This window comes from Lolium perenne, chromosome 7 (assembly GCF_019359855.2).
Source record: "Lolium perenne isolate Kyuss_39 chromosome 7, Kyuss_2.0, whole genome shotgun sequence".
Lineage (NCBI taxonomy): Eukaryota > Viridiplantae > Streptophyta > Magnoliopsida > Poales > Poaceae > Lolium > Lolium perenne.
In genome coordinates, this window is record NC_067250.2 from 74312746 (window position 1) to 74384494 (window position 71749).

Here is a 71749-nt window from a genome sequence, read left to right on the forward strand (position 1 = left end):
CTGGGCGTTGATTTCGTCCGATTCCGAGAATATTTCGTTACTAGGATTTCTGAAACCAAAAACAGCAGAAAACAGGAACTGGCACTTCGACATCTTGTTAATAGGTTAGTTCCAGAAAATGCACGAATATGACATAAAGTGTGCATAAAACATGTAGATATCATCAATAATGTGGCATGGAACACAAGAAATTATCAATACGTCGGAGACGTATCATTGGTCCCCAACTAAGTTGGGTCCTAAGAGGTTAGTCACAATAGGCTTGGCAACCCAAATGGTTCTTTTCTTGACACCACTTTGAGCACCAACATATTTGGCAAACACAATGCCACCCTAATCCTTACGAAGAGAATAAACATCATCAATGGTGATAGAGTTGGATGAGGTACCAATACTGCAAAAGGAGGAGATGTGACCCTTCTCAGGGCATATGTAGAAAGTTCTTTTATTCTCCTTCTTCTCATTAGATTTTTCCACAATGGGGGCATTGGCTTGTTTCTTATTGGGAAGTGGAATTTCTTCAACTGGAGGTTGAATATGAGTTTGAGCTTGAGGCCACTTACTTTTTTGTTTCTTCTTCAAAGGGAAAGATCTAACATGGTGCCTTCAATATTGCACTTGAAGGAAACAATCTTGTCCGGGTTTTTGACTTGTACTTGGCCCTTCTTATTCTTGTTGTTCTTGGACTTGTTCTTGTTGTTGGATTTGAATCCAAGTCCACTCTTGTCATTGGGAGATTGTTGCATACTCAACATCGTGTCAAGTTTACATTTCCCTTCATGACTCTTTACCAAGTCGTTCTTCAAAGAAGTGACTTGGGCCTTGAGCTCTTTGATTTCCTCTACATGGTTAGTAACAACACAGGTACTAGAGGAAGTAGAACCTTCATTGTTAGAGCAACAAGGCAAGGGAGATAATTCATCACAAGATTTAGCAATACTATGAGTGGATGAATTACTAGGACTAACACATGACAATATAACATTTTGAGTAGTAGTGCTAGTATCCACATGAGGCTCAAAATGTGTTGCCTTTGATATGATAGCCTCATGAGCTAACTCTAGCCTATCATGAGAAGCTAGAAGATCCTCGTGGGAGCTAGAAAGTTTCCATGATTTTCTTACAATTTCCCATAATTGCTAGTTAGCAATTCAAGTTGAGCCCTTAGCTCAACATTCTCCTTCAAGATAGATGCTTCACAAGAAGTAGAGTTAGTAGAACAAGCATCATCACAAGACATATCAAGAAGAGAGGGTAACATAGCATGCTCTTTTAAATATGAAGCTTGTAGCTCATGTGACTTGGTGAGGATAGAGTGTTCGCTCTCCAAGGCCTTTTGGGACTTTTCTAGATCATCTAGATCCTTAACAAGTTTATCATGACCAACACCAACTTTGGACTTTTCATTTTTAAGAAATTTTAATTGAGCTTTAGCATGGTATCTTTCTTTAGCGAGTTTAGCAAATATTTCATTTTGAGACACCTCAAGGGTTTCAAGTTGCTCCCCAAGAGAGGCTACGGTCTCTTGTTCTTCTTCAAGATCATTCTTTAGGGATGCTACATCATTGGCATACTCTCGTTCAAGAGCACCCATTTTATCAATGGTGTTCTCATACATCCAAATAAGTTTTTGGTTCTCAATAGCGGTAGTCAAGATTTCAAAGAAGTGAGAGCTAGCAATTTTATCTTTGCAAAGAACCTTGAATACACTCTTACCCTTATTGCGTAGAGAGACAACCCAATCCTCTTCTTCATATTCATCCTCATCCTTATCACCACGACAAATATTAGGTTATGAGAACCGTGAGATAAAGATGAGGAGTTACTTGAGGCTCCTTTCAAGATCTTTTCTTGACCAATAGAATATTTGGTTTCCTCTACATTGTTAGTCACATAACCACTAGAGGAAATAGAAGCATTTTTATCATGGCCACAAGACAAAGCAAGCATATCATCATGAGATTTATTCAACCAACTTACACATGATATGCACGGACTATCAACACAAGCATGTAGATCATTTCTAGTGTTAGATGTGTTTAAGTCCAAGGATGAACCATTGAAATGAGATATAGATGAAGGATCATCAATAGTAAGCTCAATACCAACATTGCAATTTCCATCACCACTCACCATATCATTACCTTGTGTCTTGCCACACATTGGTGAAGTGGACGAAGATGAGAACTCATCACGGTCGGAAGTGGAAGCAATACAATCATCCTCAATAATATTGGACACATCATATTTATCTTGAAGCTTTGTCCATAATTCATGAGCGCTCCCAAAAGGCATGATTAATGAAGTAACTACATTGCTCACAACAATGGAAAACACATGAGAAGCAAGAGCATCGAGGCAAGAGTTTTTCTTCTCCTCAAGAGATAAATTTTGGGGATCCTTAGGAGAAGAAAAACCCATGTCAAGTATTCGCTCCATGTTCAGGGAAATACCCCGCAAAATATTAAGCACATAAATTTTCCATAGATCATAATTTGTGCCATCAAATATAAACAAGTTATTGTGTGCTAATCCCCTAACTGACATCTTTACTCTCAAGGCGGTGAAGCCTAAGAATGAGAGACCTTGCTCTGATACCAATTGAAATGACACGGATGTCTCCTAGAGGGGGGGGGGGGGGGGTGAATAGGCGGTTTAAACTTTTGCGAGATGGGCTTAACAAATGAAGAATAAAACTACCGTTTACTTTGTCAAGCCCAAAACCTATATACTATGTTTCACCTATGTGCACCAACAACTTATGCTAAGCAATATAAGCAACTAGGTGATATCAAGATATATAACTTCAAGCACGATGGCTATCACAAAGTAAAGTGCATAAGTAAAGATCCCAGGAATATGAATAACCGAAGTGACGCGGAGACAACGATGAATCCCGAAGTTCACACTCTTACGAATGTTACTCTCTGTTGGAGCGGTGTGGAGGACAAGTCACTCCAAATGCACGAGGGCCACCGTATTATCCTCAAGAATTCCCACCAAAAGGGATGTCCTTGATCCACTATGGAACCTTAGGGAGGTCACCAAACCCGCACAAAGCTTGGGGCTATCTCCACAACTTAATTGGAGGCTCCCAATAAATTGCCACAAAGGCCTTGCCTTTGAAGAATCTCCACAACTTAATTAGAGTTCCCAAGAACACCACAAAGACCACTAAGAATTGCCACAAATGCCTTGTCCTTGAAGAATCTCCACAACTTAATTGGAGTCCCCAAGAAAACCACAAAGACCACTAAGCCGTCTAGGGTCCAAAAACCCAAGAGGATCAAGCTCCGGGAACAAGCTCCCGAAGGAATATCTCACGAACTTGCACCTCCATGTATCACCGCGAAGAAGTCAAACCGATGCACCAAATGCAATGGCAAGAACACCACAAAGATTCTCAAGTCCTTCTCTCTCAAATTCCAGCAACGCTACAAAAGCTATTGGGGGAATAAGAGAGGAAGAACAAATAAGTGAACACAAAGAACTCCAAGTTTCTCCAAGATCAAGATCTAGGTGGTTCCTCTCAAAAAGAGAGGGATTTGATTGGTGAAGATGTAGATGTAGATCTCCTCTCTCTTTTCCCTCAAGAATATACAAGAATCATGGGAGGAATCAAGAACTAGGGCAAGCTTTGAAGGTCAACAATGGAGGAGAGAGAGAGAGTGGGAGAACAAACCATATTTTGGGGAAGAAGAAGCCTATTTATAGCCCCCATGAAATATGGCTGTTGGGGGTGACCAGGCCGGATTATCCGTCCCCTGGGATGAAATATCTGGCCAAAAATCCGGGTCCAATACTGGGGCTCACGCCCAAAAGCCCTTAGCAGTTTTTCGGGGGCCGGATAATCCGCCCCCCTGAAAACTGACAGAATCAACAAAACGAGAATGAGAATAACTTGCGCATCCGGACACCGATTTTGATGATCTTGGGCTCATTTCGAAGCTAGTAACAAGCTCTACAAGATCATGCAGGAAACCATCATAGTGCAGCAAGGGAGAATAGAAACAAATTACGAAAGGTTTGACCTATCTAAAAAAGACATACCGGTAAAACCTCCAACCTTGAAAATGCAACAAGTTGCCCGTGCAAAAACCATTCTTGATGAACTAGAGCTTGTCATGAGAATAAGCACAAGCCCTAAAATATCACATGGATAAGATCCAAATAACAACTAAGAAAGATGATGCAAGGATACAAAGGTTTGAGCTCTCTGAAGGATACAATCGAGTTACTCACTTGTGAGCCCTCTTGATAGAATGGCAACTAAACTATAAATCGGTCTCCAACTACACCATGAGACCGGTAAGAAATAAACCTTAACAAGAGCAAGCCTTAACCTTGCGCATTCCTCTTGACCTCGATGATGACGATCTTGACCGCAACAAGATCTACCACTTTTCTTGATAGTGCTTGCTTGACAAAGTCTTGTGGATTGCTCCCCCATAATCCACCATGGGAGAGCTTCTTATTAGGTGCATATTCACATATCTATGATCACCATATGAATAGCAAGCTTCAAGCATATGATCTCTTCGAGTTGCCTCATCTTGAACTTGCACTTCATTTCTTCATGGCAAGCTTCAAGCATATGATCTCTTCGAGTTGGCTCATCTTGAACTTGCACTTCATTTCTTCATGGCAAGCTTCAAGCATGTGATCTCTTCGAGTTGGCTCACCTTGAACTTGCACTTCATTTTGTTGATGTCTTGAAGTTAACTTTGAGGGCTCACTTCATCTTCAAGACATACTTAGCACTTGATATCCTTCATCAATTTCTTCTTATTGCAACCTTGAAGCCAACATATGGTTCAAGCATTGCCTATGGAAAACTCCTAAAAATATAACTTAATGCAAACATTAGTCCATAGGGATTGTCATTAATTACCAAAACCACACATGGGGGCTCCATGCACTTTCACCCGCCTGCCTCCTCGGATCCTTCTCGGTTTTGCGTCAGGCGCGCCAGGTCTTAAAGTCGATGGCGAAGGCGGGATCGGCGTGGAGGTCCGGCGGCAGGTACCGCCGCCTGCGCCGGATCTCGGCGCTTCTGTCTGGCTCCCGCAGAGGCACGGGTGGGACAGGCACCCAGAGGTGGCTGAGCCGCCAGCCGCCGCCAGTCAGGTGCATGTCACGCCATCTGGCGCATGACGTCCAGTTCTTGTGCATGAGCCGCACCACCTCGGCGGGCAGCGCCACCCTGTTCGGTCGCGCCTCCTTGGTGCCGCAGCCGGACGCCTCAAAGTCGTTTTTATTCTTTCCTATGGTGATGCGGAGACGCGCGGTGGTGCGGGTTGGAACGGAGGTGTCGGTGGTGTGTGATACGTTGCAAACGTATCTAACCGATTAACAAGATGCCATAGTGATGCTACATGCTTGTTTTACACCAATTGCTATATGTTTTGTTTACACTTCGTGGCACTTTTATGCATTTTCTGGCACTAACCTATTAACAAGACGCCACAGTGCTAGTTCCATGTTTTCTGCTGTTTTTGTATTTTAGAAAAGTTGTACAGAAAATATTCTCGGAATGGGACGAAACAAATACGAAAGTTCCTATTTTCCAAGAGTGAAGACGGAGTCTCGAGAAGCGATGAAGGGGGGCCACAGGCTGGCCACACCTGCCCTAGGCGCGGCCTGGCCCTGGCCCGCTCCTAGGCATGGTGAGGCGCCCCACCGACCTAAATCCTCAGCCTATATAAAGCCTTCGATGTAAAAATCTAAATATACAAGCCTCCGCCCACGAAAAGTTTCGTAGCTCCGCCGCCGTCGCAGACAAGATCCGGGGGACAGAAGTCTCTATTCCGGGGAATTGCCCCCGGAGCCATCTCCATCGACTCCATCGCCATCTCCATCGCCGTTGCTGACTCCCATGATGAGGAGAGAGTAGTTCTCCCTCGGGGCTGAGGGCTCTACCGGTAGCTATGTGGTTTATCTCTCTCTCCCATGGTGTTATCTTTATGTGATCATGAGCTTTGTATCTAGATGTCGTTATGATATTCAAGTGAACTTTACTTATGTGATCTCCGGAGACTCCTTGTCCCACGTGTGTAAAGGTGGCCTGTGTGCACCGTGTGGGTCCTTTAGGCTATATTTCACAGAATACTTGTTCACTGAATTATGATTTGAGTTGGATGTCTCTATGAAAATGTGGTATGTTAGTACCGCCTATGAATGCTCAAAGTACAGTGTGGGGTGTTCATTAATACTTGGAAATACATCTTTAAGCTTTGGTTTTGCAGACCTACGCAGTGAATTAGTGTTCGTTATCCAGCCGGAGAGTCTTTCAGAGTAGCATAGTGAAGTGCTTATATTTATATTCCTTTATGATATCATTGTTGAGAGTGACCACTAGTTAAAGTATGATCCCTAGGCCTTGTTTCCAAACATCGAATCACCGTTTATTTACTGTTTACTGCGTGTTTACTTGCTTCCATATTTATATCAGATTGTTATTACCACTCATATTCATCCATAGCACAAGCATTTTACTATCTCTTCGTCGAACTAGTGCACATATACATCTGACAAGTGTATTGGGTGTGTTGGTGACACAAGAGACTTCTTGAATCTTAATTGCATGGTTGCTTGAGAGGAATATCTTTGACCTCTACCTCTCTGAGTTCGATAAACCTTGGGTGATCCACTTAAGGGAAACTTGTTGTTGTTCTACAAACCTCTGCACTTGGAGACCCAACACTGTCTACAAGAATAGAAGCGTGCGTAGACATCAAGCTCTTTCCTGGCGCCGTTGCCGGGGATGTAAGCTAAAAGGTACTCACATCCTCTAGCTACTAACTTTACTAGTTGCTGGTGAGTGCTCGAAGTTATTTCCTTTAGATTCTGCAATTGCATCTTTTTTCGTTTCTTGTTTTTATTTTCACTAGTTTGGCTTAATGGAAAATAAGAAAAAAAATAGAGAGCTTTATAGTATTTACCTTGAGTTAGGACATGAGGTGTTTGAAGAGAAAATTTAAAAACATATGGAACTTTACTTGCATGATGGTAGCAATGTTATTAGTATGAATTCTTTGAACACCATTTTTGCTAATGCTATGAAAAAGTCTAAGCTTGGGGAAGCTAGTTTTTATGAAAATGATCTTTTTAGTTCCCCAGCTTTTGAGGAGGAAATTTTCTATGATGATACTATGCCTCGAATATATGATGATTACAATGATGATTATGTTATTTTCAGTCCACCTACTATTGAAGAGAAAATTAATTATGATTACAATATGTCTCCTATATTTGATGATTATGGTGATGACAATAATAATAATAGCTTTTTTGTTAAATTTGCTCCCACTACAATTAATAAGAAAAACAATGCTTATGTGGGGAGTAGTAATTATTTTATGCATGTGGCTCATGATAAAAATGTTTTATGAGATAGTTATATTGTTGAGTTTATCCATGATGCTACTGAAAGTTATTATGAGAGAAGAAAATATGGTTGTAGAAGTTTTCATGTTACTAAAACATCTCTCTATATGATGAAAGTTTTGAAGTTGTTCTGCTTGTCACTTTGTTCTTTGTGGATTTATATGTGTACAAGATTCCTATGCATAGGAAGTGGGCTAGACTTAAATGTTTTTCATATTTGCTTCTTGATGCTCTCTTTTACTCCAATTTATATTTGTTATGTGAGCATCTTCTGAAACTACTGCACCTAGCCGAAAGGCATTAAAGAAAAGCGATTATGGAAGACAACCCATTATTTTATTTCTGTAATTTTTCTTTTTGTTGAGTCTTGGAAGTTTTTACCTCTGTAATAACCTCTCCTTATCATTTTTATTTAGTTTTTTTGTGCCAAGAATAACCTCTAATAGGAAGAAAGTAAGATTTGGGGAAGTTCCTGTCCTGAAAACAGATTCATTGTTGTTATCATAAAAATTCGTAAAAATAGCCAGAGTGGAATTTGGAGCTGTAATTGTTTATGTTTATGCCCTAGGTTATTATCTAACTTCCGTTAGTTGACCACTTTTCGAGATAAGCAACAGAGTATTTTCGAAAATTTCGATCTTTACCTATTGTTCTGTTTTGACATATTTCTGCACTATTTGCATTTGACTCTTATTTCTCTTTCTTTTTTAGTTCTTTTGATCAAAGAGTTTTTTGAAAGGTTGCTACAGTAGCTTATACTTTAAGGGAAACTTACTTCTGTTTTACAAACCTCTTCACTTGGAGGCCCAACACTGTCTACAAAAATAGAAGCGTGCGTAGACATCAGTGTGGATGATGTCACAGACATTGCCGGTCGACTTTTAAGGCCGGGGGCGCGTGGAACACGATGCCATTGATGGCAGCGCAGAAGCCCAGCCGCCACCAGCCAGTGTGCGTGAAGAAGATCGAGGAAGCCGTGAACTTGATGGCGAAGGTTGCGGCGTAGGCGCAGAAGCGATGACCGTCGAAGCGATGCGCTCGATACAACCCTATGGCTCGCTGCCAGGTGGCCCCAGTGGAAAAGCGAGCGGTCACTTGGGGCGTCTGTGCAGCGTCCGCCGCGACGCATCTCAGGCGCAAATATGCACTGCGTTTGCGTCTCCATGGATGGCCCGGTCAATATGCGTTGGGCCGCTTGACCTGGTTCTTGACGCAATTTTGACCCGCGCGGATGCAAACGATCGCTCAACGTCCATTTGCATCGTCCGCTGGAGATGCCCTTAGAAAAAAACATGAATATACCCCATATTTGAACTTACATGACTAAAGCATAAATGAAATAATCCCTTGTCATTTAAAAGTACACATCCTTTCTGTAAAAAAGTGCATTTCCTAGTTTTTTTTTTTAAAATCCTACATTGTATATTATTGACATGAAACGAATAGAAAATAGGTACTCCCTCTGGTCTTGTTTAATCGATGCGACGTTAGTACCTACGTAACTATTTACTTGTGCTGAGCTCGCGTCAATTTAATTCGTCTGGAGGGAGTAGTTTTTTTTAGATAAAGGGAATATATTAATATCAAAAGATACCAGTTACATCCAGGCTCTGCAACAACGCCCCACCCTAGTGGCAGTACGGATGCACACAACCAAAAAAAGAGTAAATAAAACTAAGAAATAAAAGTCCGGAGGGAGTAGTTGCGTACGAAGAGTGGATAAATGGGGGCAAACTACATGTAACCTTATTATTTTACAAATCAAAAATCCAATTTTAAGGTTCAAAATATTCAGGAAGCTCCTCCCTGAATCAACCCACAAATTAGAAGTTAAAACCACATAAATGGAGGCCGAGTTTTTCATTAATATATATATAGCAAAATAGGTTACAAGAGTTCGATGAGTAGCCAAACTATAACAAGCAAAAAACGCACACAAAAGTAGCATACAAACAGGCCCATGAAAACTAGTCACGCTTGCGGGGTCTACCTATGACATATCAATTGAATAATAAAGCACCGGTCACTACGGTGTTGGGGTGCCATCTGAAGAATAGACATGGACTACCAGTTGATTAGGGAAATAACGTTGGACTGCAGTCGAAGGGTGGTGTCAAGATTTTTTTTTTTTGAACATAGAGATTTATTAAAATTAACAGCACTTTACAGAAAGTAGCGTGAAAGGACTCACGCATAGATCAGAGAGGATATCTCTGCCTGGACAAAGACCTACATCCTGACATATGCACCTGATAGCCATAAACGTAGAGTTAATCCTTTTAGCTAATCTAGCTAAATGATGAGCTTTAACATTCAGACTTCTAGAGATATGGTTGACCCTGTTTGCTTGAAAAGAAGGTGATGCTTGAATGGACGCCAATTGTGGCCTGATCTCCCAATGGCTCGAAGCAGATAAGATGCATTTGGTAGAAGCCGCTTGAGCCAAGACAACACTATCCGTGAAGAACTTGGGCTCTTGTAACTGGATAACAACAGCCAGTTTGGTAGCAAGAACAAGAGCTAGAGCCTCAGCCTGAAGAGCGGATCCAGCAGGTGGGGACATGGTTGCGATATGCAACTGTTTGAAATGCTGGTTATTATCCACCTGGATATAAATCCCTATTCCAGCTGGAGCTTCTTGAGCACTTCCATCTAGCTTCCATGCCGCGTCACAGAATATTGAGCAGCCTGCAACAAAAGAGGGGGCTTGTGTCTCCATGATTATAGGGCGAATGTGTTGCAATTGATCCTCGCACGGCTTAGTGTGGTCTGCGTGCTGCAACATTCCTTCTAGATTGCTTCCCTGCAAAATGGCGTTAAAGGTAGCAAACACCTGGGCAGGATTTCGAATTTTTTTACCAAAAAGAGTATCATTTCTTGATTTCCAAAGACACCATAAGAAAGTATACAGATTTGTAGTATTTATATGTGGGTGGTTGGAGGAAAGCAAAGCATTGATCATGTCAGGAATAGAGTGGTGAACTGCAGCGAACGACTCTGTTTTAATAAACCAAGGATTGCAAAACCATGCAGCTTTAGAAAAAGGACAAAGAAAGAGCATGTGCATCTCATCTTTCATACCCCCACACCTAGAGCAATATTCATCAATATGTTTGGAAATTCGGCTTGCACGCTTACCGGTGGGAAGAGCCTTGCGAAGAAGTCTCCAAGCAAAGGTTTGCACGCGAGGCACCATCTCTTTGTCCTGCCATACCTGATTGAGCAAAGAAATAACCTGTTGTGGAACAACCTTTGGGCTGCTGATTTGGAGGGAGAGCGAGGTTGTTAAAGCAGTGCTTGTAAGAACTCTTGGATGACCAAGTACCTGTAGGGGTTAGCTTCCAAACTAACGTGTCTTGATCATTTGCATCAATGATTGGAGTTTGAAGAATTTCATGGGCAGTTTCAGTATTAAAAAGCGAATAAACTAAAGTTTCATTCCAAGCTTTTTGGTTTGGATGCCAAAGATCTTTTACAGTAGCCCTTAAACCAAGGAGAACTCCAAATTGAGTTGCTGCCATCAAAGATTTGATAAAAGGAAGCTGAGATTAACAGGGGGCGAACCTTAAGAATTGCAGTCCAGAATGCAGATTTGGGCTTGTTCGGCTTAGCTCTCCAAATTGAAGTGTCATCATGGTATTTTGCTTTTAGGATCTGAGCTAGCTGGCTTTGAGGCTCCTTTGCCAACCTCCAGGCCGCAGAAAGAATAAGCCCCTGGTTAATCGCCTGCAAGTTTCGAATGCCGAGGCCACCCAATTTTTTGCGTACACAAATGTCTGCCCATGCCCTAAGGCACATGCATTTTGTAGAGGGCTCTTCTTTCACACCTGTCCACCAGAAATTCCTTATAATCGCAGTGAGTTTTGCAAGAAATTTCTTTGAAGAAAGAATATTGGACATATAGTAGACGGGTATAGATGAAAAAACGGATTTTATAAGAGTAAGTCTGGCTGCATGGGAGAGTCTGTTAGCTTTGCAAGCACTCAATTTTGATTTAAATTTGTCATAAATAAAATTGTACGCTGCAGATCTTTCCTTGGCTGGAAGTATGAGTGGATGGCCAAGATGAATTGTGTTGTTGTCGATGTCTGGTACCTGAAAGATTTGCTTGATATCCTGCTTAACCTGTAAGGTAACATTTTTGCTAAACATGATTGCAGATTTATCCCAGTTTGGCACCTGCCCCGAATGGTGGCAAAACTGATCCAATATTTGGGCAATAGTGGAAGCCTCCTGCATGTTAGCTTTGCCGCAAACTAGCAAGTCATCTGCAAACATGATCGAGTGAATCGGAGGACAGTTTGGTCCAAGAGAAATACCTGATAGACGGATGGCTTGCATAGCATCCTGTAGAGCCAGTGAGAGTTCATTTACTCCAAGGAAAAAAAGATACGGCAACAGGGGACATCCCTGTCGAATGCCTCTGCTACTCTTAAAATGGCCGTAGGACTGACCATTAATAATAACAGAAAAAGTCGGTGAAGAGATGCAAGCATGCACAAGATTGATGAAATGGTCATGAAGCCCTTTACGTGCTAGAGCAGAAGTAATAAAATGCCACTCGATTCTATCAAAAGCTTTAGCCAAATCAATTTTTATCATAAAGTCATGGCTATTCCAAGAGGACAGAGAAAAAGAGTGGGCAATTTCTTGAGCAACAATAATATTATTACTAATACGCCTACCTTTGATGAAAGCTTGTTGCGAAGGATGAATATAGTCTGGCAAATGCTCTTTCAAACGGTTAGCCAAAGTTTTTGCAATGAGCTTATAGATGACGTTACACAAGCTTATAGGACGAAAATCTGAAGGAAAATGACACACCACTTTTTTCGGAATAAGAGCTATATGAGTGTCATTAACATGAGATGGGAGTATACCTGTGAGATAAAAATCTTTTACCAATGCGGCAATATCATCACCTATCCATTCCCACACTGAGATGTAGAAGGCTACATTGAAACCGTCTGAACCTGGAGAAGCATTCTTTCTCATTTCTTTGAGTGTTTCCCAAATTTCTTTCTTGTCAGGGATTGAGTTTGTGTAACCCTGTTGTTCTTGTGGATGAGTAGTGCTCACAAATGGCCTGTCATTGTTAGCACAAGAGGACTGGAAGATACTCTGAAAGTAAGTCACGAATTCATTAGCTATATCATCTAGGTCATGAATAGTGTTACCACGCATATCCCTAATGGAAACGATACGGTTGCGTCTTCTACGTTTCAGAACAGCATTATGAAAAAAAGAAGTATTTCTATCTCCTTGAGTGGTCCAATGTTTTTTAGCACGCTGTGTATAAAATTATGTCAACTTAGTCATAGTCTCCTCATATCGAGAAATTAGGCTTACCTGGAGAGAGTGATCTTGCAAATGTACAGATTGCATTTGGATCTTATTAATCTGCTTTTCGATGTTGTCTAGTTGTTGTGAGATTGGCCTTTTCTTTTTGCTGGTGGTGTCAAGATTGAAGTGCATTAAATTCTTATGTTTTTTTTCAGATTGTGGGTTGGATTGGAGTTTGTTGAGCATCCTCTAAATCGTATCACTTATGCTCTAGGTAGGCCACTCCATAAATTGCCACGGAAAATCATATTTTTAAGGTTCAAAATATTTAGAAAACTCCTCCTTGAATCAACTCAAGATTGTAGTGCATCAAATTCTTATGCTATTTTCAGATTGTGGGTTGGATTGGGAGTTGGTTGAACATGCTCTAAATAGTATCACTTATGCTCTCGGTAGGTCACCCCATTAATTATAACAAGCAAATAAAATAACAAACACATAGACAAAGGAACATAAAATCATGCCCATAAAAACTAGTTAGGCTCGCGGGTCTTCCAATGAGAATGAGGCTTCCAGTTTTTCCACCTTGATGCCACAATGCTAATTCATCTTTGAAACGGGTGAAAAAAAATAGTTAAGGAGGCTTTCTGACAAAAAAAAATCTGGTTGCTCTCCTCCCAAACGGACCACCAAGCCAATTAAACAATAGAGCACCATGCACTGCGGTGTTGGGGTGCCATCTGAAGAATAGACATGGACTAAAGTCGATTAGGGAAATCACGTTGGACTGCGGTCAGAGGGTGGTGTCAAGATTGTAATGCAGCAAATTCTTATGCTATTTTCAGATTGTAGGTTGGATTGGGAGTTTGTTGAACATGCTATAAATCGTATCAGTTATGCTCTAGGTAGGTTACCCCATTAATTGCTACCGAAAATCATAATTCTATGGTTCAAAATATTTAGAAAACTTCTCCTTGAATCAATTCACAAAGTAGAAGTTAAAATCCCATCAATGGAGGCCAAGATTTTCATTAACATATAGCAAGAGAGGTTATGGATGACGGGTAGCTTTTATATATAACAAGCAAATAAAAATAGCAAACACATAGAGAAAGGAGCATAAAATCAGGACGATGAAAACTAGTGAGGCTCGCGGGTCTCCCTGTGAGAATGAGGCTTCTAGTTCTTCCAGCCTGATGCCACAATGTTAATTTATCAATTAAACGTACGAAAATAACAATAGTTGAGGAGGTTTTCTCACGAAAAAAATTCTGGTTCCTCTCCTTCCAAACTCCAAATGGACCACCATGTCAATTGAACAACAGAGCACTAGGCACTGCGGTGTTGGACTGCGGTCGGAGGGTGGTGTCAAGATTGTGAAGCAAATTCTTATGCTTTTTGTAGATTGCATGTTGGATTGGGAGTTTGTTGAACATGGTCTAACTCGTATCAATTATGTTCTAGGTAGATCACTCCTTTTAATTGCTACCGAAAATCATATTTTTATTGTTCAAAATATATAGAGAACTCCTCCTTGAATCAACCCACAAAGTAGAAGTTAAAATCGCATCAATGGGGCCGAGATTTTTATTAATATATAGCAAGATAGCTTACAGACGTTCGTCGGGTAGTCGAATTATAACAAGCAAACAAAAATAACAAACACATAGGAAAAGGAGCATAAAAACATGCCATGAAAACTAGTCAGGCTCGCGGGTCTCCCCATGAGAATGAGGCTTCTACTTCTTCTAGCTTGATGTGACCATGCTAATTCATCTTGAAAACAGGCAAAAACAACAACAATTGAAGAGGCTTTCTGACGAAATTTTTTCTAGTTCCTCTCCTTCCAAATGGACCACCAGATATTGAGCAATAGAGCACCGGAGACGGTAATGTTGCCATGTTGGGGTGCCATCTGAAGATTGGACATGGACCACTAGTCAATCAGGGAAACAACATTGGACTGCGGCCGGAGCGTGGTATGGAGGTTGCAGTGTAGCAATTTCTCATGCTTTATGAGATCGTGGGTTGGATTGGGAGCTTGTTGAAGATTTTTCGATATGGGACGTTGTATTAGTTATAAGTTTTAAGCTTTATATTCGGTCTCATAATAAAGATGCACACAACCATACTAGTAAACCTGTGTGAAACCGTATTTCCGCCTAAATAGGTGAAGGCTCAATCCTTCTCCATGTCCTAATTAATCGTATAGACGTACACCTTCGTAAATAGGCCGTGGTTCTCCCACACCCTGAAGAGACAATCATGAATGGAGCAAAGTGGTATCACTTATGCAACTTGCTTTTGTTTTGGATAAAACTGAGGCGACTTGCTTACATGCAGTCCGATATAAAACGATGATAAAACACGGTAAAAAGTCCTGACAGAATTAGACTATTAGCAAGTATATGTGCATAGAAATTCTGAGCAGGAACCTCATCGCGGCTGGACGGCTGTGATCGAGGCGTAGTTGATCGACTTGAGGGGCAAGGATGGGTCGCTCCTCTTCCGCGCGGATGATGGCCCTGACATCGGGACGTTCCTCATCGGCCTAGACGGTGTAGGCAGGCTCATATTGTCACTGACGAGCATGTGCAGCACGCTGGACATGGTCGGCCGATCGTCGGGGTCATCTTGCACGCAGAGGAGGCCGACTTGGAAGCAACGCCATGCCTCGTCGTCCGAGCATGATAGCCCCGGCGCCCGGTCCATGAACTCACCTGCCTTATCTTCAACCCACAGAGTCCACGCCTGCGGAAGTGAAGAGTTTACGAGATGAAGCATTTTGACAGAAAAGTTCAGTGGACGTGTAAAAAGTTCGTACGTCTTGGATGAGGGATTGCTGGTGTTCCTCGAGGTAGCCTATGCCGTTCCGCTGCCCACTCAGGATCTCTAGCAGGAGGACCCCGAAGCCGAACACGTCCGACTTCACCGAGAAGACGCCCTCCATCACGAACTCCGGGGCCATGTATCCACTGCATTGAAATATCAATTTCTGCTCAACTGACGAAGCGTATAGCATTGCCGGCAGTTGGCTGTGACCTAAAACACAAATACTTCAGTAGACAGTGTATGCTGCCAGCTGCTTACTAGGTTCCGACGACGCGTCCCGTGTTCACCGCGTTGCACTCCTCCTTGAAAATCCTAGCCAGGCCGAAGTCGGAGATCTTGGGGTTCATCTTGTTGTCGAGGAGCACGTTGCTGGCTTTGAGGTCCCTGTGAACGACCTTGAGCAGCGAGTCTTCATGGAGGTAGAGCAGCCCACGGGCAATGCCGAGGATGATGTTGTGCCGGGTATTCCAGTCCAGCTTGGCACTCATGCTGCTGTCTACCGATTTAATACCACAAGTGATCAATAAACACAACAAGCGTACTCTGGAAATTTTTAATTTAAGATACATTCTACTGCACACGATTCTAGAGTAATTAAAAATTTAGATTTGTTCTAAGTCAAACTTTTCTAGAGTAATGATGAAGTGTAAATTATACTTCAATTCATCCGTTCTAGAGTAATTAGAATTCTAGATTTGTTCTAACTCAAACTTTTCTAAATTTCACGGTACGTTCTAATTAAAAGAAAAATATGGTAATGTATACAACATCAAATATATATTAGATATTTAGGACATAAATATAATATGAGGTGAGTCAAACCAATTAGTTGTTGACATATCTAAACTTACGCATCCTTAAATTAGTTTGACTTACCCAAATCTAGAACTTCAGTTCTTCTAGAATGGAGGGAGTACATTTTATTTGATACAAACATAAAGGAAAGAAAGAAAAAAGCATCATTCGTTTTAGTATATATATATATAGCACATACGAAATAGTTACTGTACTAATTAGTGAAAGGTTTTAAAATTTAGATCTGACCCTGGTGTCAAATGACTGATAAGGAAAACACAATTTACTTAATTTGGTTAAAACAAAGCATACCAAATTAGTAAAAAAAAAACTAATTCAAGCCTTCATCCCTCTCCGACATCTTTCGCATCTTTGCCAGTTGGACCTCTGGGCAAGAACTTATATGGCTCGTCTCTCTATTCTTTAAGCCAATATTGATTCTTACATCCACACCTCCCATGCTACTTCACCGGATACAAGCATGGCTATCCATCCATACTCCATGAACCAATGTGTGCTTGTTAACTTCCACACGCACAATAAGCCTCATGGGCAACCTCTCTAGCTTGTTTTGCGGCTTCATCTCAACTAAAATGAAGAAACTTGAACGCCCACCTTGAAGTAGCAATGCCTTCAGCAAGGACAATACAATTAATGAAGGCATCACCTTGAACTTTCACCCTAAATCGTGACTCGTTACACAAAGAGCATGCTGCCCAATTTCTAATCGTGGTATATATCAGTTCATTCCAATTACTGTTTAGCAATTAGGCAAAGAAATATAGACACATAACTTCTGCTAGGGCATGTCCAGCAGCCGCCGGAGGGGCTGAGAATTCTGGTTACTAGCCGGTAACCGCGGTATTTCATCCGGTAAGCAAATCCCTGCGTCGGAGTGACAGGTGTTGCCGAACGTCGGTCACCGTGACGGCGGCTGCGACGCGTCACTACCTGTATGTTGTTCATCTGCCGCCTGCGAGGCACCTCATACTACCCGAGGTACATCGTATATTACTAGTTAGTTGTAGGTCCATCATAAATTCCAAGGTATTGTCTCGAAAAGTGAAATTGCAAAAGGTAAAAGTTTCATGAAGGTCAAATCTATCTTTTTCCAAATAAAAAGCTCCGTTACACAACTTCTTCATAGTAAGATAGTATACCTTAGGAATAAACTGCTGCAAAACATTTCACTGTTGATAATATTTTCAACTGGTTCCATAAGTATGGCGAACCTATAGCCACAGTATGTAGAATTTAACTCTTTTTTTCAAATGCATATCATGTGTTATCGTAATTCGATCTATAGATTGAACCTTTATTGACTACTCGCGAGATATATTGGTGACATGCTTCACAATTTTTACTTCAACCCCTAGCTCGAAATATATTTGTTGACATGTATTGTGCGGAGTAGAAATAGACCCTGTGGTACCCTCAGCTCACCAGAAATCACTTTGGTGTCTCATAAAGACAAAATATTTTTCAGTGGGAGGGTGACGTTCCCGTTAATAACGTGGCTTCTATGATGACTTCGTCAATCTCAATACTCGCGGATCAGCTTCTTGGACTAAGTCTCTCGGAAGTGGTCATATAGATATGATGTCGTGTTGTGTTTATAGAGGTGGGTGTATTTGTGGTAGTACCGTGTTTCGTGAGAAAAAACTAAAAAGTAAAGAATGTGACAATTAAAACTAATATTTTGTGAGATGGACGTGAAAGCAGAACACACCGAAAAGGAAGGCGTCGAGGCTGCGGTTGGGGAGGTACTCGTACACAAGCAGCTTCTCGTCGCCCTCGGCGCACCAGCCCAGCAGCCGCACCAGGTTGCGGTGCTGAAGCTTGGCGATCAGCTCCACCTCGTTCCTGAACTCCGCCGCGCCCTGCCGCGACCGCTCTGACAGCCGCTTCACCGCGATCTCTGCGCCGCCGGCCAGCACACCCTTCGGTTCGATAGTTCAGAACTTCCGATCAGCAGAGTGATGACAGGAAACAGAATATATCTTTGCACAAATGTGAACTAGACTAGTGTATAACGAGAAGTGCAGGATTCATCAGAGGGAAAAGTGTGAGAGAGCAGGTGCGCTCTGCGCACCCTCACACTTTTTTATTTTCTCTTTTTTATATCTCTCAAATTATGTAATATTTTGATTTGATTTTTTTGCAATTCACTAAAAATAACAAAAATGAGAAATTGTTTGAGAGGGAAATAATTTTTTTTTGCACGAATCTTGATGCAGTATACACGGTATGGATACGGGTGCTCACCAAGCACCTGCTCCAAAAGTCCACTCTCACACTTCATCAGAGAAAGCGATTCACGTTACTGAACTAATAATCAGCTGTACATATTTCTTACTCTGTAGACAGGGCCGAAGCCACCCTCGCCGAGCTTGTTGGCGGTGGAGAAGTTGCTGGTGGCGACGTGGATGGAGGCGAGGTCCATGAGCGGCAGTTCCGAGCTCGACATCCGCTGCAGGCTCTGGGCCTCAGTTCTTCTGACGGCTGAAGCGAGCAAGCATTGTGTTAACAAGCTTAAAGCCTTAAACGCCAGTAACAAACGGGAGTACGAGGGAAAGACAATATCGATGTGCTGGACAGCTCACGTACCGTTGCGCTTCCGCCATCGCCAGCAGTAGATGCAGTAGAAGAGTGTGCAGAAGATGACCACCACCATCACGGATACCATGATCTTCATCGCGTTCGGGCTTGATGAGCCATGCTCCTGAGCTGCACATAACAGTGGAGCAATAAGTTCCTATTGGTCGTTCCTCAGCTAGCAGTATAGCACGTGCGCACGTTGATTCAAGAGACGAGCACAGAGTGTTTGTCAGCTCACCTGCTCGGTCGGTCGCCGGTGCCGAGGTTGACGTGCCCAAGAGCCGGCGGTGGATCATGGGGCGGTTGCGTGGCTGCATACTACCCTGGCGCGACGGGACGGCCTAGCTCCCTGTTTGCCGGTGATTGCCTGAATAGTGATGGGCGGAAATGAAATGATGAAATAGGAGGTCAACGAAGTGGGTATGTGGAGGAGAGGAAGGAAGAACTACTGCAAAGCCCACAGGCTACAAGTAGTATAGTTGCCGAATATAACAAAAAACGAAACGATTAACAAAGGATAAGAACTTGATTATCGTCCTCCTTATCGAAAAAGAAAAGAAATTGATTATCTGCGCCATAGTTGTGTCGACAATAACATGCCAATTTACTCTTCATCTTTGTGAGCCATTGTCCGCCGCCCCTTCTTCCTCCTCTTCTATTCTTCACACAAATCCCTGTCAGTCATATATATGAATGTGCCCCGAGTATTGATCTTGTCGCTCGAGTCGGGCCTGCTGACATCATTGGCCCCAAGCTTACAGGAGAGTCAAGTGGAGAGCTGATCATTTACGCACCAGATAGCTACGGGAGAAGCCAATAATATTCCAAAACAAGTCTGCAGGTTTGCTCTGCTAGTATGTGTTAGAGTATATATCTGTATATTGTAGTTTCTCCATATGTTAGGGGGCTTTCTGCATATTTGCACCTGTACATGTACTATATATTGTGGCCTTTGGCCCCCTGATAATACAACAAGCATATTATCTAACATGGTATCAGAGCAAATTTTGGTCCTATTTTTCTACTAGTCCATGCGTCGTGCGTCTCCGTCTCCGCTTGTTCCGCCGTCGCCGTCGCCGTCCTTGTCCGTCCTCGATCTCCTCTTCGTCTTGCTCGCAGCGCAGGACTGCCCGACGCCGATCTCCTCCGGCGCCAAGATCTCCTCCTGGCCGGCCGCCTCCAAATCGATCTGAGCCCCGTCCGCCTCGATTCCTCCTGGCCGGCCGCCTTGATTCCCCGGCCCGCTCCTCTCCCGTGGTCATCCTCTGTCCGCCTGCGCCAGGAGGCTCGTCCGTGGACAGGAGCTCCGCCCGTCGCCAGGATCTCCGTCGCTCCGTCGCGTGAGTCCGCCCGTCGCCAGGATCTCCGTTGCTCCGTCGCCAGGATCTCGCCCGTGGACAGGAGGTCCGCTCGTCGCCAGGACTTCCGCGCGTGAGTCCGGCCTTCTGTTCGCCAATCTCGTCGCCAATCTCCCTGGCCCGCCTGGCCTGCTTGGCCCGCTTGGCTCTGCTTGCTCGTTGACTTGGATCTTAAAAAAAAAAAAAAAAAAAAAAAAGCAAAAAAAAAAAAAACTATGTCTTCCGCTGATCCCGCCCCTTCTTTGGGCCCACCTTCGGTACTTGGTATTTGTCCGCTGCCTCCGTGCATGACTGCTAGCTATTCTTCGTCGCCGTTTGCGGCCTCTTCACGCGGCTCTGTCCGCGCTTCACCGACTCCGTCTACGTCGGCTCGCCACTCTTCACCGACTTTTGCGGCCTCTTCACGCGGCTCTGCCCGCGCTTCGCCGATTTCCTCTATATCGGCCTACCGCTCTACATCGACTTTTGCGGCCTCTTCCCGCGGTTATGGCCGCGCTTCGTCGACTCCGTCTGCGTCGGCCTGCCGCTCTACATCGACTTTCGCGGCCTCTTCACGTGGTTATGATCGCGCTTTGCCGACTCTGTCTTCATCGGCGTGTTGCTCTCCGTCGCCCCCTTTGGTGGCCTCTGTGCATGTGGATGATAGCTCCTCGTCGGCACCTGATTGTACGTCGACCTCTCCAGTCGCGCCCCTCTCTGCGCATGAGATAGCGCAGCTTCACTGCCTGCTGGATGCTTGGGATTCCAGTTTATGTCAGCAGCCTCGCGGTTCGAGTCTTGTTTATCTTGCTGTCACTCGTCCTAATATTTCTTATCCTGTTCATATTCTGAGTCAGTTTGTCTCAGCTCCTACCACTGTTCACTACAGTCATCTCCTCCGTGTTCTTCGTTACCTTCGTGGCACGATCACTCGTCGTCTTTTCTTTCCTCGTTCTAGCTCTCTCCAGCTCCAGTGCTACTCGGATGCTACGTGGGCGAGTGATCCTACGGATCGTCGTTCACTTTCTGCTTACTGTGTGTTTCTTGGTGGTTCGCTTGTTGCTTAGAAGACGAAGAAACAGGTAGCGGTTTCTCGTTCGAGTGTTGAGGCTGAGCTGCGGGCTATGGCTTTGTTGATTGCTGAGGTGACCTGGTTACGGTGGTTGCTTGCAGATTTTGGGGTCTCTGTTACGACACCCACTCCACTTTTGTCACGACAAAGACAGGTGCTGTCGCATTGCACGTGATCCGGTCAAGCATGAGCTGACCAAGCATATTGGTGTTGATGCTTTTTATACACGTGCTCAGGTGCAGGATGAGGTTGTTGCGGTTCATTATGTGCCTTCAGATTTGCAGTTGGCGGATTTCTTTACAAAGGCACAAACTCGAGCGCAGCATGACTTTTTACTCTCCAAACTCAGTGTTGTGGATCCACCATGAGTTTGCGGGGGGGTGTTAGAGTATATATCTGTATATTGTAGTTTCTCCATATGTTAGGGGGCTTTCTGCATATTTGCACCTGTACATGTACTATATATTGTGGCCTTTGGCCCCCTGATAATACAACAAGCATATTATCTAACAGTATGCTCGTGCGATCGACTAACACTTTCATAGATTACCTGAATACAATGTAAAGATGAATTACTTGTTGTTCTGCACCATGCAATGCAGCATACGTAGGCCCCCGTCCACAGCATGCTATTCAAATCGTGAGAGTGAAGTGCCTGTGACCTTGTCCTCTTATGTAGGTCGTAGGATATTCATTGAGGTCTCGGGAGACATTTGCAGCCTCGCCAGGTGATCCCTAGAGATTATAATATGCTCCGGCATTATTCTCCTGCCATTGCCTGGATCAGCACAGGTAAATATAAAAAATAAATATACATTATTCGTGCCGCATATATATGATACACATTTTGCTTCCTGTCCATATCATATGCTTTGTTAGGTTAGCTGACCTGACCATGTCTCCTAGAAAGTACGGCATCGACAAGTCATTGACCTGAATGCCAATGCAAGTACGAAAGTACATCTTTCATATAAACATCATCATTTACTTATATCCCCACCCAGCCATATTTAGTTTGCTCTCTAGTTAAGAACAGTCAACCGGATGTGTTGGCCAGGGAGAGACGAGGATGACAAACTGAGATTGCCTTGTCAGTTAATTGGGACTTTCGCTCGGGAACACCACTAATCTTTTCCGGAAAAAGAAGAAGGAACACCACCAACCAATCGATAGCTGGAGGCCCACGTTTACTGTATGTGATTTGCACCACTAACGACATGATGGACCAATTATGCAGCCCACGTCCATCTTATTTCGGTCAAATTCGAGTCCGATGACGAAGGCCCGAGCGTTCGCTCTTTTTTTTTTTAAGCAACCATATATTTCATTAAACAATCTGTTTAGAGAGATTACATATATGATGACCATCCGAGACAAACATGTTTGTCAAGCAAACTTGCACAAAAAAAAATCCACAAGAAGTAAAATTAAAATTTCACCATTGAAGAAACTTGTGCCTCGCCGAACTGTCGTCCACCAACAAGTTTTTAAGAATTTTTGGAAATTCCAAAGGTTGTTTGCGCGAAAAAAATAATCTAATTTAGTTTTCACCAGAACACTATCTCCATATATCCCTTCTCACTGTAGAGAATACGAACGCTCCCTGTGCCTCCTACTATTAGGTTAGATCCATTTGATTTGAGGTAGGGAAAGATACAGCCAGGGCAAGGTTTTGTCTTTGATTTTCCTTAATTCGTTTCCAAATTTGAGGTGGGGTAAGAAAGAAAATAGCCAACACTAGTATAGATCGCCTTTTTAAGGTTTCTGGCCGCAAACGGAAGGTCTATTCCAAGTGTAGTGGGAAGATCACTTGTTATATTGTGAGCTAAATTCATATACTAAAGGAAGGCTAACTTCTGACGAACGGATCGAGGCCGTCGTCGGTAGGCTTTATGTGAAAAACCTTGGCATTATAGTTATATTCACGCCCTACTCTAAATCTGAATATCTGAAATTATTATCTCATGCAAAGAATTATCTAGTTGATTTAAATATGATATCCGGTAAATATTAGCTTATTTATTTGGCAGCTCAACTGTTTTTATTATTTAAAACCAGCTGACTTGATCTTGAATGTGATATCTAAACACATGGTGAGAATAATGGAGCAGGAAAATTTGCATTTCACCTAATGGCTGAGCCTAAATTGATAGACATGTTGACCAAGACTAGTGCATGCAAGAGAAGGACCTGCAGTGAGCTAGTGTGACGATCTAATGTAAATCTGTGCTTAGTACATGTTTCATATATTATCTTGTGCTTAATTCTGCTACATGTTATTATCTGATCTCTACATTGCATAATACATGTTTAAATAGTTCATTGTTGTAAATATGTTTGCAATATTATCAAAATACAGTTGTAATGAAGCACTCATTAGAAGATAGACGCCAAAAAAGGATCTGTAGCGAGCAGTAGGCCCGTCGAAGAGCACGTGCGAGCTGTGCGGTAGAACAGGGCCCAAAAAATTTAGGAGCCCCAAATCTCAGGCCCATGGTCGAGCGGCTGCGGCCTCCATCTCCGGCAGCGCAGGCTAAATCTCTCAAAGTCTAACCGTGCCTGAGTTTGCCCCTAATCCAGACAAGATCGATAGACGGTCCAAGGACGAACGATGGCGCGATTGTGGAAAGGTCTTGACCTGGACGGGCGGGGGCCTCCCAGTCCACGGTGGTCGTTCACTCGTTCGGCCATGGCGGAAAGGTGGGCAGCTAGACGAAGGGGACAGGGCAGAGGCAGGGATAGTGCAGCGCTCTCAAAGTCACCGTGTGTCTCCTAATTCATCCTCTTCTTTTATGTGATCTTGTCGGTTTATGTACCTCTGCTTGTCCTTTGGTTGGGATGGGTTTTGTCATCCCCTTGCTTCGTTACAATTTACAAATACAGAACATGTTGGGACATCTAGAACTCTAGATTACTCTAAACATCAGCAAGCAGTACATGTGAAGTACCTGCTCTCTGTTTCGTTTTTTGCCACAAGGCAGCGAAAGACGAATTGATGGCAACTAGTATATACGGAAAACATGCATCCATTTCTGTTTTTTTGAAGAAATCTCCGAAAGACAAATTGATCTATGAATTGATATGGTCCACGGTTGGCCTCGAGCTGCGACCCTGCCGGCGACATGCCCCATTTTGGCATTTCACGCTACAATCAATTTCTCAATAAATTCACCGAATTATGTTGAAGAGAAAATTAATATACTATATTTCTAAAAACTCGAACTAATACATTATTAAGTTATAACTAAGTGAATGCATGCATTATTATATTAGCCACATGGATATTATTTATAAAAGTTCGGGCCCTAATTATATTTCGCACTGGGGCCCCAAATTTCTGGAGATGGCCTTGGCGAGCATGTGCAACGATATAATGTACGTATGTGCTTAGTACAAGTTTCATACATTAGCTGGTGCTTATTTCTACTACCTGTTATTATCTAGTATCTACATTGGAAAATACATGTTTGAATAGTTCATTGTTTTAACTATGTTTACGCCAAAAAAGGATCTGTAGTGAGCCCATGCAATGATATAATGTAAGAGCATCTCCAGTCGCTTCCTCCAAACCGTCCCCCAAAGGGATTTGGGGCGCGCCGGACAAAAAAACGTTCACAGCCGCATCCCCCGAACCCACTTTTTGTCCGGCGCGCTCTGATACGGTGTCCGGTGACCCGAGCCCGTCCCCGCCCCACAGGGGACGCTCCGGGCACGCCGGACACAACGAAAAGCGAGACGGGCTCCCACATGTCGGCGACTATTTCCATAAACCATTGGTTTGCGCCTTTTTCTCGTCGCTCCTTCCCTCCCGCGCCTCCCACCCCTCCGCCGCCGCTAGATTTGCCGGCCGTTTCGACGACTGATCTCTTCTGAGAGTCGCCACCGTCGTCGCGGCTGGCACTCTCGCCGGTCGTTCCGCCTCCTCCGCTTCTCCTGCGCGTCCTAGAACGCGGCGTCAAATCCGCCCCACCTCCGCGCACAGAAGGTGCTCGATGACTTGCCAGGTACGCGCGATTGGCCGCTGTTTGTTGCCTCGTCTGCCGCGGTGCAATTTTAACCATTGATTTTGCTTCAGACATGGATAGCGACGACGAGATGATTGCCCTACTGCTGGAGGATGAGCAAGCCTTCGACGACGACCTCCGGGAGCATTTGCTGATCATCGTGGCCCTCCAGGACATGCTTAACACCGAGGCGGAGAAGAGGAAGAGGCCGCGCCGCGGAGGATCAAGTCCGGGGAGAAAGAAGTCGAAGCCCCGTCAGATGATGGAGGGGCATACCATGCTGCACAACAACAACTTCACAGATGACGCAACACATATCGACAATTTTCGGCGCCGGTATAAGATGAGCAAGAGTATGTTCATGAATATCCTCCACGGCGTTCGAGAGTTCGACCCCTACTTCAAGCTCAAGCACGATGATGTAGGCGATGTCGGGTTCTCGTCGATTCAGAAGTGCACCGCTGCCATGAGGATGCTTGCATACGGAGCACCTGCCGATACACAGGACGACTACCTTCGCATGAGTGAGTCTACTGCCATTGAGTGCATGTACAAGTTTTGTCGAGCTGTGGTGGGAAAGTTTGGCAAATACTACTTGAGAGGGCCAACTGAGGAAGAGACTGCAAGGATCATGGCACAAAATGCTGCCAGAGGCTTCCCTGGAATGCTTGGAAGCATCGATTGCATGCACTGGTCATGGAAGAAATGCCCGTTTGCTTGGTAAGGTATATACAAAGGACGTCATGGATATTGCATTGTGGTGCTTGAAGCTGTGGCAGATTATGACCTGTGGATTTGGCATTCTTTCTTTGGCATGGCGAGATCACACAATGACATCAACATATTACATCAGTCTCCGGTGTTCAGCAGATTAGTGGAAGGTCATGCTCCATCATGCAACTATGAGGTCAATGGCCACGAATATACCAAAGGATATTATCTAGCAGATGGTATATATCCATAATGGGCCACTTTTATCAAAACAATCTCGAATTCATCAGGTCAGAAGAATTCCCACTTTGCTTCGTGACAGGAGGCTTGCAGGAAGGATGTCGAGCGGGCATTTGGTGTGCTTCAAGCTCAATTTGCAATTGTCCGGTATCCTGCTCTAAGCTGGTCTCACGACCAAATCTGGGAGGTGATGCAGGCTTGTGTGATCTTGCACAACATGATCATCGAGGATGACCGCAAGAATCATGCCAGGACACATGTTGGTCCCTATGAGTGTCAGGGCCCTCTTGCGGAGGTTGATCGTGAGTTGCCTGCAGATTTTGCTGATTTACTCGCCATGCGCGCAGAGATCTGTGACAGCAATGTTCACAAGCAACTTCAAGATGATCTCGTTGAGCATTTGTGGAGGATCAAAGGATTATCAGCAAATGCCGCGGCACCTTGATCTAGCCCTATTTATTATATTTGTTAAGTTGTTTGATTGTTTGTTGTATTTTAATTTGAAAACAATCTCCGCAAACATATTTATTTGTATGTTATATTTAATAAATGGTTGTGTTTTCAAAAACCCTTATTTAATGTTTGGGGGGCGGCATTTGCGGGATGCGACTGGGGAGCGATGTCCCCCAAACGCGGCACGAACAAAACACGTCCCCAAACGCTCAATTAGGCGCCGTTTGGCGGACGGTGGGGGACGCGACTGGAGATGCTCTAAGTCTGTGCTTAGCACATGTTTCATACATTGTATTGTGCTTATTTTTGCTATTTGTGACAATCTGATATCGACAATGCTTAATACATGTTTGCATAGTTCATCGTTTAATTTTTTTTACAATATTATTATAATGCAGTTGTAATGAAGCAATCCTCATCAGATTAGAGGCCCAAAATAGTTTTGAACTTTTTCCGATGCATCCTCCATAGAGGTCAACCTAGATCATTCCTTTCAAACGATAAATATCTCAAGGCTGTACTTTGCGCAGAAAGACTGGGTGTTGCTGCTCTAAGATCTGTAGCTGATATATTGAAAAAGAGTACACAAGATTTAATCAAGGCGATTGCCAAATATCAGCGTGTTATTGATGATGCTAATATGAGTCCTCCATGATTATATGTAATTTTTTTTATTTAGGCTCATTAATTGCCTCGTAATTTTCCTTATTATTTTATTTGTAAAATTATTTATTTTATTTTATTATCTAAAATGATATTTAAATAAATTAGACACAATGCTACAACGTGAAACACTAAGTGGCTGCTAAATGTTTGTAATTAGGTATTTCATTGATATCAACTTTTAACTGTAATTGGCTTTCACAATTAGTTTAGAAGGCCGTAGTTAAACTGGCCCATGAAATTTAACGCGTCTTCTGATAATCCTAACTGGGCCGGCCCAGCATGCAAGTTCACCGGTCGAATGTTTTCGGCCCCACCGCTTACTTATTAGGCCATCCCACTTACTTATTAGACCGACCCACTTACTTATTGGGCCGGCCTACTCACTTTTAAGTGGGCCCATTTACTTATTGAGCTAGCCGACCAACTTACTTTTAAGGGGCCCCACTTACCTATTGGGCTGGCCCACTTACTTACTGGGCCAGCATAGTCAATGAATTGATCGAGCAAAGAGATAATGTCGGACCAGCCCATTTACTAGCTAACTGGCCCGAACCGCCATCTAAGTGGGTCGGCCCAGTTATCTTGTTGACCGGTCAAACCAAGACATTAGGTCTGACCCACGGACATAAGTGGGCTGGCCCAATAATTTCTTATTGGGTCGGCCTGCTTGAGGCGTGGCAGGCCTTGTGTTAGCCTACCATCTACCACGGATTTTCAGCCGGTTAACGGCGTTACCGGGGACATAACGGCGTCTGCAGTCAACGGCCAACAAAACACGACACACCAAAAAAACCATGGTAAATCCTTAGGTGACGCGATATGCACCACAAAACTCATATTGTCGGCTTAGCCTCATAGGTGACGAAAGACACCCATTAGTTGACGAAAATTTGACGTTGTTCATGATATCTTTTCTTGTAGTGAGAGAAAGAAAGCCTAGTGTGTTATTTCTTAGTTAGCAAAATTACATTAAGAAAGTCCTTAAACGTTTTAATATGCATGATGCAAAGTCTGTTAGTACACCTATTGCTCCTCACTTCAAATTGTCAGCATTGCAATGTCCTAGTACTGATGGAAATTTTGTTCTAGTGATGTTGGTTCCTTGATGTATGCCATGGTTTGTTCTTGCCCTGATTTGTCATATGCTATGAGTTTGGTCAGTCGATACATGGCTAATCCTGGTAAAGAACAATAGAAATTTATTCAGTGGATTTTCAGGTACCTTCATGGCACATCCAAAACTTGCTTGAAGTTTGGCAAAACCGGTGAGGGACTCGCTAGCTATGTGGATTCAGATTTTTTTGCCGACTTGGATAAGAGAAGGTCCCTTGGAAGTTATGTGTTCAACATTGATGGATGTGCTGTGAGTTGGAAGGCAACGTTACAACCTATTGTTGCCCAATCTACAACTGAAGCAGAATATATAGCTATTGTTGAAGCTTGCAAAGAGTCTGTTTGGTTGAAAGGGTTGTATGTTGAGCTTTGTGGAGATGATTATTGCATTAACTTGTTTTGTGACAGTGAATATGCCATATGCCTTACTAAAGATCAAATGTTCCATGAGAGGACAAAACACATTGATGTCAAGTACCATTATGTTCGTAAAAATTGTTGCACAAGGTAAACTGAAGGTATGCCAGATAAGTACTCATGATAATCCTGCTGATATGATGACAAAGCCACAGTTTATGTTGCCAAGTTTGAGTTTTGCTCGAACTTGGTTGGTATAACTGTTTAGCCCAAGTGGATGTTGACGATGATACGTTGCAAACGTATCTATATTTTTTGATGCTCCATGCTTGTTTTTCACCAATTGCTATATGTTGTGCTTACACTTCGCGACACTTTTATGCATTTTTTGGGACTAACCTATTGGCAAGATGCCACAGTGTCAGTTCCCTGTTTTCTGCTATTTTGTATTTCGGAAAATTGTACAGGAAATATTGTCGGAATTAGACGAAACAAAAGTCAAAGTTCCTATTTTTTTCCAGAGCGAAGACGGAGTCCAGAGCAGAGACGAAGGGGGCCACAGGGTGGCCAGACCATGCCTAGGAGCGGCCTGGCCCTGGCCCGCGCCTAGGGGTGGTCTAGGGCCACCAGGTCTCCACCGACCTCGCCCTTCTGCCTATATAAAACCCCCGACACAAAAACTCTAAATATACAAGGCTCTACCCACGAAAAGTTCCGCATGCTTTGAGATGCTAGGAGGTGTTGGAAGCTAGTTGGCTACAATAGCCATGCGGATAGTCTCAATGTAGTAGCAATTGAATAAATCTACGATGTATTAAACCTATATATATATTATCAAAGAAGTTATCTTTAAAATACTTTATGACTAATGCCTTTTGTATTCAAAATGGATGAATTTATGTATTATGGTCCTCCAATTAGGGATAGAGAACGTGAGCGGCATAGTCGCGTCACACCTGCTCGCCACGCAGCATTAAGCTTCTAAAAATCATGTGCTATTTAAGTACACAGCGTTAGCACCATCCTTGTACATATCACACAGTTTTGTTAGGACAAAAGGATTTGTGATGTACTCGCTGAAAATAAAACGTGCCACACATCTTTTTGTCTGACCTAGACCGTGTGAGATGTGTTCATCTTCCTTGAATACCCGGTCCCCTTTCTATATCCTTGTTCAAAAACGCCTCAAACATTACTTGCCGGTACTTCGTAGCCCCATCTCCCTCATCCTAGCGAACTGATACTGTCGACCGTCACCATGGTGTCGACTCCCGATACCGCGGATTTTGGCGACGTACAATTTTCAGACTTAATTAGGGGTATGTTCTAGTTCGGGATTTGGCTTTTCTCTTTCTGATTCATTGCATTTTTGTGAATATTCTAGCTTTCCCATTATGATTGCGAGGATCTACATAACGAGTTAAAGCTATGTGTCCAATGGGCTGAACATTGATGTCAAGGAGAAGAAGAAAGCAAAGAAAAAAAATTGAAGAAGCTTGAAGGAGAAGAAAAGATGAAGATGGAACTCCATTTGGCAAATATTGTCCACGAAGGCAGAAAAGTAAAATATTAAGAAGATTAATAATATGGTCATGACATGCAAAGTAGGATGCATTTTTATTTGATTGTTATTGCAATCCTAATAGATGTTATAAATAGCACTTTTAGTTTTATCTAGGCGCATTTAGTAAAGATTTCTAAACAATTCTGATGGGTGAAAATAAAAAATAATGTACTAGGCGAACACTAGAAATAAACTATTGTGAAAAAAAAATGTATCGCACACGGTTATTTTGTAGAAAGTCATTTGCAATGCACATACAACACAAATAATTTTTGATGGATAGTCGCATGCGATAGTTGGGACCAACAAGTGCAACCCTACAAACTTTATTATATAAATTAGGACCGGCAACCTTATCTGGTCTCGCTCCACTACACAGTCGCCCCTTCTTTGGATCCACGACAGATCCCCTAGAAACTAACTTGGTCAGCAAGGCGTAAGCTAGCTTGCAGCCAGCCTTCCTTTTGTGTGTTCACTAATCATCTCAACTAGAATTGTGTAATTCTACCTTTTGTGTGTTCTTGTCTCACGGTAAATATTTTGTGTAGTTTTCCACTCTTGTGTTAAGGATGTCAAGTCCTACAATATGGCTGCAGTGATGTATCAGAGGGTCAAGTGTCTCTCTTTCATATAGCACGACATGATTAGGAGGGACTTCAGTTTCTCTCTTATCGAATGAACGCTCCTTTCGTGCTAACGAAAGAGTAAGTATCTATGCCGAAAACTTATAATTGATCTTTTTTGTTCAATCATATCGCTGATTCACTTCCTTATTTCGAGTAAACACAATAGACACAATTCAATATATGTAGTTAGGGAATTTCCTCCAAGTTCCTCTCCAAATTTTCAACACAAAATTTACGTACAAGGTTTAACTTGGGCAGGAAGACAGAATCTTGGGACGACTGTTGCAGTTATGTTCACAAAAACCTAACTGTGAGACAAAGACGTAACCAAGAAAAACATATTTGTATAGCTAGCAAATAGTCGTATATATATATGCATGAATACATATGGTGTATATCAGATGTACAACAAAATATAATTGAAATTTTCTGTTGTATTTTGATGAAATATTCCATGGGTTGCTGGTACAACTGGGAATGAAGGTAGTACTAATAGGGGCATTACTAACACAAATAAACGCACAGTTATAAAAGTAAAACCATTTACGATATTTGGTAATAATAGGCGATTGAGTTAAATTCATTACGGAGTATGTAAGAGCATAGTTAAACGCACACGACCAAGCATTTATAATCGTCTCAGATGCTGCGTAAACACACGCGGCAGAGCAAAGCTGAAGCCACCTTTCTTAGACGGTTTCATTTTTTTTTTCGCCTTTCGCACACTGTTTAATAAACTATGTGTAGTGCACCGGTTGTGACACGGTCTAGAGGCTCCGTGACCCGATCTCCTGCCATTCTTTGCTGTTGGTTGGCCAAGGAGAGTCCATCTAGTTTCGTTAGACATCATGTGTATTTTTTTTTCTTTCTTTGTCGAAAAATGTGTATTTTTTGGGTCTAATGTTTTTTGTAAACTAGGTCAACTCTTCTTTCTAATCACTCTATTTAGCAGTTCTCCTACAAGTGTTGTGTTTTGAGTTGCAGTGAAAAAACTACCTTCATGGCAATTGCAATGACAGACTTCTCTTCGGGTGAAAACCCATGATTTAGCATCGGTGCTTGGATCTAGTGACGTCACTGCTGTTTCCTTTCTAGAGGTGTCTTCATTGAAGCACCTACATGTTGCCATCATTGGTGGTTGATGTTGAAGTTTTGTACATCTATGTTTTTTTGGTAATATGTTGGTTATGTTTTTTCTCGTTGTCTTGACTAACTCTACATCGAGTTGGTGCAGAGACTAGCTGTAATAAATGGAAATCAATCCTTAATCAGCATACTTTAATGCAATAGCAGTAGCTACTATGGTGATTACATGGCAAATTTAGAGGTTCACAGACTGGGCCAAAGAAGAAGAGAAGGACAGATGACGGATAAGCAAGCTGTGCTGTCCAAAGTTACTGACGCAATGCTCTGAATTCTGGGAGAGAATATACTAGCGGTAGCAATTTGATCGGCTCGTTGCTAGATCCATTGATGATTCTGCTGTGACGACGAGAGCATAATGGCGTCGAGCGCGGCCTTCACCTGGGAGATCTCCGGCGCCTCTCCGCCCTGCGCAGGCCAGAACGCGTCCGTCTCGAGCACCTGGCATTATTCGTTCAGTTCGCGAATGAGGACAACGCCACGAGACGAAACAATTCGAGGCGGAAGGGCGTGATTTCATCATATTGTCGGAGGGGTTTAATGGCCGTACCGTGAGCTGGAGCTGCATGAACTTGACGTAGGTGATGGCCTTGTCGAGCATGGTGACCATGTCCACCTTGCTGCCGTTGGGCACCAGCTCCTGCAGCGCTCTCAGCCGCTCGCCGATCCGCTCGCGACGGTTCTGCAAACAATTATCCAGCAAATCTCGTCAGTTCACTGTGAATTTGCAAGCTTCATTCCGATGCATGACTGCATGAGTTGGGACGAAACTCCATGAGCGTGCTTACCTTGGCAGCATCGCTCTGTGGCTCTTTGGGTGGAGGACTGGTGCTCGCGGACGTTTTTCTGGGCTTGATCGCCGCTTTCCTGTCGCCGCCGCACTGCTTCTTGGGATCGGTAGCGCTCTCTTGGTCCGTTCCCTGCTTTTCCTGCGCGAGCGCACGAGGTCGCTTGTGCGATGCGGACGCCGCCGACGCCGACGGGTCATCGAACGAGAGCATCGAAACAGGGGAAGAGACGCCGGTTGCGTGGTGCTTCCAGCCGACGTCGTGCCCATCGAACGCGCTGGCGTTGCCAGGCTCGGCGCCAAGGTCGCCGGTTGGCAGCTCCCATGCGTGGCTGCCCAGCAAGCATTCCTCCTCGAGGAGAAAAGGTTGGTAGTGGTGATCGTACCCGTAGCCGAACGAGAGGCCGCCGGCGTCCATGAAGGGCGGCACGCCGTCGTCGTGGCAGAGCATGGCTGGCTGACCCACTAGAGCCATGGCGGCGGCGATGACGAAGGACAACAAGAGCAAGTAAGCGAGCAAGCTATACCTAGGCTGCACCACACCAGTAGTTTATCAAGCGACGTGCGTGTGAGTGTGTGTGTCTCTGGATGTGAGGCAGGAGAGGATTGAAGTAAGCTTCTCGGTTTTGGCGAGTAATTCCCTGTGTGCCACTTTATATAGCGCAGCTCCGCAACGACACCCACATGGCCACCGGCAAAGGCGCAAAGCTGACGATTAAGCAGGCGCTGGCCATGCCGCCATGGAGGCATTAGCATGACAGGATTATAGAAATGCACTCGCATTTAATGCCCTGATCAAGTTCTAGGAGATGCTCTATATATGATCGATCCAGCTTCATAATTGCACCTGATTCTGTTTTCCATTTTTATTACTTTGGCTGCTCGAGTTCATGGAAGACTTCCCTTTCCTGTATTAAATAGCTACCATTCCATGGATGCGCTGCACAGATGAGCCGGTTCATCAGGACTTCAGGCAAAAGAAGAGGGAGGCTGGCAAATTTTTCCTGCTCCCACATTTTCGGTAGTGCAATTCACCACACCACTAGTCAATTATGCTTACACATATAAGGATTTGGGTACCGGTAAGAGAAAAAAAAATCTCAGAGGAGACCAATTTTTCCGGTAACCAGTCAAATACCGGACAACATTCTCAAACAAAATCTAAATTTCAGAATTAAAATTGCCTAAATTTGAATATAATATTTGAAGGGGGGGGGGGGAGTGAAAGTTTCAGACAAATGAGTTGGGGCACGCGATTATAGCGAAGGAATCACAGTACAGTTTAGGTTGGACTATCCAATCAGCCCAAATTCAAATAGACTGTCATTTTTTATGAAAACCAAAGTGGGTGGAAATTCCGGTTACCCGCCGGTAACCACGGTATTTCACTAGGTAACCAAATCCATGTGCACATTTAGACACCTCACGGCCTTCACCTCTACTTGTGCACTTGTTTTATCGATGGTGTTTGGGTTTTCACAGCCAAGCCAGGAATCTCCACCGCGGATTAGTTTCCTAATGATGTTACAAAGCTGCAGGGATAGGATGCAGATGCCTACATACCCCTTTGATTACTGCAAGTTACAGGTGTTAATCACCTGGCTCTGATACTGGCTAAGATATGTAGGCAGTTGCTTGCACCTTGGCATCTGCATTTTGCTCTCACTGTCTATTCCTCTTTAATTTTATATATGATGCCTAAGCTGCTAGCTAATGCACATGCTTAGCGGAGCGGCCAACTCTACTCTTCCATCCGTGGCCATTAATGCGGCGTATATTCGAACAAGATCTCCTGTTAATTAGTCCAGACATTTGGTTTTCAATAAAAGGAACCGATCGACTAGTAGCTTTTTCCCGCCCTCTGGTATCATGACCAAGCAGCTCAGATTTCATACCTTAGCCATGAAAATCACCACCCAACGTGTATTGTTGGAGATAATTAGGCAGAGGGCATTGTAATTTGGGTCATGGGATACTTCTCTTTTTGTCGACAAAATGCAAAGGTTGTGTCTCAATGCATGGCACGACTTTACAAGCCGAAGAATAGCCCACTTTAATTTTCCCACAAAATGCAAAGGTTGTGTCTCCATGCATTGATATAAAGAAGAGTCACAACTTTAGAGCCTTAGATTAGGCCACATTGTTTTCAACAAATGCAACGGGGTTGTGCCTCGATGCATTGATAGAAAGAAGAGTCACAATTTTACAAGCATAAGATTAGGCAACCTTTTTCCCGGCAATCTGCAAAGGTTGCACCTTGATGCACAGATAGAAAGAAAATCACAACTTTACAAGCCTATGATTAGGCCACTTTGTTTTCAAAAAAAAAATGCAAAGGTTGTGCCTCAATGCATTGGCAGAAACAAGAGTCACAACTTCAGAAGCCTAACATTGGGACACTTTTTTCCAACAAAATGGAAAGGTTGTGCCTCGATGCATTGGCAGAAACAAGAGTCACAACTTCATAAGCCTAACATTAGGCCACTTTTTTCCAACAAAATGGAAAGGTTGCACCTCGATACATAGATAAAAAAAAGAATCACAACTTTGCAAGCCTAAGATTAGGTCAACCCCCAGTACTCATGACAAGGCCACAACTGACAACCGCTAGCCAAATACAATCAACACAACCAAACAAACCCTGGCTTGAATGCCATCGATGCAAGCCACTCCAAATTTGTACATCGCAAGCAAAAGGTGCATGTAAATTTTTTTTTGCCAGCGGTTGAGCATTCACAGCGGCCAATTGACACAATGCTTTGGTATTTGCTGTCATGGTGTTATTTGTATGTGCCGCAAAGCAAAAGGTGCATGTAACTTATTCATATTATTATATTGCATCCCCACATCGCATTGATGAATTACTATTTGTCCACTACAACTTAAAAGAGAGAATGGTCAAGTGAACCCATGAACCCCAGTTCACTTTTTATTATAAGAAACACCTTTATATTGCTTTTATCTTATTTTCTATTTTCTGCACTATTTTAATCCTAAAATAAAAAATATTTACTTTTCTTATTTGCATCCAAAACACCAAAAACAATCAACCTCTTTACAGTTTTTACTTAGTTATTTTACTTAGTCTTGTTTTACTCGCTTTATTTTTACATGTGTTTATTTACTTACGCGAAACCTTGTGCTTGAGTGCTTGACAATCACACGGTGGAGTTGGGGACACAAGGCTTTTATTTTACTTGCAGGATTGCTAGAAGAAGGGAGAAGAGACAGCTCTTTGTGCAGTTTCCTGAGAGTTCGATATAAACCCTCGAGTCACCCTTATGGGGAAGATACTCTGCTGACACAACACTCTGCACTTGGAGTCCCAACGTATAAAGATAGTTTTAGCATTGCTAGTAGCCATCATCAGTCACACAACGTGAAATTATTGTCACTTGTCCTCGTCAAACTTCTCCCCTTTTTACCCCTAGACAAAGGACGTTGGTGGTACCAGTTCTATTACTTAGCCGTATCATTGTTGCCATTTGGCTACACCTCTCATCTATATACATTATACTTAATTATGTTAAAACACACTTAAACACTATGGAAAAGCCTTTGTTTTATGTGCACATACCACATCTCTATCGTCTACCTACACTTAGTGTTGTCAAACACCTAATGATGTGGGAGACAAGCCATTACAACTAGCAGTATCCCGATGCTTCCGTGATGTATAATAACAAATCAATGCATAGATATTATAACCATGCTTACAAAGTATGAAAAACTATAGTCTTAACATAATGGTAAATGCATAACATGTATCATGTCATACCACAATATCGACCATACAAATTACATAGATAGCATCATAATCATGTAGTGGAGCTCATACAAGCTAGAACAATGATCATACAATATAGAGATATTTGGTTAAGTTACTACCACAAACCCGGGTCAAGGGGGTGGACTACTGCCCTCTCATGGTGGAGATCGACGCCGAGGCATTGGTGAAGGAGGAGAGGCAGCTGGACGCGGTTATAGCAGAGGTTCTCCTCCAATCTTCCGTTGGCAGCGGACTGCGGACTCTATGTTTCATGGTTTTCAATCTCCACCTCCGCCCATCATGAGATCACGATCGGGACCCTTTTTATAGATGGTTTTAGGTCAAGACGAAGATATCGATGCGAAGATGGACGGCAGGGGATTCTCGAGATCCAAAGAGGGGCCCATGGCGCGACAGTGGTATCTACCGCGCCATGGGCCCCCATTTGCATGCCATTTACCTCATGATGGCCCACTTTAGCTCGTTGGATCCGTCTCAAAAATTTCAAAGCGTGCTCTCTGACATTTCTCTTTTTGGAGTCTCGTAGTTTCAAAAGTCAAAAATACTAACATAAGATATTTATGCCAAACAGAGTTAGAACCAAAGTAAATGGAATCTTTTGGAAAATCCCTGAAATCAATGTAAATGAAGGTAATACCTTATGATATGATGCAAATATAATGAAATATAGCACAATAAATCACAAAGAACATGTATTCATTTTACATGAATCACCAACATATGACCATAAGTCACTGTCCGATAGGCAACTTGCCTAACTGCTCTTTTGAGAAGGAGGAGGATCCAGACATAAATCACACCTACGAGTATTGGCCAATGGATCAGATTCTTCTGGTTGGCCTATTCAATTAGATCTAGCATGAGTACTGGCTAAATATACTGTGCATGCTATCCACTAATGGCGGGGACAGAACGTAAGGGAGGACAGGGTGGTTTGCCTCCGCCACAAGGGAGAGTAGCTAGAGTCCGGGAAGAAGAAGAGGTCGGTCGCGGAACCTAGGCTAGAGGCGAAGGATAATAGCTGCTGCAGCAAACAATGTCGGCCTTCTCGTACCTGAATAGATGGAATCTGCGGGAGGGTGTTTTACTACTGTTCTGCTGGGAGGTGACCAAAAAAGAGGAGGTGACACTAGCTTTTCCACGAAAACCAGCCGACGATTTTGGTTCTCTCGGCATCTCTCCGTGGCCTCCTGTCCGCTCACTATTTCCTCCTTTTGTTGTGCTGGCATCTAGCACCCTGGGAAAGGCCGAATTGAGCGTTCCTGCCGAGCCCAACCCAAAACTTCTTTTAGCTGCGTGCGAGCCACGATGCAGACCCCACCCAGGACTCCAACACCCGTTTTTGCATTAGGGGGGCTATTTGGAGAGATGCGGGAACCAAATCACGCCCTAAGTGCATGGATGCAGATGAGCGACATCGGCTGCTCAGACAACTCATCGCAGATCCCAAAACCATGACCAAAAACTCATCCTAGTGGTCCAACCGGTGGGTGGATTTCAGACTTGAAATTTCATCAAAATTTATGTGGCTTCCATGGGTACGTAGTGAAATATACTAGTATCTAAAAAGATAATGCTGAATTTGAAGTTTTAGTACGAAAAGATTTAAAAAAATTAGAAGTTCTACCATTTTGGGGAGAATTCTGTGTTCAAAATTCGGGCTAGTTGCACAAATTATATACGGAGTAGCAATTTTGATGAATTTTGAACTCACTCCTGTTGTACATAGTATATTCCGTTGACATTTCCTAACTAGTATGCCAACTTGGAAAGTCAGCGCCATTAGCGTAAGGATTCAGGTTGAGGGTTACCTGACGTTCCTAGGGTCAACTGGTATTATACATTTGATGCGGCAAAGTCTAATACATAGGGCCTCCGTATAAAGAAAAGGAAAGTCAAATTCAGAGAAATGAGAGTGTGTCTAATCGGATATGTACTCGTCTCTGACAATAACGGTGCAGTTTATGCTCAGCTGTTGTGATAGGTTTTTCACTACCAACCCAAGAATGTCCAGAGCAGATTTGCAACCTCGGGGACCTAGAAAATTTCTAGGGATCATCGAATAGGGAGGGTTTCAAGTAGCTTTGGATGTTAATTACTGCTGCTAATGATCCCTGGCTAAGCTATGCAGGCAGGTCGCTCCTCCTCACCAGCTCTGCTTGTCTCCGAAGAGGCCATCATCATTCTTTAATCTTGATGTAAAAAAACATTCTTTAGTCTCTAGTACGTGTGAAGTAATGCTCTAATCTAGCTAGTGGGCGATTGTAATAGTAACCAGGCATGTGAAGCTCATTAAATGGAGTTGATACACCCTGCAGATTTAGAACTGCTGACCCGCAATTGACAGAGAGTGCATCTCAGCCGTTGGTCCAAGAAAGCGTGCAAACATCCGATGCTATAGCACATAGCAGAGCTCAAGCTTATATTATGCACAAATCCACTTGTTGCATTATAAACACAAGAACATTATTATTCTTCAACATTAGCAAGTGTTCACGGAGGCCATCAGTGTCAGCGGGAGATCGGACTAATAATTCACATCGGTTCCATAAATAGCATGGAATATTCTGTTTGATTTATATAGATGGGAATCTAGCTGTCAGAGGCATCGGAGATTTTTTTAAACTACTTTACGTGTTCATGAATCATGATGGCACGTATTTTACGTATTTTTTAGAGAATGCATCTTATTAATGTGTATCATATAGAAAATAAATAGCTGAAGAAGCTTTTTTTTTAGGATCAATCATGCGACGAGAGTTTGCGGTGTTGCGAGATTAATATTGAAGTAGCGCACCCCTGCCATGTTATACCATGCTAATCGACATTTAACATTGCCAGTAGAAAATAACTCGAACCTAACTTGTTTGTCGAGATTCCGATTCTGCTTAATCTGGTTAAGTGCATTGCATCATTGTTGCCATGCCATGCATATTATATCATGATCATGCCGATTTTTTTTCGTTGTAGTAAGTTATGCATCGTTGTTTGTTGTAGCTTTTTGCTTCTTCACGGATAGGACTTGAGTTGATGCGAGCTACAACAAGTTCTCCGGTTGTTCTTCGTCAATCTTTAACAGTCAAACATTTCTCTGCAGGGGTATTTTATCTATTTTATATTGCTTCTCTCTTATGCTAGCCTTGATTTGCGTTCTTTTCACTTGTTCTATCCACCTATTACCTCAAGTAGCCCATATTGCCCCCACCACCCTCCTACAGTTGTTATTTGGTTTATCGGGTCTGCCTTGCGAGTCGTAGTGCATGCTTTGTACCGTTTGTATCTTGTTACCGTTATCGTTATCTTATTGGGTTATCTGTTGGAGGTTCCGAGACACATGCTACATGGTTATATTTGTTGGAGGGTATCATGGCTACTTCATATTCTTAATAATTGCTAAGCGGAGACATCAGTGGGTCATATATATGTGTTGGCTTTATGATGGCTCACTTGTGTTTCCTTAAAACTTAGCATCCGAGTTCTTGTTATCTATTCTGAGACTGAGCGCTCTAACCACACGTGGGTATGTTTATGGGTCTCCCCTCGATCACTGCCAGAATCTACAGCTCCGTTCAGTGGCCATAACTAGATTGTAACGTTTCATTCTCATTGCGTGTGTGCAAGCTTATTTCCTTATGTTGCTTTTGGGGAAGCCCGTGTGTGCCTTGTATCCCCTTGTTCTTGTGCGCGCGTATAGGAGGGATGCAATGTTAAGCGGTATCCGAAAGAATGAGGTCACTGGTCAGCTCCCAGTGTGGGCTCTGATCCAGTGTGCATCTCTTAGGAACTAACTTAGCCGTAGATTCAAACAGCTAGGTCGGTCTCGAGATTCGGTCGGACTTCGTCTCGGGTTTAACTTAGTTAGGTGGCTTCCTAGATATTATTGTGATGAAAGAGAGTGCATGCCGTGATATCCTTCCCTTGCTCGGTTGGGTTGATTGTGCATGTGGGCACATTTTAGCACCTTTGCAAGGTTAAATCTTTTCGAAAAGCCATGTCCACGATTATGGACGATTTTGAGGTGTATGACTCGACCATAGACAACTTACACATGTTATCCCATACTAATAATTTGCGTAAGTAAGACAGAACAACTTTAATATTAAATGGTTAAAACTTATCAACTGTGTAAGTGCCCTTGCAAGTATTTTCTCGTGTGAGTGATTCAGTCTCCTCTCTAGCGTCGTTTCTAGCAAACCACAACTGATTAATGATCATCACACTCGTGAGGTCATGCCTAACTCCTCCTTGAGCTTCCCGGCCAGTCTTAAGTAAAGAATCATTTACTTAAGGTTCACGTGGCAAGCTCTAGGTAAACGATTTTTACCTAAGGGGAGAAACGCTAGGTAAAGAAATTAAGTTGGGTACATGATCTAAGGTGGAAAGTTCTTTTCCCAACAACAGCTATTAGGCTCTAGGTAAACAATGTGATCCCCTTTTGATATGCCACGCCACCACACTTTCCCTAGAGTCGTATCCCTACCAGAATTTACATAAAACTCTAAGTAAACCTGAGACTCGTATGTACCGTAATTTGGATTTGAATTCATATGTGTCATGACTCAAAATTTTCAAATTTAAGCACACCGAAGGACATGAAGTATACCATTACCACAAGATTGAGCCATATCACAACCATATATTAATTTATACAATTTATATAGAAATATTTTGAATATTAATAACACACACATCGATAAGATGGATAGCAAACAACATCAACCATTGCATTTTCAAAGGAAAAAAAACACCCCTTGGTCAGCTACTACAAGCACCAGATTCAAATCATGGACAGGGACATCTGAGCTGCCAATGTGTTCCTGAAAATGAAAATGAGCTTAGCACCTTGCTATTAGAACAATACAGCAATCAATACATATTTCGTGAAGAAAAAATGATACTTGCTTCATCAGAAAACCGGGCAGATGTAACACATATCCTAATCATTTCGATCCATCTGCGGGGAAAACTCATCTTGTTCATCATTTGTTCCAAAAAAAACGTCACTCTACCCTATCATATGCCTTAATCATATCTACCTTACTGCACACACACGGAGGTTTCTTTCTCTTTCTCTTCCCGATGGCATGCATAGAGTCATAAGCAATCAACACATTATCCATAATAAGCCTGCTAGGGACCAAAGCACTTTGCTCCTTGAGATCAGAATTGGCAGGATCCTTTTGAGCCTATTTGCCGCCACCTTGGAGGCAATCTTGTACAACACGTTAGAGAGGCTAATGGGCATGAACTGAGAGGCAACTCTGGTTGATTTATTTACCTTTGGAATCAGCACAAGGATGGTGTCGTTAAAATCCTCCGGGCAATCCCTCCCTTCCAGAAAATGGCGAACAACCCTGCACACGGAATCCTTCAACAAAGGTCAGGTAGTCCATGTGGCCCAGCCCAAGGGAGCGAGGGTGAACAATTTTTGCGTTTTCTGCGAGGCGCACGGTTCTGGAAATTTTTTGTGTTAGGATATACTGCCTTGAGCCACTCCTACCGTGACCGATGACGGTGCTTGATCTCCTCGCACTCATACAAGTCATGTACTCTAGCTCACGGAACTCCAGTGAGGAACCCAAGGCTAGCTGAAGAAGCTGATATGCCGCCAAGAAAAAAAAGAGAGAGAGAGAGAACCTAGAAGTGTTCTTTTTTCTCATTCCCCCTTGATGAATGAATCCTTGCACTGGGTACACGCAATGTGCTTAGAAATACAAACATATAATCGTTTCAAATTATATCCCCCACCATGCATCAATTTGTACTCTAAAATAGTATCCTAGAAAATCAGCTTGAATTGTTCAAATCGCTACCGACTAGTGAAGGGGTCAAACGCTCCAGCCGAAGATCAAACCGATCAAACCAATGTCCAGGTTTATGCATGAGTGCGTATTTGGCTTGTAGAGCATTTATGGCTACAGAAAAATCATATTCATTCTATTCCTCATACAAGGAGGTATTTGGTTGATAAAAATTAATCAGGAGCCTAAGATCACACGACATAGCCTTGAGATTAAGAGCAAGCAAAAATATTGTCAAAAAGATGTCCAGACCTCAAAGAAACTTCACGTAAACTTAGTTCAAAGGAACTTCACTTCTTGTCGCCCACAATCAAAATAGTTTACGTTAGAAAATTAGCACGAAAAGAGAGAGGCCCAGCAAATCTTCATCTCCAGTGAAGTGTCACGGTAAAATGTCAGAGCTTACAATGCCAGTTAGAATATTAAGCCTGGTACATATCCAAAAAGTGGACAATAAAAATCTTCAAAGAGCACCACAAGCTACAAGATGGGGGCAAGATAAGTAGCATACGATAAAACAGGAGCGCCCAGTTTCTATGTTTGACACTTGTACAAGGCACTTCACAAACTCCATAGCAAGTCTGCTGATACAACAAATCCCAGTGTGCGGCAATGAGAATGCATAAATGCGCACTCCATCCTGGAGAAATATAGCTCATACATCCATACAGTGAAAAATGAGCATCAAAACCCTCAAGACAGATTTTTACAACCACCAGTGCTCCTCCACAGTCAGCGCAATGCGGCAATCCTTAAATTATCATATCAACTGCTAGATCATTTAGTGCTTCATCAGACAGGCTGTGAGAAAAAGAAGATAACGATCACAATGTTTTCTGCGTCCAAAAGCCAAGGTTAAGAGTATTGATGTAACCTCCCTCGGCATCACTTACCTAGCTGCAAATGCTGAAAGCAAATCCACCATTTTCTTTACCAAGAGCTCATGGCTGCTGGTTTGGGTAAAAGTAGCCGCGGCCCCTCCCTGTATACCCATACCCTCTTCCATAGTAGCCACCACGACCACGAGGACCACCCCCACGGGGACCACCCCTCCCTCCACCACGCATGCCCATAGATCGATGCCTTGCAGAATCGCCGAAGGTCTGCAGACAGTTTACTATAATAAGAACGGACAGTAAAGCAATGTGGTAAGCCTAAAGACGCAATGATATTACCTCTGTGTCTATTTTTCTCTGCTCGGAGAATTTGATTCTTCCATTTCTAGCTCCATTATCAATTGTGTTGCTTGAGAGTGAATCAAAGAAGTCGTCTTTGACATAAAGAGGCTTCACAAAAGAGGCTAATCAGCATCAGCAAAGACATCAATGAATCACAAGAAGCAGTCCATCGAAATTGCATACCTTAACCTCCGGCTTTCCAGGAGACACCACATCGTCTTCCAGACCATTGTCTTCATACTCATTTGGATCGTCACTAAACTGTCCATTGCTTTTACCAAGATGGCCCCATACTTCATCTTTGTTGAATTTCTCGTTCATAGCCATGAAATCAAAGTCCTCCGCAAACTTGGCTACAGGACGTGATTGCTGGGAGGGGAAATTAGTAAGACGATGTACCACTACTTAGAGAGGAGTGCATGGATTGTATCACAGTATCTAAGAATGCGTTAATCCGTAGTAGATTCATTCATTTGCAGTTGATCGTTAATTAACTGGTCACATGACATGCAACTTGATTAACAATATTGATTTGCCATCTATCAACAATCGTATTGATTTTTTACTTTACTAATTGTTTGGTTGACTAGAAAAGTACTTATGTTTAATTATTTATTCACTACACTTCCAAAGAAAAAATGACTACTATATATTACACCAGTGACACCTGGTTAGCTACATTGTTTTGCCAAATATTGAAAAAATAGGCTTCCACTAACCAAAATCATACCTATTCCATAACTTTGGCATTGCTCGAATACTAGAGGGAGAATATAATACATCCATTTTGCTGTATCATTGTTTTAGCAGGAATTCCATCTACTCATGACACAAAATAAGGTTGAAAATGCCTTAGTTCTAGCAACTAGCAACACTTAGCGGCTTGTCGCTACAATCAAATGAACAGCAAAGCTGTTGGCAATACTGGTGGGTTTGGTGAGCATGCAGTGCAATACCAGTAGTATAATCACTAAATACCAATGATGTTACTAACAGTAGAAACATTATTGCACAGATGCTATTTTTCAGAAATATTGAATATCAGATCATCTTTGACGTTTGCAAATTTCAATAGAAGGAAAGATTGATATGTGAAGGTTCTGAATATTGTTAGTACTATAAAATACAGCAATAGCTTCTCACAAAAAACTAATCATTTCCAGATTTGAAAAAGCTGCAAGACAATGAAGCCTGCATTATATGTACATACCACATTTGCTCTTCCTCGACCTCTTCCACGGCCTCGTTCTCTATTGTTGTACTGAGCATATGAGGAAGCTCCAGCAGGCTGAAACAAATAAGTATTAAAAACAGAACTAATCAAAGTGTACAAGAACAAGTACATAAATAATCTTCTTTTGTACTAGAGTACTACCTTCTGAAGAATGGGCTTTGGTGCTGGCAACAGAGGCTCCTTATTTTCAGATGGAGCAATCACATGTTGTTTAGCCTTCTGTTCAGTCTGCTTAGCTTCTTTATTTTCATTCCTCGGCTCCACCTGTCGTGATGATGGAACAGCAGCAGAAGAAACTTTCTGTCGTGAAACTGCAGAGGAAGCGGGGTGTGATGATGGATCTATAGAGGCAGTCTGAGAGGATGAAACCAAAGAGGGAGGTTTAGAAGGTGGAGCCACAGCAGTAGTTTGCACGGTCTGTGACGAAGTCGAGGAATTAGTAGGCAGAAGTTGTCCAGGAGAGACCAGTGCAATTGATTCCGCACCACTGATCACACCAGATGCGATGTTAGCAGATGGTGCCTGGGAAGGTTGATAAGTTGAAACAGAAGCATGTACACTGCCAGGCTTGTCACTGCTGAGAGAAGCCACACTAGAGTCAGGTAGAACAACCGGTTTATTGTTCAATGTAGAAGGCATGCCTTGGGACACGGAGATGCTGGGTTCAATCATGGAAGTTGAAGGACTGACAGATGGGGGAGTTAAACCCAGAGAGATTACAGAAGCAGGAACAGCTGACGGTATAGTTGGGAGCTGGCTCACTTGTGTTTCAGTTGCAGATGCACTTGATGAGGCAGGGACTGCAGATACACCTAATGTTTGGCTTTGAATATTACTAGGTTGCAGTAAAGAAGGAAAGTCTGGCATGCTTGGAAACCCAGCTGGCAAAGATGCATTGAGTCCAGGATAAGACTGCTGCAGGGCCTGAGGAACTGCCAAACCATGTGGGGGGCGTAAAAAGGTTGGTTGCTGCAAATGAGCAAACCCAGTTGGCGGGGTGTAATATCCCGGCCAGTACATTGGAGGCATTGCAAGGCCACTTCCATTTACAGATGATGCCATAGGAGACGAGTTCCATGAAGGTAAGCTAGGTGGGGGTTGAAATGGATTCCCTTGAAATGGAGGTGGCATCTGAATCCCTGAATGAACATTTTGTGAGGTAGGTGGCAAATTCCCTTGAAATGGAGGAGGCATCTGAATCCCAGACTGAACATTTTGTGAGGTGGGAGGCAAATTCACCTGAAATGGTGGTGGTATCTGAATCCCGGGCTGACCATTTTGCGAGCTAGGAGGCAAATTCCCTGGAAATGGTGGTGGCATCTGAATTCCTGGCTGCACATTTTGCGAGGTTGGAGGCAAATTCCCTTGAAATGGGGGTGGCATCTGAATACCTGACTGCACATGCATCTGAATTCCTGGCCGCGCATTTTGTGAGGTTGGAGGCAAATTCCCTTGAAATGGTGGTGGCATCTGAATGCCTGGCTGCACACTTTGTGAGGTAGGAGGTAAATTCCCTTGAAATGGTGGTGGCATCTGAATTCCTGACTGAATACTCTGTGAGGTAGGAGGCAAACTCCCTTGAAATGGAGGTGACATCTGAATTCCTGACTGACCATTTTGTGCCGCCTGGTCAGCTGCCGTTGTGCTTGCAGCAGGAGGCAAGCTTGTAGATACTGATGTAGGACGAGGATAATGTGACTATACAAACAGAACAGTGACAGTGAGACAGAGCCCTCCCTTACGATATCTAAGTAATCTAACAAGTTCTCAAACAGAAACATAATCAAAGTTGTCTAATTTTTAACAATGGTTAACCAGGAAACAACATTTACCTGAATAATAGCTGGATCATTGTGTAATGAAGCAGGCTGAGCTGGTGGAGAGGATTTGACTTGTAAATCCTGAAGTAAAGCAACCAAAGTTAAGACACAGCTAAGTTATTACAGTCCATCAGTTAAAGGGGGGGATAAGGTTTTAGAAAAACTGCTATCCCGTCACCACAGCTGGCCCCTCTTGAGAGTCTCTCACAGCTCTTGTCGCCCGGCTCCTTGATCGCCCTCCTCCGGCGGCGGCGCCGAGAGGTCCCCCTGTACAGTAGTATTAGGTATAGCTCTAGCTGTCGTTTTCCCCTGGTAGAGTCTGGCGGTATGCCGGGGAAGTGGCCACCGGAGCATGCGGGCTGCAGCTGGTAGCGGGTGATGCTGCTCCTCCTCTCCATGGTGCTTCAAAGGTTGAAGACGAAGATGGAGGGAGGTATGTTCGTTCCCTTCCCGAAGAATAAGCTCGCGGTTTCAGATCGGAGTTTTGCTGCGCGTTTCCTCGTTTCCTCCTGCCGGCGAGGTGCTGGACTTGAGGCGAGACTGCAGCAAGGCTCACGGATCTGGAGAGGTGCCCCTTCGATCTGGGCCTCCTGGCGCCAGATCTGGAGCGGCTGCAGCAAGTCTTTGAGAAAATCCACTACGGCTGTTTGTGTGGAGTTGAGCTCCGCCCGGCTGTGGTCTTTTCTGGTCGAAGGGCGGCCTGGAGCTTTGGCGATGGATGGCCAGCTCCTTTTCTTCTACCTCCAGGCAATTATGCCAAAGCGGAGGCAGGGAACCAATGTCCTGACGTTTGCGACTACCTTGGGTGTTGGCTTGAGATGGTCTTGCAGCGGTTGCGGCGAGCCAAGTGGTTGTGTCCCCGGCATCAACGCAGCTGGTTCATGGCAGAAGGTGCAGCATCGAAGATGAAGGACCGGATTGATTTTTACTTTCCATTTTCAGTGTCCTTTGTGTAATATCCAGGGACTTGTGTGTAATTTTCTATTTCTTTGGGGCCCCACGCTTGCTGTATGCAGTTCTTAATGAATGGATAAGCGGCACCAGGTCCTTCGGGACCCTTCTTGGTTCAAAAAAAAGTAAAAGGGATCTGTATTGCATGCATCTGTCCATTATCTCTACCGAGTATCATGTCTATTTTCAAAATGCTTACGATCAAGATTGTCCATATCTTGACCAAGTATCTTAGAATTTTACGGGCCGATGATCATGTTTCGATTCTCATCCTCGCTCCCATGTAGGATGTAAATTCAGTAAAGCATATAAAATGATGTTCTAGAACTCACGATCTCTACTCTATAACGACAGTTCAAGGTATACCACAACAATCCTAGGAACCCAATCCAGCCAGCATGAAAGTGAACCTTCTTAGTATCCAATCTTGGCAAGCTTGCTTATGGGCATCTATCATCCCAAAAAACTACTCAATGGTAAAAATTAATTTAAAATTCACATAGGAAGCTCTAAACCTCGAATTAATCCACTTCACGTTTTGGTTGTGCCAAACTTGAGAGTCCAAAACTTAGCAAAGTTTTTGCAACGTGATCTGAGAAGCACGCCGTGCATACCAAAAATAAATGTTTCCAAAACTTAACATACCAAACCAGAAAACATTTACCAGTATGGAATAAAATATGATTACCAATCCAATTATAACAGCAGATATGATAAAGAAATGTGCAATACTCAACCTGATTTACCATCATTACCTTTATATCACTTCCTCGAAAGAGTATATACTCATATATCTTGTCGCTAGCAGGAATCTGTTGGCCATCCTTCTTACGGCCTTCGCTTCCAAATGAACGAACTGCAACATGGTACAACACAGAATAACACAGTAAGAAAAGGTTAGTATGCCACATGGGAAGAATTACTCTCAACATGGTGTCTTCCAGGGGGCGAGCTATTATTTATGCAGGGTCCAATATTGTTCAGACATCGAAATTTCGTACCGCATCCATTTCCTATCGGACCAGTGGCGGACCCAGAAAAAATGGTGACTGGGGGAATATCATTTGAGTGGGGGCACTTCTTCTCTAAATTCGCCCAATTTTTATGAATCTTCTTCAGACCATTTACAAATACCAAGGAAATTCGAAATTTGAGTGAGCTATACCTGGGTCCGCCCCTGTATCGGACTCCACTTATGGCTGATAAAATTTGTTAGCTCCTATTATGTACCTATCCTCAGTATGGCAAACGTTGTCAGGAAGTAGAAACAATGTGTCTATGCCTGAAAGAGAAAGTTTGTTTGTTCCGCCCTACCAAACCGATGCATGGCAGTTGCAGTTTGTCGAGCACTGGCTGGAGAAGCATCCCCAATAAGGAAAATATTTGGAAGCGGTAACCGTCGGCACATATTAAAACCTTTGCTTGTTTGTCCATAATTAATACCTAAACAAACTGATGTATGCCAATTGGCTGCTTGGTAAAGCGACAGACACCATGGGGCCTCTGAACATGCATTATTCGACACTCCAAACATGGCAAAGGTTCAAATGTCCTTTTTAGCTGTACAACAATACAAGCCCCACACGATTAGGAGGGGATCTGTTCATTTTAATGTGATACTAGTTGCAATTTGATTGCGCTAGATGGGCAATAAAACAGAAGACTTTCCAAAAGTAATGCGCGTCACTACCGGCTCGCCATGAGCAATTCCCCAGTCACATTTAGTCAACATGGGCTGTGGGCCTCAAACTCATGTGTTACTACTACTACTAGTACAGGTAAGATAACTGATTTTAGCTGAGCACAGGGGAATCGACACTGGAAAAAACAGATCTTTAGCTAATCAACAGCTTTGTAAATTTGAACTCGCGTCAAGCAACACCGCCTAGTAATTCACCAACAGATCACTCAGAGCGCGCTGTTTGCTCAGGAATTAAAAGAACGTGAGAATCAAACTTTAATCAATACACTCAAACATAAATCCTGCAAAAAGGGATTCAGAATTCCGCACCATCGGCAACACGGATTTGAACAGGGGAAAAAAAAGAAAAGGCAAAATCTAAAATTTAACCACATCACAGAGGGAGTACTCTCCCCGGAAATCGGCGACCATCGGGGGGAGAAAGGGAAGGCCAACAGGGGGGAGGGATATGTGGGGCACCCACCGTTCCTGAGCCCGATGCTGGACTCCTCGGTGTTGATGGTGTAGAGGACGCCCTCGTACCGGATCTCGCTCTTGGACGTGAGGCTTATGACGCTCCCGATGTACGTCTCCGCCGCTGCCGCCATCGCCGCCGGCCTCGCCTAGGGTTCCGATCCCCCGCCTCGAGCTGGCTCGCTATTCTTTTTTCCACGTTATTGTTTCCTGGTTTATTCCCCCCTTCCGTTCCGTTTTCTTAAAGCCTTAGCTAAATCGTCTCCTGACAGATGCTGACACTGCTTGGCTGCCAATTACAGGTAGGACCCACTGGAGATTACGAGTTATGGGCCCGTATGGCAGCCACTGTTGTATGCAATTAGGACAGGCGGGCTGGATACGGTAGATCCTTCCTGTGGATAGGTATGAGTGCTACGAAGTGGCAGATTCATGTGGCGAGAGGAGCGTGGACTCGCCGACCATGACACCAAGGGCCCGCAATCTAATGGATTCTTCCAACAATTGGTTTCATGCAATATTTTCTTCTTAAAAAAATCGCGAGCTTTATTAATCAACAAATATAAGGTTACAATCAGCAACAATGAAGTGAACTAAAAACAATGGGGGCAAACCGATCATCAGCCAAACCTGTGAACTCCCATCTGTGCAAGCAAACTTGGCACAATGGTGAACCACAACATTTGTGCAACGGCCCACGAAACATACGGTAAAAGAAACAAGATTCAAGCTTAACTCATGATTGTCATCTAAGATAGAAGAGATCGACGAGCGATCACCAGCTACCAAATACGAATGATCTCGGAGAAATGTTTTTTCCTCCGCGAACATCACTGCATCCTAGTACACCTTCCACCATGCAAGAAAAATGAAACCATTATAGTCTCGGGCGACTCCTCCTCCTCCCTCAACTCCGTCCTAGGTTGCAGCCAAGGCACCATCAGAATTGATTTTTATTAGGTGGCCTCTGCCATTTGCACTCTAAACGACCCTTGGGAGTCTTCTGCAAGACCGAGAGCAGCTCCAAGGACAAAAGCATGTACCTTACATACTCCGTGGACGAGGTTGGATTAAACCCATTCTCTCCACGAATCCATTAATTACGAGATAGCCAGATCGAGTACTTGATTGTGATGATCTTCGTTCTATCCTCCTCTGTGATCAAACTCTCACAGTTGTTTAAAAAAAATCAAAAATTGGAGTTCATGCACAAAGCCCATGTGTTGCTACTGCCTATATCCACATTAAATCAAGTGAACGGCATTTTGTATGTAAATCTATGTAGGGATTCATTGCATAGAAAACAAAAAATTTCCTACCGCGAACACGCAATCCAAGCCAAGATGCAATCTAGAAGACGGGAGCAACGAGGGGATGATCAAGACTAACCCTTGAAGATTTCCAAAGCCTATAAGAGTAGGCTCTTATTGCTGCGGTAGACGATCACTTGCCGCTTGCAAAAGCGCGTAGAAGATCTTAATCACGGTGCCACGATCGGGCAGCACCTCCGTACTCGGTCACACGTTCGGTGTTGATGAAAACGACGTCCTTCTCCCCGTTCCAGCGGGCAGCGGAAGTAGTAGCTCCTCCTTGAATCCGGCAGCACGACGGTGTGGTGGCGGTGGCGATGGAGAAATCCGGTGGAGCTTCGCTAAGCGTGCGGGAGAGGTGGAGGAGAGGGGGGCGGCTAGGGTTTGGGAGAGGGTGGCTGGCCACTAAGGGGGTGCGGCCAAGCTATGGCTTTGTGGTGGCCGGCCCCCTCCCCTATGCCCCTTGATACGTCTCCGACGTATCGATAATTTCTTATGTTCCATGCCACATTATTGATGATATCTACATGTTTTATGCACACTTTATGTCATATTTATGCGTTTTCCGGAACTAACCTATTGACGAGATGCCGAAGGGCCAGTTGCTGTTTTCTGCTGTTTTTGGTTTTAGAAATCCTAGTAAGGAAATATTCTCGGAATCGGACGAAATCAACGCCCAGCATCTTAGAAATACACGAAGCTTCCAGAACACCCGGGAAGGACCAGAGGTGGGCCACAGGGGCCCCAGGAGGGTGGCTGGCGCGGCCCAGGCCCTGGCCGCGCCGCCATACCCCCTCACCGCCTCGTTGCCCCTCCGACTCCGCCTCTTCGCCTATATAAAGGTCCTCGACCTAAAACCTCGACACGGAAAAGCCACGGTACGAGAAACCTTCCAGAGCCGCCGCCATCGCGAAGCCAAGATCTGGGGGACAGGAGTCTCTGTTCCGGCACGCCGCCGGGATGGGGAAGTGCCCCCGGAAGGCTTCTCCATCGACACCACCGCCATCTTCATCAACGCTGCTGTCTCCCATGAGGAGGGAGTAGTTCTCCATCGAGGCTCGGGGCTGTACCGGTAGCTATGTGGTTAATCTCTCTCCTATGTACTTCAATACAATGATCTCATGAGCTGCCTTACATGATTGAGATTCATATGAGTTTTGTATCACTATTCATCTATGTGCTACTCTAGTGATGTTATTAAAGTATTCTATTCCTCCTGCATGATGTAAAGTGGACAGTGTGTGCATCATGTAGTACTTGGCGTAGTTTATGATTGTGATCTCTTGTAGATTATGAAGTTAACTATTACTATGATGGTATTGATGTGATCTATTTGGTTATGTTGATCTATCTTGCACTCTAAGGTCATTTAAATATGAACATTGAATATTGTGGAGCTTGTTAACTCCGGCATTGAGGGTTCGTGTAATCCTACACAATTAGTGGTGTTCATCATCCAACAAGAGGGTGTAGAGTCTAGCATCTATCTATTTATTCTGTTATGTGATCAATGTTGAGAGTGTCCACTAGTGAAAGTATGATCCCTAGGCCTTGTTCCTAAATACTGCTATCGCTGTTTGTTTACTGTTTTACTGTGTTTCTACTGCCTGCAATATTACCACCATCAACTACACGCCAGCAAGCACTTTTCTGGTGCTGTTGCTACTGCTCATACTTATTTATACCACCTGTATTTCACTATCTCTTCGCCGAACTAGTGCACCTATTAGGTGTGTTGGGGACACAAGAAACTTCTTGCTTTGTGGTTGCAGGGTTGCTTGAGAGGGATATCTTTGACCTCTTCCTCCCTGAGATCGATAAACCTTGGGTGATCCACTTAAGGGAAACTTGCTGCTGTTCTACAAACCTCTGCTCTTGGAGGCCCAACACTGTCTACAAGAATAGAAGCTCTCGTAGACATCAAGCACTTTTCTGGCGCCGTTGCCAGGGAACGAAGGAAAGCTACACCATTTCCTCCCTCGTCAACTACGCGCCAAGCACTTTTCTGGCGCCGTTGCCGGGGAGGAAAGGTAAAAGGCACTCATACTCCGGTTCCTGTGTAATGATTTTCTCGGCGCCATTGTGTTTGTGCTCGAAGCTATTTCCTTTAGATCCTGCAATTGCATCTTTTTGTTTCTTGTTTACACTAGTTAGGCATAATGGAAAACAACAAAAATATGAGAGATCTTTATGAACTTTATCTTGAATTAGGACATGATGTGTTTGAAGAGAGAATTAAAAAACCCATGGAACTTTATATGCATGCTAATGGGAATGTTATTAATATGAATGCTTTGAACACTATTGTTGCTAATGCTATGGAAAATTCTAAGCTTGGGGAGGTCGGTTTTGATGAAAATGATCTCTTTAGCCCTCCGGGTATTGAGGAGAAAGTTTATGTTGATTATGATATGCCTCCTATTTATGATGATTATAATGATAGTGGTCTTTTGGTGCCACCTACTATGGAGAGTACATTTTATGATGATTATACTATGCCTCCTACACTTGATGAGAATAATAATGATAGCTACTTTGTTGAATTTGCTCCCACTACAACTAATAAAATTGATTATGCTTATGTGGAGAGTAATAATTTTATGCATGAGACTCATGATAAGAATGCTTTATGTGATAGTTATATTGTTGAGTTTGCTCATGATACTACTGAAAGTTATTATGAGAGAGGAAAATATGGTTGTAGAAATTTTCATGTTACTAAAATGCCTCTCTATGTGCTGAAATTTTTGAAGCTACACTTGTTTTATCTTCCTATGCTTGTCACTTTGCTCTTCATGAACTTGTTTATTTACAAGATTCCTATGCATAGGAAGCATGTTAGACTTAAATGTGTTTTGAATTTGCTTCTTGATGCTCTATTTTGCTTCAAATACTATTTATTGCGAGTGCATCATTAAAACTGCTGAGCCCATCTTAATGGCTATAAAGAAAGAACTTCTTGGGAGATAACCCATGTGTTTATTTTGCTACAGTACTTTGTTTTCTATTTGTGTCTTGGAAGTTGTTACTACTGTAGCAACCTCTCCTTATCTTAGTTTTGTTGAATTGTTGTGTCAAGTAAAGTCTTTGATAGCAAGGTTGATACTAGATTTGGATTACTGCGCAGAAACAGATTTCTTTGCTGTCACGAATCTGGGCAAAATTCTCTGTAGGTAACTCAGAAAATTATTCCAATTTACGTGAGTGATCCTCAGATATGTACGCAACTTTCATTCAATTTGAGAATTTTCATTTGAGCAAGTCTGGTGCCCCTTTAAAATTCGTCTTTACGGACTGTTCTGTTTTGACAGATTCTGCCTTTTATTTCGCATTGCTTCTTTTGCTATGTGGGATGGATTTCTTTGTTCCATTAACTTCCAGTAGCTTTGAGCAATGTCCAGAAGTGTTAAGAATGATTGTGTCACCTCTGAACATGTGAGTTTTTGATTATGCACTAACCCTCTAATGAGTTTGTTTCGAGTTTGGTGTGGAGGAAGTTTTCAAGGGTCAAGAGAGGAGGATGATACAATATGATCAAGAAGAGTGAAAGGTCTAAGCTTGGGGATGCCCCGGTGGTTCACCCCTGCATATTTCAAAAAGACTCAAGCGTCTAAGCTTGGGGATGCCCAAGGCATCCCCTTCTTCATCGACAAATTATCAGGTTCCTTCTCTTGAAACTATATTTTTATTCGGTCACATCTTATGTACTTTACTTGGAGCGCCCACCGTGGGGCATGAAGTGGCGCTTGCTGGACTTCACATTCGGGCGGGCATCCTCGATGTCGCCGGCCAGCGTACGGTCTCCGCGTTGGTGCAGCGCATCTACGCCATGGACTTCATCAACGACAACGCGGGCTGCTTCGCCAACGGCGGCATCTTCCCCAAGAACGGCCGCATCATCGAGTTCGGCAGCCACCGCATCTACTTCGGCACAGTTCCTGTGCGCCAGTGCCTCTCGCCGGTGCTGGTGGCGCCGGATCCGCCAAGGTGGCTACATGCTGGCCGCGCTCCAGGCAGCGTGGAGGTGATGATGGCAGGCGCGGTCGACGCCGGCAAAGAAGCTGCGGAAGAGGGCGCTGGGCGTGCGGTTTCGACCCGTGCGGCCAAGCCACCGCTGGAACGAGGCGCAGGCGCAGCGGGAGCATCATCCGCGCCACCGGAAACTCTGCTCCAAGCGGCGATGAATGTCCTCGCCACCCCCATCGCGCAGAACATCGACCCGGCAGCGGCTCAGGCGGAGCTGGAGGCGCAACGCCAGAAGATGCTCGAGAGCGGCAAGGACATCGCCAGGGCGCAGCGCGAACTGAACCTAACCCTACGTGAGTATAACGCTGCCCATGGCTTTGCTTCTGTTAGCGCTCATGCTGCTAGGATACCGGAAAACCGGCTTAAGGCTCGCAATCTAGATCAAGATCTGCGCAAAGAAATTGCTGCCGGCAAAAGCACATCTGCATCTGTGAGCATTGTAGAGAAGCCTAAGTACAGTAGCCCGGATAAAACAATAAAAGCTGCTAAAGCTGTTGTAGCGTTGTGTGACTCGCTTTCCGGGGACGCTCTAGCAAAACAACAAGAGCGTGTCCGGGAGCTTCTTGAAACTATCGAGCAGCAAAATGCTGAACAGCTTGATAGGCTAAACAAGGCTGTGGCTTCAAAATCCGCGCGTTCGACAAGGAATGCCGGTAGCAAGTCCCATGGGCAGGCTTCGTCCCCCCATCCGGACAGAAGAATAGAAAAAGAGGTAAATGCGCAGCAGATGACTGTGTATGATCCGGTTCTTGCCGGAAAGCAACAAGCCGGGCAATATGATGCCGGCAGAAAAGGCCAAGGGGCAAACAGAGGCTATGCCAGAGAGGGCTATGCCGGAAACAATCATGCCGGTAGACGAGAAACCAGGCAAAATTATCGAGCTGCAAGGGCGGCGTATGATGAGGAGGAAATAGATCCCCCAAGGTACCGGCAGGCAAGGGCCGCGGTACCGGAATGTTATGATGAGGCTGATTCCGCAAGACCGGCAGCATACCGGAACCCGTTGGGAGAACGCTTGGGAGAAAGATACCTACCGGAACGGGATGCGAGGCACCGTCTGGATAGAGTATACTTGTCAGAAATGATCGAGGAAGAAGGTCCCCCGGGCCCAAAATGTTTTGGTCCAAGGATCATGAAAGAAAAGCCACCAGTTCGCAACTTTATGTTGCCTCGTGACACAAAAACATATGATGGCACTACGAAGCCGGAAGACTGGCTCGCGGACTACGTGACCGCGGTATACGTCGCAGGCGGCGGAGGAACCGTAGCAGGAGGAGGAAACCGACGATGGGCCGTGAGAATCATACCATCGTTTTTGGTTGGGCCGGCAAGAATCTGGCTAAACAACTTGCCGGCAGCAAGCATAAATGGCTGGCTGGATTTTGAGGAAGCTTTCGTGAGCAATTTCAGCATCACCTATCAGAGGCCAAACAGGCCGCAGCAGCTCGCTTTGTGCATACAGCGCGTAACGAAACAGACCGGGATTATCGGCCCGGTGGAACACTACAAGGAACTCCCGTGAAGGGGTAATCGAGGCACAAGCCATTGCTTGGTTTAGCAAAGGTGCAGGAGAGGTTCACCGTTGTGGCAAAAGCTGCAGCGGAACATGCCGACAACGTTGGCAGAGATGATACGTGTGGCGGATAGCTATGCGTTGGGAGACCCAACGCAGCCGGCAGTGCAACCTGAGCCGGAACAGCAGCGCCAAGAGAAACACCGGGATAACCGGAATAACAAGAGAAGGGAAGATTTTCCGGATCGAAGGTACGGTCCGCAGCAAGTTGCTGCAGTGCAAGAAAACTCTGAGGCCAGCGGCAGTCAGAGGCAGAGAACCGGATCGCAGCCATGGGCGGGTCCTAAAAAACAGTGGGTAGAAAAGAAGCCTTGGGTTCAGAAAAAGAACTGGCAAGAACCTGCAAAGTACACCATGGAAGCTGCCATGGACCAATCTTGCCGGTGGCACACACCGAATCCGGCACACCCGTCAAACCATCTGACGAAGGATTGTACCTGGACCAAGTACCTGATGCAAAAGGGAACGGTAAAAGACGCACAACCGCCGCAAGACATGCCACGGCAACAACAGCTACCACCACCACCACCGCTCACCGGGGCAAACGCCTTACCGGTGCAGCCAAACCGGCAGCAGTACCAGCAAGTTAACCAGGTAGTGGAAGGCAATGGCCAACCACCTCCACCGGCACCTTTGGGCCAGAACATTTACAAAGATCCAGATATGTGCTGCGTTGTGTTCGTAACTGAGCCAACCGACAGACAGAGCCTATATCGCCGTTCTATGGAAGTGAATGCGGTGATGCCGGCAGTACCAAAGTATATGCTGTGGTCTGATCAAGAGATCTCGTGGTCATTCAAGGATCACCCTAAGATCATGCCTAACCCGGGTGGCTATGCTCTCGTCTTGGACCCAATCATGCAAGGGCCAAATGCTCGAGTCAAATTCAGCAAGGTGCTGATAGACAATGGGAGCAGCATAAACATCATGTACCGGCACACCATGAACATGCTGGGCATACCAGAAAACATGCTTCAGCCAACGCGCACAACGTTCCATGGAATCGTTCTGGGACTGTCCTGCGCACCGGTTGGAAAAGTCCGGGTGGATGTGTCGTTTGGAGGACGTGACAATTGCCGGGTTGAAAACCTTGAGTTTGAGGTGGTGGACTTAGATAGTCCTTACCATGCTTTGCTGGGGAGACCGGCGTTGGCTGCTTTCATGGCCTCAACTCACACGGCATATCTCAAGATGAAGATGCTGGCACCTCGTGGACCCTTGACTGTGGTGGGAAACTACAAAGTCTCGGCTGAAATAGCTTTCCACCGGATCAAACCTGGCAGAATCGCTGGTGATCGCTGAAGAAAAGAAGAGGATGCAAACTGCGGTTGCGCTGGCTCAGTCCTCACAGTTGAGTTTAGCGGCAATGAGTGCAAACCTGGGCGCACCGGCATTTAAGCCGACAAAAGAAACAAAGGACATTGTGCTGGATCCGGCTTACCCTGAGCGCACCGTTCGTATCGGTGCCGGCATGAATGAAGCATAGGAAAGCGCGCTCGTCAGCTTCCTCCGTGAGAATCGGAATATCTTTGCCTGGTCTACTGATGACTTGGTAGGTGTTCCGAGGGAGCTGGCTGAGCACTCATTAAATGTCCGGAAAGATGCAAAGCCGGTAAGGCAGCCGCTGCGCCGGTTTGCTGAAGACAGGAGAAAGATCATTGGAGAGGAGGTGACAAAGTTACTAGTTGCCGGTTTCATTGTGGAAGTACTGCACACCGAGTGGCTAGCCAATCCAGTGCTGGTCGAGAAGAAAAAAGAAGAGAACATGGAAGCAAAAGCTCCAAAGGTGTGGCGCATGTGCATCGACTACACCAACTTGAACAAAGCTTGCCCGAAGGACCCTTTCCCTTTACCTCGGATCGATCAAGTGATTGATTCCACTGCAGGATGTGAGCTGTTGTCTTTCTTGGATGCTTATTCCGGTTTCCACCAAATCCCCTTGAAAAAGGAAGATCAAATAAAAACTGCGTTCATTACCCCGCACGGGGCTTATTGCGATGTCACTATGCCTTTTGGTTTGCGCAACGCTGGTGCAACGTACCAGCGCTGTATGCAAAAATGCTTGTTTGATCAAATTGGAAAAAATGTGCAAGTCTATGTGGACGATGTCGTGGTGAAAACTAAGGTAAAAGAAACCTTAATCGATGACCTCCGGCAAACATTTGATAACTTGAGAAGATTCCGGATGAAACTCAATCCGGCGAAATGTACCTTTGGTGTCCCTGCCGGCAAGTTGCTTGGCTTTCTCATATCAAGCCGAGGCATTGAGGTCAATCCGGTAAAAATCCGGGCAATTGAAAGAATGACTATACCGCGCGATCTCAAGGACGTGCAAAAGTTTACCGGAAGCTTGGCATCGCTAAGCCGGTTCATAAGCAGGTTGGGAGAAAAAGCTCTGCCGCTCTATGCTCTCATGAAAAAATCTGACACGTTCGTCTGGACCCCTCAGGCAGACGCAGCGTTTAAAGAGCTGAAAACTATGTTGGCCACAGCGCCTATACTGGCTTCACCTCTAGAAAGGGAGCCTATGCTATTGTATATAGCAGCAACAAACCGGGTTGTGAGCGTAGTGGTTGTGGTTGAAAGAGAAGAGGAAGGAAAAACCGTCCAGAGGCCGGTATACTACCTGAGCGAGGTGCTCTCCCTCTCAAAGCAAAACTACCCTCACTTCCAAAAGATGACCTATGGTGTGTACATGGCCGCCACAAAGCTTAAGCATTATTTTGAAGAACACCCCATGAAAGTGGTAAGCGAGGCACCCATTTCCGATATCATGTGCAACAAGGACGCTAGCGGTAGGATTGCAAAGTGGGCAATCCAAATATCACCATATGTGCCTGTGTATGAAAGGAGAGATGCCATAAAGTCACAAGCTTAGGCGGATTTCCTCGTTGATTGGGCGGAAATGCAATACAAACCGCCAGATCAGAGAATAGAGTACTAGAAGATGCACTTCGACGGATCCAAATTGAAAGAGGGTCTAGGTGCTGGTGTGGTGCTTACCTCGCCTAAGGGAGATCATCTCCGGTATGTTCTGCAAGTGCATTTCAGGGCATCGAATAATGTCGCTGAGTATGAGGCTCTGATCCATGGGCTCAAGGTAGCAAAAGAAATCGGTGTGCACCGGATCATTTGCTATGGAGATTCAGATCTTGTGGTGCAGCAATGTTCCGGAGATTGGGACGCAAAAGATGCTAACATGGCTTTGTACCGGTTTCACGTGCAAAAGATTGCCGGCTTCTTTGAGGGCTGTGAGTTTCACCATGTACCGCGAGCGGAAAACGAAGCCGCGGATGCTTTGTCCAAACTGGGCTCATCTAGGCAGGAAATTCCTCCCGGAATAGCCTTGGAACACTTAAGAGTACCATCAATCAAACCAAGCCCCGAATCGGAATCAATTTTCGTACCGGAATCACACATAGTACCCATGGACATTGATGAAGGGAACCCAGGGACTGCTCCGGTAAACTCGGGGACTGCTCCGGCAAGCTCGGGGACTGATGCAGCCGCACCGGAAGAAGCAATGCTGGTGGATAGCATGGAAATAGATGCACCGGTGTTTTTAGTTCGAGAGACACCGTCGTGGGTTAAACCTATTAAGGAATTCCTGATCAACGGCACCTTGCCGGATGACGAAAATGAGTCAAGAAGAATCCAAAGAAGATCCAAGGCATACACATTCATCAACGGCGAGGTGTACAAAAGAAGCGTTACCGGTGTCCTACAAAGATGTGTGGAACCGGAAGAAGGAAAGGAAATGCTTGAGGAAATTCACCAAGGAGAATGTGGGCACCACGCTTCATCAAGGGCGCTGGTAGCAAAAGTGTTCCGGCATGGGTTCTATTGGCCCACCGCTTTGGAAAACGCAGAGGATTTGGTAAGAAAATGCAATGGATGCCAGAGGTACGCCAAGCAAAATCATACCCCAGCGTCCGGTTTATAGACAATACCGCTAACATGGCCATTTGCTGTTTGGTGCCTTGATATGGTTGGCCCATTCAAAACTGCAAGGAGCAGCATGACTCACATCTTGGTTATGGTGGATAAATTCACCAAATGGCTAGAAGTGAAACCTATCGCAAAGTGTGATGGGCACACAGTTGTGAAGTTCTTAAAGGATGTCATTTTGCGGTATGGATACCCGCACAACATCATCACTGACAATGGAACCAACTTTGCTCAAGGTGAGTTCAAAAGGTTTTGTGAGGACAACAACATCCGGTTGGATTTGTGCTCGGTGGCACACCCGCAAGGCAATGGCCAAGTGGAAAGAATGAATGCTTTGGTACTTTCTGGTATCAAACCAAGGCTCATCGAAGCGGTAGAAAAGTCACCAGGGTGTTGGCTTGATGAGCTACCATCAGTATTGTGGAGCATAAGAACAACTCCAAACCGGTCCACCAGGTACACTCCATTCTTCATGGTATACGGAGCAGAAGCGGTCATACCAACCGACATCATTCATGATTCACCAAGGGTACAGCTCTATACTGAGCAAGAGGTCAAAGAGGCCAGAGAAAATGATGTGGACTTGCTAGAAGAAGCAAGAGAGTTGGCTTTGGCAAGAACAGCCATTTACCAGCAAAACCTCAGACTCTATCATAGCCGGAAGGTTAACCCGAGAGTTTTCCGGGAAGGAGATCTGGTGCTACGCCTAGTGCAGCGCACTGAAGGCCGGCATAAGCTTTCTCCACCATGGGAAGGTCCCTTCATTGTGAGCAAAGCTCTTCACAATGACTCCTATTACTTGATCGATGCACAGGAGTGGAAAAAAGGAAAGGCAGACAAATCCGGAGAGGAGAGCAAGCGTCCATGGAACGTAGCTCTGCTGCGTCCTTTCTACTCTTGAAGTTGTGGAGTAAGAAGTTCCTTTTTTTGTACCTTTTATGCTATAAATAAAAAGATGTCGGAATCTCGAATGAATCTCGGGGACTACCTCTAAAGTTGCATGCAATGTGTTTATTTTTTCAGTTCACCGGTTGCTTGGTGAACATTTTTTCTTTCCGGTTTAGTAGCGTGCTAAACCTACCGGAGTCTTCGACTCTGCTGCTGTCCGCAAACCAGCTTCATGGCAAGCAAGATAAACCGGTAGCAACTAAGCACGCGAACTGCGAAAAGAGAGAGTGGGAACAAACAATCCGGAAAATTTAGCTAACCCCGGTTAAACCGGTTTTTTGCAAAATTTCGAAGTTATTTCTAAGTTCAAGAAAATTCTTGTTTGGTGAAAGAACCTTGTGCTCATACGCCAAAGAACGCCCAGAGAAGGCAGGCAGAGCCAAGGAAAAAGAACCAAGTGTGCATCGAATTGGATGCGGAAAGAATTTGGAAATCTTTGAAGTGCAAGATAAAATCAAAACCATGAGCAAATATGCTAAGGCAAACATAAGATAATTAACTACCGGTATAACTTACCGGCATAAACTGTTGTGCAGCAACCAAAAGGAAACTTAGAGTTTTACATCCTAAACCCCGGCATACCGGGGTAGAATTTAACGGGCATTGTTTTGAGACAAACAGGACCAACAGACATAGCACAGGCAAACATTCAGTAGAAGGTCATCAGGCAGCAGGGGCTTCCGGAGGAGCATCGCCAAAGACCAAAGATCATCCAGAGGCTCCTCATTGGCTTCATCCTCCTCCTCGTCGAGATAGTCTTTGACGTCAGGAGGGGGAGGGATGAAGGTGCGCATATCGGCGTACTCCGCGATGTGGTACGCGCGATCTTGCCGCTTAGCGGTGAGGATCGGGTCCAGATCGGTTTCCGCGCCTTCGTGCACTCCAGTGAGGGCGTCCAGGTTCAGCTCCGGATACCAAGAGCAGGCGACGCGGAGTGCAGAGTCTGCCCCAGCACGGGCAGCGGAGCACTGCCACTCGCGGATCCTCCTGCCGCCACCCTTGAGACGGTCGCTGATCAAGGTGAAGGTATCCGGCACCACTTCGCCAGGCCAGAGAGTCCTGAAGAGCTGGGTGGCTACATCAGGAATATCAGAGAGGTTACGATCAATGGCGCGCATGTGAGACACCCGCGCGTTCAGCGCAACCAGATGGTCATAGGGGGTCCATGGCACGCCAAGATTCTCCTGTGCCTGGCTAACGCGGTGCTCCTCAACCCTCTTTATGGCGAACGCCTGGGAGTCCGGGAAGAGGCCTGCGCGAAGAAAGAAAGAGGCTAAGAAAAGGCAGCCGGAAGAAAATGCAACCAGAAGGAAAGACAACCGGAAGGAAAGACAACCGAAAGAAAATGCAATCGGAAGAAAAAAGCTTATAAGCAGAAATCGGAAAAGGGAAAAAAGAAGGAACTTACGGAAGGCATGTGCATCAGTCTGCGTGATTAGCCGGTCATATTCCTTCCGCTCCGCCTCCAGCCGCGCAGCCTTGTCCTCGGCACCTTTCAGCGCCTTGGCAGACTCCTCCAGCCCGGCCTGCAACACCATATTGGAGTTGCCGGCATCCTCAAGAGCTTCATGCATCTTGGCCGCTGCGTCGGCTTCAGCAGCCTTTAGCGCCTTGGCATGGTCAAGGCCCAGCTGGATGAACTGAGACTTGAGCTCTTGATAGCTGGTCTTCTGGGCGCCCAGCTCCTCCTGGTGCTGCCGGATAAGCTGCTCCTTCTCCCCTAAAACCCGGAAAAGAAGATGTTAACAAAGTTGTATTGTTAAGATGAACAGAAAAGCAGGCCAACCAGAAAACAAGAAAGTCATACGTTGGGCGGCGGCGAGCTGCTCCTTGAGAGCCTCAATGGAAGCTTCCGGGATGACTGTTGAACAAAAATCGTAAGTGTTAGGAGAAAGAAGGATTTCCGGTAAAAAGATGCCGGTGGTACAAAATTTACCTTGGCACTTGTCATGTGCCTCAGCAAGATCCCGGTGCTCCCATAGAAGCTCCTCAAAGAGGACCTTCCGAGCGTCGGCCGTGAGCTGTTCAATAAAAAGAGATTAGTTAAAGTTTTGCGCTAAGAACAAGGTTCTTAACCCGAAACTCGGGGACTGGCAGTGCTAGTTTCGCGCATTTTTTAGCTAAGTTTTGCGCCAAGAACAAGGTTCTTAACCCAAAACTCGGGGACTGGCAGTGCTAGTTTCGCGCGTTTTTTAGCTAAGTTTTGCGCTAAGAACAAGGTTCTTAACCCAAAACTCGGAGACTGGCAGTGCTAGTTTCGCGCATTTCTAGATAAGTTTTGCCTAAGAACAAAGTTCTTAACCCAAAACTCGGGGACTGGCAATGCCGGTTTCGCGCTAAGTTTTTTAAGTTAAGTTTCGTGCTAAGAGCTACGCTCTCAACACAAAACTCGGGGACTGGGAAGATAGACAAGAGAGAAACCGGCATGAAACTAAAGAAAAGATATAAAAAAAATCCGGAAGTAAGGAAACCGGCAAAAGTTGAAAAGAGTTACTGGAAACTTACCCTCAGATTGTTCGTGGAGTCAAACCACGCATTGTCGAGCTCCTTCACGGCTCGGCGGAGCTGCATGAAATGCTCCTCGGAAGATCGGTCCCCAGCGGGGTCTGGCGCCGGCTGCCTGTCCTTGCCCACGCCGCGGGTTGCCGGGGTCACATCCGCGGCGTTCCACTTCTGGGCATAGGGCAGCAGATGCCCCAGCTCCCCGCCCCCGCGCCGGAACTCAGTGATGCAGCCGAGCAAGCCGGTGGCCTTCTCGCTGGCAGCGTGATACGTCTCCGACGTATCGATAATTTCTTATGTTCCATGCCACATTATTGATGTTATCTACATGTTTTATGCACACTTTATGTCATATTCGTGCATTTTCTGGAACTAACCTATTAACAAGATGCCGAAGTGCCATTCTTGTTTCTGCTGTTTTTGGTTTCAGAAATCCTAGTAAGGAAATATTCTCGGAATTGGACGAAATCAAAGCCCAGGGGCCTATTTTTCCACGAAGCTTCCAGAAGTCCGAAGACGAAACGAAGAGGGGCCACGGGGTGGCCAAACCCTAGGGCGGCGTGGCCCCACCCCTGGCCGCGCCGGCCTATGGTCTGGGCCCCTCGCGCCGCCTCCTGACTTGCCCTTCCGCCTACTTAAAGCCTCCGTGACGAAACCCCCAGTACCGAGAGCCACGATACGGAAAACCTTCCAGAGACGCCGCCAACGCCGATCCCATCTCGGGGGATCCAGGAGATCGCCTCCGGCACCCTGCCGGAGAGGGGAATCATCTCCCGGAGGACTCTACGCCGCCATGGTCGCCTCCGGTGTGATGTGTGAGTAGTCTACCCCTGGACTATGGGTCCATAGCAGTAGCTAGATGGTTGTCTTCTCCCCATTGTGCTATCATTGTCGGATCTTGTGAGCTGCCTAACATGATCAAGATCATCTATCTGTAATTCTATATGTTGCGTTTGTTGGGATCCGATGAATAGAGAATACTTGTTATGTTGATTATCAAAGTTATATCTACGTGTTGTTTATGATCTTGCATGCTTTCCGTTACTAGTAGATGCTCTGGCCAAGTAGATGCTTGTAACTCCAAGAGGGAGTACTTATGCTCGATAGTGGGTTCATGCCTCGCATTGACACCGGGACAAGGATGAAAGTTCTAAGGTTGTGTTGTGCTGTTGCCACTAGGGATAAAACATTGATGCTATGTCTAAGGATGTAGTTGTTGATTACATTACGCACCATACTTAATGCAATTGTACGTTGCTTTGCAACTTAATACCGGAGGGGGTTCGGATGATAACCTTGAAGGTGGACTTTTTAGGCATAGATGCGGTTGGATGGCGGTCTATGTACTTTGTCGTAATGCCCAATTAAATCTCACTATACTCATCATGATATGTATGTGCATGGTCATGCCCTCTTTATTTGTCAATTGCCCAACTGTAATTTGTTCACCCAACATGCTGTTTGTCTTATGGGAGAGACACCTCTAGTGAACTGTGGACCCCGGTCCAATTCTCTTTCTTGAAATACAATCTATCGCAATACTTGTTCTACTGTTTTCTGCAAACAATCATCTTCCACACAATACGGTTAATCCTTTGTTACAGCAAGCCGGTGAGATTGACAACCTCACTGTTTCGTTGGGGCAAAGTACTTTGGTTGTGTTGTGCAGGTTCCACGTTGGCGCCGGAATCCCTGGTGTTGCGCCGCACTACATCCCGCCGCCATCAACCTTCAACGTGCTTCTTGGCTCCTCCTGGTTCGATAAACCTTGGTTTCTTTCTGAGGGAAAACTTGCTGTTGTGCGCATCATACCTTCCTCTTGGGGTTCCCAACGAACGTGTGAGTTACACGCCATCAAGCATATTTTCTGGCACCGTTGCCGGGGAGATCAAGACACGCTGCAAGGGGAGTCTCCACTTCTCAATCTCTTTACTTTGTTTTTGTCTTGCTTAGTTTTATTTACTACTTTGTTTGCTGCACTAAATCAAAATACAAAAAAAAATTAGTTGCTAGTTTTACTTTATTTGCTATCTTGTTTGCTATATCAAAAACACAAAAAAATTAGTTTACTTGCATTTACTTTATCTATTTTGCTTTATTTACTACTTCTAAAATGAGTAATCCTGAAGTTGAAGTTCGTTCGTTTAAGCAACAAGGGGGAGAATGTTTAAGAGATGCTTGGTATAGAATTAGTAATGCCCATAATAGGTGCACTAAGAAACACTCCACCACTATTTTACTCAGGAATTTTTATGTTGGTATCTCTAGCTGGAATAGGCATGTTCTTGATTGTCTCGCAGGAGGTAACTTCTTAAGTACCCCTGCATTAGAAGCTAGCTGCATTATTGAGAGTCTATTTGGAATACCCCCTGTTGATAAAGTTAAAACTGAAATCTCTCTTGAAGATGTTATGAAAAAATTGGAAACCATAGAGAAAAATTTTCCAAGTATTGAAGCTAAATTGGAAGTGTTACTCGATAAAACTGATGAACTTGATAAATCCTTAGTAGGAATTGATGAAAGAATTAGTGTTCTAGGAACTTGTGTTGTCCATGATGATCAAATCAATAGGATTGATGAACTTGAAAAAGCTATGGGAACCTTGGGTTCAACATTTTCATCTCTTAAATATAAGGAGAAAGCTTATGTGGGTAAGGAGCAAAAGTTTATGTATGTATCTAAAGTGCCTAAACCAAAGAAGTATTATTATAGGCCTAAAATTGACAAAGCCCTTGGTACCACTGCGGATGGGGGAGCTCATAATAACGATACATCACTCTCCGATAATACTTGATACACACTTTCTGCGCCTAGCTGAAAGGCGTTAAAGAAAAGCGCTTATGGGAGACAACCCATGTTTTTACCTACAGTATTTTGTTTTTATTTTGTGTCTTGGAAGTTGTTTACTACTGTAGCAACCTCTCCTTATCTTAGTTTTGTGTTTTGTTGTGCCAAGTAAAGCCTTTGATAGAAAAGTAAGTACTAGATTTGGATTACTGCGCAGTTCCAGATTTCTTTGCTGTCACGAATCTGGGTCTACCTCCCTGTAGGTAGCTCAGAAAATTAAGCCAATTTACGTGCATGATCCTCAGATATGTACGCAACTTTCATTCAATTTGAGCATTTTCATTTGAGCAAGTATGTTGCCATTTTAAAATTCGTCAATACGAACTGTTCTGTTTTGACAGATTCTGTCTTTTATTTCGCATTGCCTCTTTTGCTATGTTGGATGAATTTCTTTGATCCACTAATGTCCAGTAGCATTATGCAATGTCCAGAAGTGTTAAGAATGATTGTGTCACCTCTGAATATGTTAATTTTTATTGTGCACTAACCCTCTAATGAGTTGTTTCGAGTTTGGTGTGGAGGAAGTTTTCAAGGATCAAGAGAGGAGTATGATGCAACATGATCAAGGAGAGTGAAAGCTCTAAGCTTGGGGATGCCCCAGTGGTTCACCCCTGCATATATCAAGAAGACTCAAGCGTCTAAGCTTGGGGATGCCCAAGGCATCCCCTTCTTCATCGACAACATTATCAGGTTCCTCCCCTGAAACTATATTTTTATTCCATCACATCTTATGTGCTTTTTCTTGGAGCGTCGGTTTGTTTTTGTTTTTTGTTTTGTTTGAATAAAATGGATCCTAGCATTCACTTTATGGGAGAGAGACACGCTCCTCTGTAGCATATGGACAAGTATGTCCTTGGTTTCTACTCATAGTATTCATGGCGAAGTTTCTCCTTCGTTAAATTGTTATATGGTTGGAATTGGAAAATGATACATGTAGTAATTGCTATAAATGTCTTGGGTAATGTGATACTTGGCAATTGTTGTGCTCATGATTAAGCTCTTGCATCATATGCTTTGCACCCATTAATGAAGAAATACATAGAGCATGCTAAAATTTGGTTTGCATATTTGGTTTCTCTAAGGTCTAGATAATTTCTAGTATTGAGTTTGAACAACAAGGAAGACGGTGTAGAGTCTTATAATGTTTTCAATATGTCTTTTATGTGAGTTTTGCTGCACTGGTTCATCCTTGTGTTTGTTTCAAATAAGCCTTGCTAGCCTAAACCTTGTATCGAGAGGGAATACTTCTCATGCATCCAAAATACTTAAGCCAACCACTATGCCATTTGTGTCCACCATACCTACCTACTACATGGTATTTTCCGCCATTCCAAAGTAAATTGCTTGAGTGCTACCTTTAAAATTCCATCATTCACCTTTGCAATATATAGCTCATGGGACAAATAGCTTAAAAACTATTGTGGTATTGAATATGTAATTATGCACTTTATCTCTTATTAAGTTGCTTGTTGTGCGATAACCATGTTTACTGGGGACGCCATCAACTACTCTTTGTTGAATTTCATGTGAGTTGCTTTGCATGTCCGTCTTGTCTGAAGTAAGAGAGATCTACCACCTTATGGTTAAGCATGCATATTGTTAGAGAAGAACATTGGGCCGCTAACTAAAGCCATGATCCATGGTGGAAGTTTCAGTTTTGGACATATATCCTCAAATCTCATATGAGAAAATTATTAATTGTTGTTACATGCTTATGCATAAAAGAGGAGTCCATTATCTGTTGTCTATGTTGTCCCGGTATGGATGTCTAAGTTGAAGAATAATCAATAGCGAGAAATCCAATGCGAGCTTTCTCCTTAGACCTTTGTACAGGCGGCATAGAGGTACCCCTTTGTGACACTTGGTTAAAACAGTGCATTGTGATGATCCGGTAGTCCAAGCTAATTAGGACAAGGTGCGGGCACTATTAGTACACTATGCATGAGGCTTGCAACTTATAAGATATAATTTACATGATGCATATGCTTTATTACTACCGTTGACAAAATTGTTTCATGTTTTCAAAATCAAAGCTCTAGCACAAATATAGCAATCGATGCTTTTCCTCTATGGAGGACCATTCTTTTACTTTCAATGTTGAGTCAGTTCACCTATTTCTCTCCACCTCAAGAAGCAAACACTTGTGTGAACTGTGCATTGATTCCTACATATTTGCTTATTGCACTTATTATATTACTCTATGTTGACAATATCCATGAGATATACATGTTACAAGTTGAAAGCAACCGCTGAAACTTAATCTTCTTTTGTGTTGCTTCAATGCCTTTACTTTGAATTATTGCTTTATGAGTTAACTCTTATGCAAGACTTATTAATGCTTGTCTTGAAGTGTTATTCATGAAAAGTCTTTGCTTTATGATTCACTTGTTTACTCATGTCATATACATTGTTTTGATCGCTGCATTCACTACATATGCTTTACAAATAGTATGATCAAGATTATGATGGCATGTCACTCCAGAAATTATCTGTGTTATCGTTTTACCTGCTCGGGACGAGCAGAACTAAGCTTGGGGATGCTGATACGTCTCCGACGTATCGATAATTTCTTATGTTCCATGCCACATTATTGATGTTATCTACATGTTTTATGCACACTTTATGTCATATTCGTGCATTTTCTGGAACTAACCTATTAACAAGATGCCGAAGTGCCAGTTGCTGTTTTCTGCTGTTTTTGGTTTCAGAAATCCTAGTAAGGAAATATTCTCGGAATTGGACGAAATCAAAGCCCAGGGGCCTATTTTTCCACGAAGCTTCCAGAAGTCCGAAGACGAAACGAAGAGGGGCCACGGGGTGGCCAAACCCTAGGGCGGCGCGGCCCCACCCCTGGCCGCGCCGGCCTATGGTCTGGGCCCCTCGCGCCGCCTCCTGACTTGCCCTTCCGCCTACTTAAAGCCTCCGTGACGAAACCCCCAGTACCGAGAGCCACGATACGGAAAACCTTCCAGAGACGCCGCCAACGCCGATCCCATCTCGGGGGATCCAGGAGATCGCCTCCGGCACCCTGCCGGAGAGGGGAATCATCTCCCGGAGGACTCTACGCCGCCATGGTCGCCTCCGGTGTGATGTGTGAGTAGTCTACCCTGGACTATGGGTCCATAGCAGTAGCTAGATGGTTGTCTTCTCCCCATTGTGCTATCATTGTCGGATCTTGTGAGCTGCCTAACATGATCAAGATCATCTATCTGTAATTCTATATGTTGCGTTTGTTGGGATCCGATGAATAGAGAATACTTGTTATGTTGATTATCAAAGTTATATCTACGTGTTGTTTATGATCTTGCATGCTTTCCGTTACTAGTAGATGCTCTGGCCAAGTAGATGCTTGTAACTCCAAGAGGGAGTACTTATGCTCGATAGTGGGTTCATGCCTCGCATTGACACAGGACGATGTGATGAAAGTTCTAAGGTTGTGTTGTGCTGTTGCCACTAGGGATAAAACATTGATGCTATGTCTAAGGATGTAGTTGTTGATTACATTACGCACCATACTTAATGTAATTGTCTGTTGCTTTGCAACTTAATACTGGAGGGGGTTCGGATGATAACCTGAAGGTGGACTTTTTAGGCATAGATGCAGTTGGATGGCGGTCTATGTACTTTGTCGTAATGCCCAATTAAATCTCACTATACTCATCATGATATGTATGTGCATGGTCATGCCCTCTTTATTTGTCAATTGCCCAACTGTAATTTGTTCACCCAACATGCTGTTTGTCTTATGGGAGAGACACCTCTAGTGAACTGTGGACCCCGGTCCAATTCTCTTTACTGAAATACAATCTACTGCAATACTTGTTCTACTGTTTTCTGCAAACAATCATCTTCCACACAATACGGTTAATCCTTTGTTACAGCAAGCCGGTGAGATTGACAACCTCACTGTTTCGTTGGGGCAAAGTACTTTGGTTGTGTTGTGCATGTTCCACGTTGGCGCCGGAATCCCTGGTGTTGCGCCGCACTACATCCCGCCGCCATCAACCTTCAACGTGCTTCTTGGCTCCTCCTGGTTCGATAAACCTTGGTTTCTTTCTGAGGGAAAACTTGCTGCTGTGCGCATCATACCTTCCTCTTGGGGTTCCCAACGAACGTGTGAGTTACACGCCATCACAGCGCTAGCAGCCTTGGAGACGTGCAGCACCAGAGGCTGCTGACCGTCAGAGGGGGCGTTGGAGGCCGTCGCCTTCCCCTTGATAAGCTTGGAAATCTTGGGCGGCGGCGCAGTTGGAGCAGCCCCGGAGGGCTTGATGCGAGGAGCATCCGGCGGTGGTGTTGGAGCAGATCGTGGAGAAGGGGGAGCGCTAGGCGCGTCACCCCGGTTGGAACCTTTCGGTGCGGAAGTTCCCGGCGCGGAAGTTGTCTTCTTTTCAAGGACGGGAGGAACCAAAGGTTCCGCCCGCCCGGCAGCTTCTTCCTCGGCGCCGATGTTGCTGGCGCCGGTATCTTGGGTCTCTGGAGGGGAGACAAAGTCCTCCTCCGTGCGGTGTTCTGGCGGTGTACGGGCCGCACGCCCCAAACTTGTAGTGCCCCCCCAGAGGGGAGGCAGAGATGTTGCCGGCACCAGAAGGTGCCGGGCTTGAGTGAGGAGGAGGGGTTGAGGTCCTCGCGGAACCCTCAGAGCCCGCTGGCCTTGAGCCAAGCTTCAGCGCAGGGCTAAACAAGAGAAAAAGCAAAG

At 44.4% G+C, this 71749-nt stretch overlaps 3 protein-coding genes across 3 annotated transcripts; all 3 read right to left on the reverse strand.

The window, feature by feature from the left end:
• Window positions 1–14935: 14935 nt before the first annotated feature.
• On the reverse strand, window positions 14936–19535 carry LOC127317048 (G-type lectin S-receptor-like serine/threonine-protein kinase At4g03230). The gene is made up of 7 exons (XM_051347578.2): window positions 19133–19535; window positions 18904–19023; window positions 18653–18798; window positions 18026–18236; window positions 15760–15997; window positions 15494–15644; window positions 14936–15420 (listed from the first exon to the last, which is right to left on the reverse strand). Exons 1-7 carry the CDS (start codon window positions 19209–19211, stop codon window positions 15106–15108), a joined length of 1260 nt encoding a protein of 419 aa, XP_051203538.1. The 5' UTR covers window positions 19212–19535; the 3' UTR covers window positions 14936–15105.
• A 12803-nt stretch (window positions 19536–32338) lies between these two features.
• LOC127312985 (uncharacterized) lies at window positions 32339–33578 on the reverse strand. Its single transcript, XM_051343529.2, has 3 exons — window positions 32969–33578; window positions 32731–32862; window positions 32339–32621 (listed from the first exon to the last, which is right to left on the reverse strand). Exons 1-3 carry the CDS (start codon window positions 33440–33442, stop codon window positions 32499–32501), a joined length of 729 nt encoding a protein of 242 aa, XP_051199489.1. The 5' UTR covers window positions 33443–33578; the 3' UTR covers window positions 32339–32498.
• A 9329-nt stretch (window positions 33579–42907) lies between these two features.
• Window positions 42908–50121, reverse strand: LOC127317047 (protein decapping 5). The gene is made up of 9 exons (XM_051347577.2): window positions 49907–50121; window positions 48497–48597; window positions 46803–46871; window positions 45112–46668; window positions 44947–45024; window positions 43920–44105; window positions 43734–43844; window positions 43452–43661; window positions 42908–43359 (listed from the first exon to the last, which is right to left on the reverse strand). The coding sequence occupies exons 1-8, from the start codon at window positions 50028–50030 to the stop codon at window positions 43500–43502; spliced, it is 2388 nt and encodes a 795-aa protein (XP_051203537.1). The 5' UTR covers window positions 50031–50121; the 3' UTR covers window positions 42908–43359; window positions 43452–43499.
• Between the last annotated feature and the right edge of the window lie 21628 nt (window positions 50122–71749).

What these genes read in the sequence shown, in the direction of transcription:
- LOC127317047 (XM_051347577.2), bottom strand. Translation starts at nt 50,030, where the DNA reads ATGGCGGCAGCGGCGGAGACGTACATCGGGAGCGTCATAAGCCTCACG. An exon ending in GTCGAGGAAGAGCAAATGTG is followed by an intron (nt 44,106 to 44,946) that starts GTATGTACATAT and finishes TTCCCCTCCCAG; the next exon opens with CAATCACGTCCTGTAGCCAA. An exon ending in AGAGAAAAATAGACACAGAG is followed by an intron (nt 43,662 to 43,733) that starts GTAATATCATTG and finishes AACTGTCTGCAG; the next exon opens with ACCTTCGGCGATTCTGCAAG.
- LOC127312985 (XM_051343529.2), bottom strand. Translation starts at nt 33,442, where the DNA reads ATGGCTCTAGTGGGTCAGCCAGCCATGCTCTGCCACGACGACGGCGTG. An exon ending in CACAGAGCGATGCTGCCAAG is followed by an intron (nt 32,863 to 32,968) that starts GTAAGCACGCTC and finishes AATTGTTTGCAG; the next exon opens with AACCGTCGCGAGCGGATCGG. An exon ending in TCATGCAGCTCCAGCTCACG is followed by an intron (nt 32,622 to 32,730) that starts GTACGGCCATTA and finishes GAATAATGCCAG; the next exon opens with GTGCTCGAGACGGACGCGTT.
- LOC127317048 (XM_051347578.2), bottom strand. Translation starts at nt 19,211, where the DNA reads ATGCAGCCACGCAACCGCCCCATGATCCACCGCCGGCTCTTGGGCACG. An exon ending in GCGATGGCGGAAGCGCAACG is followed by an intron (nt 18,799 to 18,903) that starts GTACGTGAGCTG and finishes TGCTCGCTTCAG; the next exon opens with CCGTCAGAAGAACTGAGGCC. An exon ending in GCTTCGGCCCTGTCTACAGA is followed by an intron (nt 18,237 to 18,652) that starts GTAAGAAATATG and finishes ATCGAACCGAAG; the next exon opens with GGTGTGCTGGCCGGCGGCGC.